Source organism: Humulus lupulus, chromosome 3 (genome assembly GCF_963169125.1).
Source record: "Humulus lupulus chromosome 3, drHumLupu1.1, whole genome shotgun sequence".
Lineage (NCBI taxonomy): Eukaryota > Viridiplantae > Streptophyta > Magnoliopsida > Rosales > Cannabaceae > Humulus > Humulus lupulus.
Window position 1 is genome coordinate 17818297 of NC_084795.1, and position 72089 is coordinate 17890385.

General features: G+C 35.9%; 2 protein-coding genes across 7 annotated transcripts; both read left to right on the top strand.

Annotated features, from left to right (window-relative positions):
• The first annotated feature begins 19733 nt into the window (after positions 1-19733).
• On the top strand, positions 19734-23835 carry LOC133822244 (uncharacterized). 6 transcript variants are annotated; one of them, XM_062254510.1, is made up of 5 exons: positions 19734-19886; positions 20828-20899; positions 21570-21718; positions 22701-23055; positions 23135-23835. In XM_062254510.1, exons 4-5 carry the CDS (start codon positions 22990-22992, stop codon positions 23567-23569), a joined length of 501 nt encoding a protein of 166 aa, XP_062110494.1. In that variant the 5' UTR covers positions 19734-19886; positions 20828-20899; positions 21570-21718; positions 22701-22989; the 3' UTR covers positions 23570-23835. The 6 variants fall into 6 exon arrangements, with proteins under 6 accessions (XP_062110494.1, XP_062110499.1, XP_062110495.1 ...); XM_062254515.1 differs by having other exon boundaries at positions 23006-23055; XM_062254512.1 differs by having other exon boundaries at positions 19841-19981.
• A 14410-nt stretch (positions 23836-38245) lies between these two features.
• On the top strand, positions 38246-41456 carry LOC133822245 (protein SIEVE ELEMENT OCCLUSION B-like). Its single transcript, XM_062254517.1, has 6 exons — positions 38246-38670; positions 38793-38912; positions 39021-39472; positions 39562-39662; positions 39780-40414; positions 40517-41456. Exons 1-6 carry the CDS (start codon positions 38338-38340, stop codon positions 41141-41143), a joined length of 2268 nt encoding a protein of 755 aa, XP_062110501.1. The 5' UTR covers positions 38246-38337; the 3' UTR covers positions 41144-41456.
• Positions 41457-72089: the final 30633 nt, after the last annotated feature.

The window sequence follows — 72089 nt, forward strand, 5'->3', positions numbered from 1 at the left end:
ACCTGAGGCATTCGGGAGACTGTTAAAATGGGCGGTCGAACTTGTAAAATTCGAGATCACATATCACCCGAGAACGAGGATCAAAGGACAAGCCTTGGCAGATTTCATAGTTGAATGTAAAGGAATCACCAACGAGGAAGTCATAACCCCAGCCCTCGAGCTATGGAGACTTTAAGTCAATGGGTCTTTGAACGAGAATGGATCAGGGGTAGGAATTATCTTAATCACTCCAATAAGAAATTGTTTTCCCTCAGCCTTACGGCTTGGCTTCAAGGCGTCAAATAACAAGGCTGAATACGAAGACTTTTAGCAGGATTTTGGATAGCTTCTGAGTTTAAAGCCAAAACCATCCATTGCTATAGTGATTCAAAGTTGGTAATCAACCAGGTTTTAGGAGAATACTAGGCCCGTGGAATCAAATTGGAAACTTACTTGGAGAAGGTCAAAGCAACGATCGGACAATGGGAGTTTTACGCCATTGAACAAGTTTAACGGGAGAAAAGTTCAAATGCAAATGCAGATGCTTTTGCTCGACTCACCACAACCAAGGAAGTTAATATACTCAATGTGGTGTCAATTGCATTTCTACCGGTACCAAGCATAGCCAAGCCTAAAGAATATGACGTCAACATGATAAAGTCATAACCTACCTGGATGATCCCCATAATAGACTACCTCAAAATCGGGAGCCTCCCAATAGACTAGAATAAGGCTAGAAAACTTATGTACAAGTTACCAAGGTACACCATCTTGGAGGGAAAATTGTACAGAAGGGGGTATTCTATGTAATTCTTAAGGTGTGTAACTCCACCCAAAGCCAGAATTTTTTTAGAAGAAATCCATGAAGGAGTTTGCGGAGACCACACTTTGGGGCATAGTCTATCAAAAAAGATAAATAGGCAAGGATACTTTTAGCCTACAATAAAAACAGAATCATTCGAATACGTCAAGCATTGTGACAAGTGTCAGCGATTCGCTTCAATTCCACAAGCTCCACCAACTAAGATCACCATGATGAGCTCCCTATGACCATTCACGGTATGGGGAATCGACCTCATGGGATCCCTTCCAACAGGGAAAAGGGGAGTAAAATATGTAGTAGTTGTTGTTGATTACTTCACTAAGTGGACTGAGGCTGAACCTCTGGCCACCATCACCTCGAAGAAAGTCTTAGACTTCATGATAAAAAATATAATTTGCAGGTATGGGGTACTAAGGAAAATAGTGTCAGACAATGGAACCGAGTTCGATAGCGAACTGTTTACAAAGTTCTGCGAAAAGAATGAGATAATCAAGAGTTTTTCCTTAGTAGGCCATCCACAAGAATATGTCCGGGTCGAAGCTGTGAACAAGACTCTGAAGAGCTCCACTAAGAAAAGGCTCAAAGATGCTAAAGGAAAATGGCTAGAAGAATTACCACAAGTCCTATGGGCTTAGAGGACAACAACTCAAAACTCAACAGGCCACACCCCTTTCTTCCTAGCTTACATTTCCGCAGCTATGTTGCCCATTGAGGTCGAAATCCCAACATCTAGACGCGAAACATACGACTAGACCTCAAACCAATCTTAGCTCGTATACCAGCAAATGGCCACAAGGTACTTCAATAAGAGGGTTCGAGACAGAAAATTTGGATTGGGAGATTTGGAACTCAGGCACGTGTTTTTGGTCACGCGAGGCCCCTCTACAGGCTGCTCGGATATAATTGGGAGGTACCCTACCAAATTGAATCCATTATCCAACCTAGTGTCTATAAACTAGTGAGGTTAAATGGAGAATTGGTTCCACGAGCTTGGAATGAGGAACATCTACGACCTTATTATCAATAATGATGGAATGGTGTTTATTCAGTTGTAACCAAGCTTGTATTTAATTCTTGTTTTTCATTAATAAAGCACAAAATCTTGTTCCAATTTTATATTTTTTGCAAGCCCTCAAGATTCAATAACCTATGATTGCAATCATAAGATATTAAGGGGGCATAATTGGTATAAAATCATACCATAGGCTCAAAAAATATAGCATCAATAAAAATAAAGTTAATAGAAATGTATGGATTATTAACCAAACATGAATTAAAACAATAGCATTGAATGGATCATTAACCAAACATGAAGTAAGCAATAATAGGTTATTGATCATTAACCTAGCATGAATTAAACAAGTTTGGAACAAACCAGAAAACTCTAATTGGCACGATTAAAAATTTGAATTCTAGATAAACCAACAAAATTCATGAGTCGAGACTAAGCTGGAATTTTTTTGCAAATAAGTTTCGATCTCGCAACCTCAAGACCATACTTGAGGATGAGGAAAAGTTACTATAGTAAAGCAAGAATTAACTAGACTAACAAGGTTACACACCAATAAGTAGTTTTTAACAAAAATACATGGTAAAAGTAACATTCGATCTTGAGACTAATGAAGTCAAAAAATTGCAATCGAATGAACTATATATGAATACATGGAAGCTCGAGCTTAAGCACAAAAATATTTAAATAGAAAAACATATATATAAACAAGTACTTTGTAGTGTGCTCAAAATATTTCAAAATAGAAATATGATGTAGGCTATCAAGGAAAAACGATAAAGGTAGATAATATGCATAAAGATTTCAAGAAATAGATTTAAGCATAAAAAACTACCATTAAAATTTAAACTTGTCGAATAACTCAAACTTCGAGTTATAATTGTTTTGCCTGAAAGGCATAAAAAAGAATTAATTACACAAAAAATATAAGGGACAAAACCCTTATAAAACATTGATCACTTCTGGATGGCGGGAGCAGACTCAGCCTCTTTTCCCTTCTCCTCTTCACCGACACCCTCCAAGCTGGTGCCCGTTACCTCCTCCTCAACCAATTGAGCGTTCCACTTGGTCAAGAACTCATCTTCCTTGTCCATAAGGAATGAGGTTTCCACCTCAAGAATCAACAACCACATCATGTACATGGCTCGATCGGTGGCCCACTCCTTCTTGGCCTTGAATTCCTTGAGCATGCGTTTTTTCTTGTCCTCAAGGATTTCATAAGCGCTGCTCTTCTCCTCCATCAGACACTCAATCTCGGTCATGGCAGCATCGAAGTCGACTGTCCTGGTGTCGAGCTCTTCCTTCAAATGACTAGCATCAGCCTCAAAAGAAGCGAGCTTAGCCTGGGACGCTCTGAGATCATCCTCGGCCTCTGCTTGGCCTCCCTGGCCTCTTAGAGTGAGGTTTATACTCTAGCACGGCCTTTTTGGCCTCTTTGAGAAAACCCTCGACTTTAGTCCTATCTCCCTTTGCCTCCTTTAGATCATCCTCGGCCTAGATTCGAGCTTGGTGGGCGTCGTTGACCGACTTCTCGGTAGTCGCTACCTTCAAGGATAAGAGGGAGCATTAACATATGAATCCGAGGAGAGTCTGAAAGACAAAATAACAACCATTAGATATTGTAGAAATAACTAAAAATAAAGGCCAAAGTGGAGCAGACTTACAGAAACCCCAAGCTCCAGGGTCTAGTTGAAGAGGGTTATGGTGTTATCTCCTTTCAGGAATCTTCACACGTTGGAGTCGAGGTTGCTGCATGACTGGCCAGTCTGGGATAGTAAGTCCGAGTATAAATCGCCACCTAAGGCCCCAGCCTCATTTTTCAAAGGATACTCCTGCATGTGGGGGATAGCATGGAGCTTGCGGACCACTATGGGAGCTGGGGCACTGGCTAGTTTTGAGGCAGTAAGGTCCGCGATCTTCTTGCCTTTGTCAACAACAGGGACTATGCGGGGAGGACGAGGAGGAGGAGACTTCTTCCTCTGAGGAGAAGGCACTGTAGTCTTGGGCTCGTCTGAGGCAATCTTCAAGGTCATGAGAGGGGGACCCTCAGTCACCTTCGCGGATTTGGGAGGAGGAGTATTGGCCTTAGGCTCGATGGGGATAGCCTTCGAGGTCGCTGAAAGAGGGCCCTCAGCAACCCTTGCAACCTTCTAAGGAAGGGCGCCTTTCTTTGAGGATGCATGCCCAGTTTGCTGCTTCCGACCTTGGTGGACATCCCAAGGATGTTGTCAAGATCTGAATCCATCTCGCTGGAAAAAGGGAAAAAATATCGAATATGTTAGGAAAAAAGAAGCTATAGAAGTCTAACATCGAAAATGGCTCAGTATAAGTGTAGAGTCCAAGAACTTTACTTAGCTAATTGTTTAGTAGTATTATAGTATGTTTAGTGTTATCTTTGTTACTATGGATTTTTTTGGTTCAGACCGGGAATTATTTGGACACTCATAGTAGTACTTATAGATTTTCTAAGTTTAACCTATAGTTTAAGAATATTAAGTATAACCTAAGGTTTGATTATGTGACTGATATTAAGGATTATATTTATTATATTATAAGGTTTAGACATCAACCAATAGGATTTTAAGCACATGTTATGAATGGTAATTAAGGATTAAGTATTTTGGAGGATTAAATTAAATAAGGGTAAAGTTTGAATGATATAGGGTCAGTCAGCAGCTTTGTATACGTTGAAGGCTTAGTCAAGGTTGTTTACTCCATTCAAACTTAGCTAAAAATGTGTAATTTCGTGTTTAAATATTCAGCGTGTGCCGATATATCGCAGCTATAGGGGCGATATATCGCAGCACGTAGATACGGAAAACACGAAACGATGCACGGTCGCCTCGGGCATACTGGCCCAGGCGATATATCGCCTCCTCCAGTATGTTTTCAAATGTTTTTGAATTCATTTCCTTTCAGCCATTCAAACTCCTTCAACAGTCCAGCATCTTTTGAACAAGTCTTCAGCCTCTACTGAACGATTATTCAAATGATTTTCACCTAAAAAGCCATTATTTTTATTCAAGTAAAATCAAGATATTTTCATTCCCAAACTCTATAAATAGGACCTAGTACCCAGCCATTATTCACCATTTGCTCTAAGTTCAGAAGCTGCTAGTGTTAAGTGAGTGTGAGAGTGTAAACACCTGGTTTGGGGAAAAACTATAAGCTTAAACATCATAAGCTTATCAAACACTTTGGGAAGTGAGTTCTATAGTATTTCGGTGGAGGATAGATTGATCTTGCAAATCTTTTAGGTAACCAAAACTCTAGTTCCTTTCTGTATTATGTTTCCTTTCTCTTAGTCTTCTACTCAATTTCCTAACCTCATTCTTATTTTGGTTAGGGAATCCAAGTTCTTAAGCACTTAAGTTGTGGTAAGCATATTTTCTTTTAATGGTTTAGTCTTCCTATTCTCTTTCATTTCATCTCCTTTCTTTAGACTCACTCTTGTTCATTATGGTTTTAGGAGTGTTCCAAAAAGTCCCAACTCAGTCCATTTTATCCCGGTAACTTTGGTAAGGAAAATAGGCTAGAATCTATATGTTTATGTTTATGTTATCATATGTGTTATGTTATGATACGTTATGAATGTGTTATGAATTTGTTATGCATGTGTTTGTTTTAGGCTTGGGCTTATGCCCTATTTGACTAACAAGACCCCAAAAAGATTGTGGGCATATGCCTATTTAGCTGGTAGGACCCCACTAATCTCATGGGCATAAGCTTGTTTAGTCTATGGGACCCCAAGTAATAATGGCCATTATAATAAGTGTATTATGTGTTATGATACGTCTTTACGTTATTATGAAATTATGTTTATGTTTATGACTATGTGTTAGATTTTTCCTTGCTGGGCATTAGGCTCTTTCCTTTCTGTTTATGTGCAGGAAATAAGCTTTAGAGGTGGAAAGATTCGTGACGCTTGGAGGATGTGTATCGATGATGAATGGAGTCAAGGGGCCGAGCGTTATTCGATTCGAGGATGTAGTCTCCTTTTAATTTTTATGGTTTTATATGTATTTTCCGCATTTTCTTATGTAATTATTTTCATTTAAATCATGTTTTGTTTTTAAAGACAATGGGATCCCAAATCCTTCTTAGCATTCTGTTTATTTGTAAATAACTCTTATTTTGCAAGTTACTCAATAAATTATGGTATTTTCGTAAAAATGTAAGATTTATGTATAGTTTCGTTAATGGTCCAAATAGTCTAGATTAGTGGGTCGTTACAATAAGGAACCTAACTTAAGGACTCATTTGAGCTCGAGCTCGGGGACCAAGAAATCCACCTATCTTCTGATGAGGCTAAGGGAGTCCCCTCTCTAAAAGTAGGGGACATCCTTGAATGGTCCCTATAGTCGTTGGTCCCGTATTGAATGGATATCCCCTCCCAAACTTCATTTAAACTATACAGTGTTTGGTATTCCCCTAACCAAATACCAAACTTATGTACCTTAAGATCTACCCCTAATTAGACCATAAAATTGTTCTGGGGATCATTAAATAGGACTACGACGTTGGGTTCCTATCTAAGTAGGGTAGGAGACCACTTGGACAGGTCAAGCACGAATTTACCTCCATCAGATGAGCTCATTGAGGCCTCATCTTGTGCTTCATTACTTGAGCATGAGGGTTCGACCGAGTGGGGAATAGGGCAACGTAAGCTCGAACTCACGTGTTTCCCTCTAAAGGGAAGACTAGCCATTGGAAACGAGACTTCCTCCCACCTCGTGAACTTGCGAACTCCCGAGTCATCTGTGGACTCGCCCTCACCAAGGAGACCGCATAATCAGAGCTTATCCTCACGAAGGAGGTAGTTGAGGGACCGCCGATCATATGGGAGTTTGAGGATTTCTTCCCTATGGTCCTTCATGGCCTTTGTGGGTTGTGGGCGGTGATAGTTGGCTGAATGAAAAGATTGAATGATCATTTCGAACTCAAAAAGAAAAAAGAAATCAAAGAGAACCATGACAGGATACTTACGAATCCGTTGAAACGAGTAGAATCGGGAAGGAGCGAGACCGTTTATCCAGAAGAAGATAGTCTTGAAGTTTGGAGGATGGTTAGGAATGTCCTCGAACAACCTCCTCTTCAACGGGTAGCTCGGCAGATAATAAAACCCGTCCCCGCCGTGAGCTCGAGAAGTGTTATGCTTGAGGTAGAAGAGATATAGAATCTTGCACACCGAAGGTTTGTCCCACTTTATCTTATGGTATATTGATCTTAGAGCGGCCAAGACTATGTATGAATTGGACTGGAGCTGAAACAGGGTGATGCTAGTGTAATAAGTGAAGCTCCGAAAATAGTTCTTCAGGGGTAGTAAGGCCCCAACTCGCATATGTTCACGACTCCTAGCCGCGAGCTTGACCTTCCTTTCAAGGTCGTCTTCACTTGGAGCAAAGCAACTTCTCTCTTCACAGCTTGCAGGCCAAAGCACTAGTTTGCCGGATAATTTTATGTTGGAAAAACAATCAGAGTAAACATCGAAAATGGCATGGTGGGCCCATTTTGTAAACACAAAAAAAAAATCCATCTATCATATAAATAATTTATATGTTCAAGAAAACATCCAGACAGAAAATGCAATATTATTAATTATGCAACATATATATAAATATAAACATACTTATATATATCATATGCACACGTATAAAATATTCAAGAACAGAAATATTTACCTCTTAAAGCCTATCAAGTGCCCTTGAGTCTTTTCGTATATATATATATATATATATATCTTCCTATCCAATGCTTTGAGTACTCAAACCACGATCTTCTAGAGTGTTCTCTACACCTTAAGATGTGTGTGGCCACATAGAAAACATGGGTTTGTAATTTATAAATCACAAGTATATCTCAACACATGAGAACTTGGATTATGGCTTGAGAATGGTTAGAATAAAAGAAGAAGATGATGACAATTTCTTGTCTGACAAATTCTAATACTTTTTTTTCAATTTTTACTCTCTTGTTATTTTATAATATATATTATATTACATTATTATTCATAATAATAATAGTAATATATTAATAATTTTATAATGATGATAGGAATTGATTTTAGGTAAATATCTAACTTACCAAATTTGAAAAAAAAAATATTTTCAAATTATTAATTAATTAAAATAAAAACAATAATGATACTTTATCAGTACACTGCTACACGCATGGCACAGTCCATGGGCTGTGTCATGCGTGCATAACATTATGTCATTTCAAGGATATTGCATTTTTCTTTTAGTTATTTATTTATTTAATTAAAATCAATCATTCCACAAAATATAGTATAATCTTTTTAAGGAAAAAAATCACAACCATATTTCAAATTTTAAATTTTAAATTCAAAATTCAAATTCAAATTGATGATCATCATTATCATCATCTTTTTAAAATTCAATAAATCAAAAATTATTTTTGACTTACCAATTTTATTTTCTCACACTCAAATAAATAATTTCAAAAATTTATTTATTTATTTATTTATATATTTTGAAATTATATATTTTTAAGTCAATTAACATATTTTCGAAAATTTGATAATCAATTCCAAATTAATTATTCAACCTCAATTATCATATAATTGTATATTTGACCCAAAGAATAAAATTCTTCTCAAATTTCCAAATTATAGTTTTACCCTTGTATCAACTCTCACCTTGATATGGTGTTGATAGAACCACCCTATGGACCTATGGACTTATAATATAAAGCTCCAATAAATATTAGATTATTAATCAAAGCTCTTTGATTAAATAATCATATTTATTAATATCATGATTACTCCACTATAAATATGAGATTAAACTCTTGATAATTATAAACATATATATACAGAGTACTTTATTAAAGAATAAAGTGTCCATTGATATAATCATAACATACAACATTAATCCTTTATTAATGGTTCATAATTAAAAGGGAATAAAATTATCGTTTTACCCTTTTAACTGTATCTTTTTCCTAGTGTACAATTGACTTTACTAGTGAAGGTTGTGTCATAACAAGTTTGTGACGTGAGCGCTCATAACATTTTCAGTTCCAAAAGTCAACCAAATAGGGAACTATTATTCAATCTATAAGAAGGTATAGATTCTCTATCTGTTAAACTATGTTCCCATCCATATATATCATTGAGTCCCCAAAGCAATTGTTCTTAGCCCGATCCTTCTGATAAAACTTAACACATTAATCAAATGATCAGATGACATATATAGGATTTCGTAGTAACCTCAGGATTAAGATCATTGTGTATATGATCATCGCTTGATTAATACTATGAAACGATGTTTAAACAAGTATTAACAAATCACATCTAGTCCAGTTCTATATAACAATATATATAAAGTACATTCACTAAAGTGTCCTACTACACCAGTGACCCAAATCTAGGTCACTTGTATTCATAATACTAGCGAACCATACTAGCAGTAATTAATCTAAAGATTCAATAAATTTATTTTACTGCAGACTATTTCAAGTTTATTACCTTAATCTTGATCATCTCATACCAATATGAGATTAAGACCAATAGATAATTTAATAATTTAATAATATTAGACATAGTCTATATATAATAATTTAATTCAATTATTTATTTCATTTAAAATATTTTTCAAGTACAATTTCTTTAAGGGCACTATTCCCAACATTTTAACCCATGGCAGGACAACATTTCTGAAATCTGCCTAGTGGAGGTGAAGAAGCTTTGGTAATGTTCAGCCTTGAAGAAGGAGCTCTCTGAGACTGGGATGGAAAGAGCTTTGAGGGTGTGTGTGTGGATGGTTGGTTTGATGAGCTCTCCATAAGGCTGAATGAGAGTTCACCTGGGGCAAAGGCTACAGTAACCCTTCACTTGGAATCTAGCGGGATTGGTCGGATTTTGGGGTCCGGGTCAGGATACACGGCCAATCGAATCTTCTTTCTTTTTCCCTCTTCAACCTCGTCAATCTGATGCCGAAAGTGGGCTCGAATATCTTCTTGTTCTAGATGTTCCTTGTGTTCTCGAATCAACCGCTGGTTTCGAGAAAACGGTGACTCAGGTTGAGGAGACGGTGGGTGATAAGGGATCGCAAGCTCGGGCCCCCACCGATTCTCTAAAGACTGTGACATCTAACAAGGAAGAAAAAGGTGAGGGCCCCATTATTTTAAAGAGTGGAAATAATTAAGTCTAGATAACTCGAGTTTATAAGCTCGGGATAACGAGATCGTATTAATCGAACCTAAAGGCTCAAAATAGAGAGATTAATTCAAATGCCAAAACTGAGCTATTGAAGGTTTGGGGGCATTGAGAGTGGACCCACAAGAGAGTGGGGTGGTTACTGTCAGTTTGGAGTATCCCGAATTTCTAGGAAAAAATGGCCAGTTACCCTAAAAGGAGATATTATTGGGATACGTGCGTTAAAACCCTAATCCAAAGCCATTTTTCTTAAGTTGCACGAAACCAATAACCTATTACCCCATAGCCTAAACAGGTTCCAGTTTTATTTGTTTTCACCAAACCTTTTGCCTAAACATGTTTATGATCACTAAAAATATACACAAATAAAAAACTACCTCTTGCAAAGAAAATTTCAAGAATGTGGTAAGAGCCAAAGAAGTTTTCTTACGTACAAAAGCACAAAAGAAAAAAAATATACAAGAAATGAGTGGTAAAGTCTAGTGAACTTACACAAGGTTGATCTTGGGAATGAAGAGATCTTAGACTGGAAAATGGGAAGCAGAAACGATCCCACAGATCCGAAGGTAGTGAGATTGTGCTATTTCTTTGGCTTGGAGAACATACAAAGAGTTGAGAGCTCGGATTCACATTTTCTTTTCTGAAAAGTTAAAAGCAAAGTGAAGAGGTAGAAGACGATGAAGGGATTTAAATAGGCAAATAGGTTGTACTCTGATCGGTAAAAATGATGTGCAAGTATACACAATCGATTCAAGTAATAAAATTGTAAGTAAAGTATCGTTCCCACAAGGACTATCAACCAACTACCAATAATTGCTTTTAAATTTCTATTTGGCTGTCGAAACTAGAGTGGATTTTAAACTAAGACTTAAAATTGAAATAAACTTTGCAATAAGAAAGATTGATTCAAGAATTTAAAAACCTATGGTATTAACTTCATCAACTTTTCAACCTGTTAATCTTACTAATCAGCGCATATAATTCTTCAATTTCTATCCTAATAGCGGGTTAACTAAATCAATCCTAATTCTTTTTCAAGATAAAAAGATCTCAACCTATATGCAAACTTTCTACATATCTGTGATAAATTTTAACATATAGCAAGCATGAAGCATAGAAACCATAAACGCTACACAAACCCTATATATAGGTATTATCGTCCTATATGCAATTTATGTCTATATGATTATAGAATATTCAATTGTCCCCTCTCGGTTCTCGAATCAAAATCATAAATCATGCAAATAGTGATCAATTATTCACACGCTTTAAGCACAAATCATATAGATAAAGGATAAATGAAGAAGAATAAATTATATAAATGTAACGCCCTGGCTAACCAAGACTGCTACACTGTATGTTTAAAATAGTGCTTAACCTGCTAAGCAAGTCATTTGAACTTAAATGTGTAATTAAATACTAAGTCAAGGTCAAGTAATAAAAGATTTCGTCAACAAAATGTTTATTTTTCATTAAAATATTAAGTTTGTACACAAGATCCCAAAAATCAGTTTACAGACTTGTAAAAAACAAATAGATTACAGCTTAGTTGTCCTAAGCGGCAAAACAAGGTATAACCCTAGTTCCTCTCAAGCTATCTCGACCATGTCAATCAGGCAGGCTGCATATGTACACACCGCCCCTACAACTCTCCAACTCATGGCAGGTCCAGCTATCAACTCCCTTACCTGCACCACGTAGCACCCGTGAGCCAAGGCCCAGTAAGAAATTTAAAAACAACATGCACAACTAGGCAGTATAAAAGCAGTAAATATAATTCACCTGATTCAACTGACAATAGATTATATGCAACAAACTTAATAGAAGTACTCAGCTTAATCAAATGTATAAATCAATCTCATCAATCAATACAAATAGTTAAGTGCGAACCACGCTTCTGTTTATAATGTCCAGGCCCGGCGACCTTAGGTCGAGTCCACTAGCTTTAGGCCGACCCCAGCACCCTTAGGCTGGGCTACGTTCCGCACGCTTGCTATTGGCCCCCGGTACCCTTAGGCCGACCTGTAAACAAATATAACCACGGATGTACAATGCATAGCAAGTAATCAATGGCAGCGTATACAAGCATGCCCAATAAGATATTCTCAGCTACAAATATGTTCATATTCATAATATAATCATACAAGGGTTTAAGCCCTAATCCCAACTCGGGTGCAGTTTTCTTACCTCAGGTCCCGAGCAGCTAGCATATGGCAGCCCCTAGCACGATCCCTAATCCTTGAGCCCTTGCGGTATAACCTAGTAACCAATGCGATAATGGATAACCATAAGATCCTAAATCATTTTAAAGCTTTGGAATAAAATACTAGCCTCCAGGACCTCGAATCCTACTAAACTGGGTAGTGTAATTCATCCCGAGCGCTTAGGTTTTAATCCCTGAGCCTTAAACCTAGGCTAGAATTGTCTAGGCGAGTCGCGACCTAGCCCTGAGGGTCGCGACGCGCCTCAAGTCAGAGGAGCAGCCTCTACATCTGGAAGGAGGTGGGCCGCGACTTGCCCTCTAGGGTTGCGGCGCGCCCTCATGTCAGCAGCCCTCCCTGGGCCTTCTGGGGCATGCGGGTCGCAGCGAACCCCCGCAAACACAGAATACCCAATTCATTTTCTGTGTTTTCTTCAAGCTAAACCCATAAGAATACATCCTAACCATAACCAAACCTGAAAATCGAGTCAAGAATCAACAATAACACAACATAGTTATCACAATTACCCTAGAAACTAACCCATATCCTCAACAGAACTCAGATTCAGACCCAAAGTTTAAACCTCAATAAAATCTAAACCATAGAAGAATTCGTCAAGAAAACAGGGTACAAACCTTACCTCCAATTGAAGATTATGCCCCTGAACAATCCTTCAGTGATCCTAGCTCCAGTTCCTCAATTCCCAAGCTTTCCATCTTCAAATTCCTAAGTAATTTCTTCAATTGTTTTTCCAGCTCAAGCTTAAGCTTTCCTTAAGGTTTTCCTTCAGCCTTCAAGCCTTCCTAAGGGAGGAGAGAGAGAGACACGTAAAAGAGAGAAAGAGAGTCCCTTGGATATTCTTGATTGTTTCTCAAAGTTTCTAGGCCCAGCCAAGATCCATCCAATAGTCAGTAAAAGACCATATTTCCCCCCCAAAGTATAACCTTAACTTTAAATGGCCTCAAGGGCAAAATCGTCATTTTCCACATTTCCCTCTAATTCCTCAAGTAGTCCTATAAATTCCCAATTAACCCATGCATGACCATTTAGTCACAAAATACTTATCCATTACTCAATAAACCTTAAATATAATTTAAACTTCCCAAAATACCCCTAGGCTCGCCCCGAGTCGGGTATTAAACCCCGCTGTGACTATTCCGCAAATCCGCTTACTAGGATTGACTCAAGCCATATACTACAAATGTATCACATAATAATGTGGTCTCAATCATTTACTCACATATAATGACATTTATGCCCGCAACGGGCCAATATTACAAATATCCCCCAACTATCAAGAATGGGCCCACATGCATATTTAATACAAATAAGCATGCATTTAAATATATATTTTTTATCATAGATATCATGCATTCCACATAGTCACACATTTAACCAACTAATCACACATACATCCATTTATGCCCTCCTGACACGCTAATCATGGAATTAAACCTTATTAGCATTTTTCAGACTTTACAATAAACTTCATAGAAAACTAACAAATATCCAAGTGACTAAATTAAACCCTAGAGAAAAATATTTAGTTCATGGCAAACATAGCTAACACCATAAAAATAAATGTTATCATCTTTAATATCCAAAACATGAAAATAAATTAAATAAGAAAAATGTAGAAAATAAGCTTAGCCATCAAGAACTCTACGAAAATTCTTTATTAAAAACCCTAATCCATCTCTTAAATTGTAATGTTTTAAACCTAAATAAGATATTTTTTTCTCTTCAGGGAGGCGCGCCACGACCCTTGCATCCCGCGGCCCGTGTGAAAACCCAGATTTTATTTGCTTTCTGCCATTCATCATGTCGCGGCCCTAAAGGGCATGCTGCGACATTAATTCCTGCCAGATTAATTTGGGTAGTTTCTGACTTTGCTAAAGTCGCAGCCCTTAAGCCCATGCCGCGACTCTAATTCTATTTTTTTCCAAACTTGACCATTTTAAGTCCGACCTTCATCAAAACTTCATCAAAACTTCTTCTAACTCCTCCTTGATGCTAATTTGACTCGAACAACCACCAAAAGTTCCATTTTTCCACCATTTCTTCTTCTTTCTGCGTTTAGCTCATAATTCATAACACCAGCCTACAACAAAGACAAACACGAGTGTAATCTTACACAAAAAAAAAACATAAAGACTCAAGATTACCACAAAAACACATCCTAAAACAACACTAAAATGGAGTTATCATACTAAAAAGGGAGTTTGAGATTTTGATTTGGGTTAAAAAATGATCCAAGGGACCGCGTTTGATCTTAAAAGTTCCCAGCAAAAAGAGAATATGAAAGGATGTGTGCAAATAAAAGAGTGCCATGCAATCCCCTAATGACACATGTCCACACGAGTGTGATAGGTGAGCATGTTTTTCAAAAGTGAAGTTCAAAAGTTTCCTTCTCAGATGATTCGAACCAACACTTTTGAGGGGACAAAATGTTACACCCAAATTTCAAGATTAAATAAATAGTCTCAAAATGTAGGCTCGAAAAGAGTAAGCTCGGGAATAACAAGTGTTAGTGGTACACTTGTATAAATTAACATTTGGTTCCAGATTCGCTATCATCGTTCAAGCATGAGTTGCAGGCTCAAACATACCTACCTTCTGCAATGAGTGAGTTCGACCGACTAGGCGAAAGAGGAGGAGGCAACAACTGGAATGATGGCCTCAAAGTTTGGCTGGTCTCGAAAGCGCGTGAAGGCAACATAGAGCTCAATGACACTTTTATCAAATGGGAAAGCTATTAGGAAATCCCTATTTCTTTATGATTGGTCAACACTGTGTAACAAATCTCTATTTTTTATGGGATCATTATTTAATTAATGCATTTGATTTGTATTATTAATCAGGATATTTATTTTGAATTTAAACATTTGACTGTAACTTGCCTAAATTGGAGGGAAAATATTCCTACAACAAAGCCTATAAATAGTCTAAACTAGGTCATTTGTAAGGACACACAAAGTTATACTGAGAAGAGACTCTTCCAAATTGCTTTCATCATAAGCTTTGAGAGAATGTTCTTAATAATAGTGACTCGTAGATGTAGACAGATTTTAATTGTTGAACCACGTTAAAATTTTCTGACTTCTTCTATTTTTTTTCTAAATCATTGTTTAATACTCTACATAATTAAGTTGACAAAAAATGGTATCAACAAAAACGGTCAAAAACAAGAATTTTCATTATCTTCACATTTTTTATATAAAGATATATGTATAATATTAATGATAATTTTCACTTTTGGTGGCTGGGAGAGGTTGTAAAGTTATAATAAACTAGCTACAAAGGACAATTTTAGTTTTAAAGGACTTTGTCTTTTCTAGACCAATTAATTATTTATTTTCCCAACAAATATAAAATGCACCATAAAGAAGAGAAGTCCCCTCGTTAGTAGTAATCCCCAAAGTGCTCTAGTACTTTTGGAATTAAGAAATGCATAAATACGATGACTAAAAAGAATAGTAATTCCAAAAAGAAGCTAAAGTCATATTTGATTTTCTATATAATAGGACAAAATGCATTTTCCCCAAACTATAACACTCCTAAATTTTTGTCTCTGAATTCTTTTATTTGGAAAAAATATCCAGTGAACTCTATTATTTATAAACTTTTGCTCCTTTTATCTAAAATAGTAATAATTTAGTGACGTAAAAGTTAAAAAATATAAAAATAATTTTTTTATTAATGAATTAATATTAAATTAGAAAAATAAAAAATTAATAAAATTTGATTTTTAAATTTATGAAACTATATAAAATCTAATAAATAAAAAATCAGTAAACATAAATAGGTTCTAATATAAATATAATTTAAAAAAACAAACTAAATCAATATTTATAAACTAAATTATATTTGAAATAAACTAAATTAAAATCTTTAATTTATTGTGTGATTGTTTTCTAAATATGTTTGATTATCTACGTTTTGGTTGAATTTTTAATTTAAATTAGTTTAAAGATTTTAATTTATTTTAGAAATATTAATTTTAATTTTTTTTCAAAATTACATTTGGATTAAGAAAAATTTGTGTTTATTAATTTTTTCTAAATGCACCATAAAGAAGAGAAGTCCCCTCGTTTGTAGTAACCCCCCAAAGTGCTGTAGTACTTTTGGAATTAAGAAATGCATATATACGATGACTAAAAAGAATAGTAATTCCAAAAAGAAGCTAAAGTTATATATGATTTTCTATAACATAGGACAAAATGCATTTTCCCAAAACTATAACACCCTAAATTTTTGTCTCTGAATTTTTTTATTTGTCAAAAATATCCCATGAACTATATTATTTGCAAATTTTTGCCCCTTTTATCTAAAATAATAATGATATACTGACGTAACAATTCAAAAAATATATAAAAATAAGTTTTTTATTAGTTAATTAATTTTAAGTTAGAAAATTAAAAAATTAATAAAAATTGATTTTTAAATTTATGAAACTATATAAAATCTAATAAATAAAAAATCAATAAACATAAATAGGTTCTGATCTAAGTATAAATTAAAAAAACAAACTAAATCAATATTTCTAAACTAAATTATACTTAGAAATAAACTAAATTAAAATCTTTAATTTTTTGCGTAATTATTTTCTAAATGTGTTTGGTTATCTACGTTTGAAATATAGATTTGGTTGAATTTTTAATTTAAATTAGTTTAAAGATTTTAATTTATTTTAAAAATATTGATTTTAGTTTTTTTTTCAAAATTACATTTGGATTAAGAAAATTTTGTGTTTATTAATTTTTTCTATAGGATTTTATATAATTTCATAAATTTAAAAATTAATTTTTTATTTTTTAAAATGATTTTATTTATTTTCTCTAATTTAAATAAATAAATTATTAAAAATAATTAACTATCACACCAGCAAACTGTTACTATTTTGGACGAAAGTTGTAAAAGCCTATAAATACTATAATTTAAGGGTATTTTTGCCAAATAGAAAATTTCTAGGGACAAAAAAGACTATAAATGTTATAGTTATGAGGGAAATATAACATTTTGTCCTATGAAATATTTAAACAATTGTGAAAATCAATATAGCCACCATAACCTCAAATGGTGGGGATTCTATTGTTAGATGTGGCATTTCTTTCTTTCAAAATTTTATGAAAGATGGGCTGCTAGTGTTGAAGATTACGATCATCGATGGAAAATATCTCCTATATATAGTATTACTAGTATTGTAAAAGAGTCATATATATCATGTCATATTCTCTATTGCAATAATTTTTATAAAAAAAAATGTAATAATGAATCGAATAATTATACATAAGTGAAAAATCAAGATTAAAAATGTAATAACAAGAAAATGTGTTTTATTGAAAATGGATTTTCAGCCATTTATTTTAATAATGAAAATGGGCAAACTTCAAATTTTATTTAACTTGATATTTATGTTTCTTTTTTTCCATTTTCATCAGTTAATTAATGTTAAATGTATACTTTTAAAAAAAAAAATGATTTCATTATTTACATGGTAACTAATTGGCAATTTTGGATGGATTATCACTTTGTTTGTTTGGTATTAATTGTTTACTTCTTTTGTTATATATATAATCTATAATAATATAATTTTGTAATATATATATATATATACTAGGTAGACATCACGTTTTCGTAGTTTTAAAATTGTAAACATTGTCTATAATTTTAATAAAATTTGGTTTACTATTTTTTTAAAATATATATATAATATAATAAATTATAGTTCTATAGTATATATAAATATTTGTATCAATAATCTCTACATATATGACATTTAAACATAACGTTAGCATATATATATTTATATGACATACATATACAATACAATAATATATAAAAAGAAATTAATAATAGAAATAAAATAAGAATATAAAAAGTCATAGTGTAGACAGTAATATACATGCATCAACTATTTTTAATTTCTAATATTTCTCATAATGTTTGGTGAGTTTGATGAAAAAAAATAGCTCCAATAACTTGATAAAAAATAAACTATCACACAAATTTATAAGATAAAAAATTATATGTATGTCTCTATTATTTTTAAATAAATTTGATTTAATTATTTAAATTATCATAATATATCGTAAAAATATCATATTTTAATTAATTAATTATTTTTAAGTTGATATTTGTTCTAGTTTTTTTATTTTCCCAGTAACAACAAAAAGATTATATATTATATGTTTAATATAATATTAAGTTAATGTTTAATTAACTTTTGTTTAAGTTATAAAATATATGGTTTTATTATTTTTAAATAATTATTATTGTAAAATATCTCAAAAATATCATATCTTAATTTGTTTAATTATTTATTTATTTAAATTTAATTCATGTTTACACTCTATAAGAATATTATGTTAAAATTCCTCAAAAGTTAAAAATTTCCGTTATTTACACATTTTTTATATAGAAGACATATGTAAAATTTAATATTTTGAAAATTTTACTATTTAAGGAGCTCTCAAAACACTCATCATGTGGAATTTTACACCTTAAATTGAAGATTCTATTTTAGTATGCAATTGCATCACGTCAGCTTTATGTGTTTTCCTCTTCTTTAAGGTAATTGCATATTCGGAGATACTTATGTCTCTTAAGTAAAAAAAGCACCAAGTACCTTTTCTTTTCTTTATTCATAATAATTATTGTATGTTCTTTTAACTACTTTGTTTTTAGATGAAAGAATGAAAAGCTTGCGGATCTAGCAGTCTAGATTTTTAACTGAAAAAAAAAAACACTTACAGCACCAGAAGAAGTACTTTATTTTTACATGTATTAGTTTTTCTTTTAATGTTTAGAGGACTATAATTACTTTATAACTTTAGATGTTTACAAGCAAGCTAGCTAAGAATTTAATTATCATGCTGAATCTCCCACGAAATGATTTTATAAAGAATATATAATATATAAAGTTGATAATTAATATATATTTGTATACAGCTTAATTATATGTATTATTTAAAGAAAAGAATAGAAAGAAGTGAAGAAAAAGAAAAGAATGATGAGAAGAGAATCGACAGATTTTCGATGAAGTGAAAAAGAGAGTTGTTAGTTAAAGAGAATATCTATACATTTAATATATTTATTGATACGTTTCACTTTGCTTGCTGGAAGTCGTTGGAAAGTTATAATATGAAAGGACCCAGTCAAATCTACGAGGTCACTAGCAACCTAAGATCATTTTTTTTCAAAGGACTTTGTCTTTTCTACACTCAAAACTCATTTATTTTTATCTTTTGCTATACATAATCTTCATTTTTTTTTGTTACCTTAAAACATTCAAGTCTTCCGTTAACAAATCGACACAATTCATCTTAAGCTAATGCCCCATCATCAATTTTTAATTAATTTAAATTAAAAAAATCAATAAATATATTTAAAGTATAAAAAATAATTTAATTTAAAATAGATTAAAAATGAAGGGCATGTTCGGTAAATCTTAAAAAAATTGTTTTTTATTTTTTAAATATAAAATCTGAAAAAATAGCAAGAAAACATGATCGGTAATTCATTTTTGCTTTTAATTTTTTTAAAAATCAAATCAAAATTAATTAAATTTTGAAAACATAATTTTGATGCTTTTAAAATTTTAAGAAACATATTTTCATTTCTCTCACCTTCCTCACGCTTCTGAGTCTTCCTCCCCTAGCACAACAATAGTGATTTCTTCTTCCGATTTTCAAGGTTTATTCTCCACTCCACTCCACTCCGATTTTTTCTATGATCTATTTTTCAATCTCTCTCTCCCTCTCTCATCTGATTTGTTTCTCTCTCATATGGTATGTATGGGTATTTATGATTTTGAAGGACATTAAAATTGTTTTTGTATTTCTTTGATTATGCTACTAATGTTTATTTTGTAGGGGCAATTAGTCTATTCTTTGATTTTTTGATTGTTGATGATATCTCTTGTTGATCCTTTGATAGATCCATATGGGATTTTGAATTGCTTTGATGGGTTGTGCTCAATCTCGTATTTCTCTGATTTTGGGGTTTGGACTTGAGTTTGAGTCAAATCACTGCTTAGATTTTACTAGATTTAAACTTATGACTGATTTTAGACTTATAAGTATCTTTAATGGAATTTGTTTGTAAATTTTCAAAACCAACGTTATGGGATGGGGTGTGAGATCACTGAACTTCATTCCATCAGGAAGTTTTATACGTGAATACATAGGAGAGCTCCTTAAGGAGAATGAAGCTTTTTGCTGCTGAGAATATTCCTCCATTGAATGAGTTGACTTATCATTATAATTATACAGTAGATGAGGTTCATGATTCAAATGGTAATATTAAGAAGAAGAGTTGCTTTTGTGGTTCTCCTGAATGCTCCGGTAGGCTGTATTGAAAAGAAATTAGGTGGGAAAGGGTAGGAATTTTGTATCACTTACTACAAGCATTTTGACATTAAATTGCTTATATAGAGATTGTGGGAGAAGACGAGCCTTTTTTGAATGTTGTATATACCGTATCTTGTTGTTATCTACAATTCTATGTGATCGACTCTAGTCAAAGTACTACCTTTTCTATTGGTATGTATAAGGTTTATGGTTTTTCTTCCTAACAAGGACACTTTCTATAATTGATTGTTCCATTTCATTAATTTGTTCTGTTCGTTCCCACAGGGACTTAAGCTTTAACAAGTTGACTTTCTCAATACCAAACTCATTCCAAGACTTGTCAATGTTAACTTACCTGTGAGTAGATAAGACTTGTCTTTATAGTAATGTTATGTTCAATAATCTGAAACTCAAAATGTAAGTGTATCGCCATAGAGTGCATTTGGGAAATTGATTGCTTTCTCAATCCTTTGTTCTTCTTTTTTTATTTATTTTTTAATTTCTTTCAAATAGTATTGTCTATCTTTTTTCTCTTTCTTTCTTCTTATTGTATCAGGGGGTTCATTAACATAGTATGCATTTAAAAAAAACATCAGAAGAGTCATAATATAGAAAATCAGGATCATAATTATCAATTCCACTTTTATATATAAACTTTTTGATATAATACTTCAATGTATTGATAGTTGGTATGATATAATTCTTATAATTAGATAGAATAAGCTTCTTGATATAATTCTCCAATGTGATTGTAAGCAGGATATTTGTTGATAAATGGAAACACATCAATATAAGGCTAAACAGTGTCAAAGTTTCTGTTAATAAATAATTAACTTTCTGTTAATCCTATTCACTATTCTGTTTGTATTTTCAATATTAAAAGAGCAATAACTCTGTTAAAACTAATAGAAAAACTGACTTAATAGTCTGAAAACTTAGTTAGTTGTTTGTGGACCAATCAAAACAATATGTGTATTTTTCTAATGTAATTTCTCAATTAGTAACATCTTGTTTTCCTTGAGTGCAGATCAAGAACATCTTGACTTTGAAGCCAATAAACTCCATCTATATGTATGTAAAGGATAAGTCTGGTTTGATATCATATAAAGGTGCACTTGAAGACAAGATCAGTGTAATGTTGCTCAAGTCTCTTGTAACCCTGGCAGGCAAGACAAAGTAAGTTACAATCTTCTTGTAATCTCACTGTCATTTCCAACCAAAGAGAAAGCCTATTAACATGAAAACACTTTAATTATGAATAGTATTCCCCAACTCCTGTGCAGATAATCATACACAGCAAATAAAGCTTATATCATACATAATTGTTCCCACTATATGTCATAATAATCTACTTAAGGTAAAGCTATAACATCTTTAATTCTCTATACAACAAACAGATATCTTGTTGACCCCCTGAGCCTTATTATTTATTTATTTTTCCTTTCCAAACGAACAAAGCTGGACCACCCGTTTCTGCACCTCCAAGAACAGGATTTTGACCACATACAAACTCCTAAACTTTAATCATAATATTTAATTAGCAATTAGATATTCAAAAGAAATGTTTCTTAGATATTCAAAAGCAATTAAGATCATTTCAGTTATTGGGATGATGTAAGCATGATTGTCTAGTAAATTAAATATATTTCATTATGTGGTCCAAAAAAATTGAAAGAGAACAGATAGATTGTTGTTTTTCATTGCTATGGTAGAAAATAAAAATCATATGAAATGAATTAATGGACCCAAATAATAATTAAAAGAATGATATTATATCATGAAAGGTTGCACAATGTAGTAAAAGAAAAATTGCTAAAGGTTGAAAAAAAAAAAGCTAAATATGTTATAATAATTAAAGTATAAAAGGCCCTCTGGCTTAATATCATAAAAGAATGACACAACACAATTATCTATGGCCCCAGTACTATTCATGATAGTTTATGGAATTATTGAACTTAAGAAAAGGGGAAGTTAGGGAAAACTTTAAAGGATTTGAGAGTTCAAGAAACAAGTGTAGAGTACGAGTTTGAGAGGAGTAGAGTACTTAAGTATGTGAACTTCATTGGTATGTGTAATGAAAACTTTAAATGGTTGTTTCTTTAGGAATAATCTTGTATTTGCATTTAGAATTCTTATTGAGTCTTTAGGTCTTACCTAGATGACAGGTGTTGATAATGAAGTTCTTATTATTGAGAATAATGATGAGACTTCTATTTAGACTCAAAGGCATGAAGAAATTTTCATTGAACTTATGGAAGAGGAAGTTTTAAAGGGAAATAAGAATACCACAACCTTTACAAAGAAATCATGGAAATATATAAAGGAAGAGCTTTGTGCACGAGCAAAAAGAAATTATAGTGATATGCAACTAAGGAACAAATACAATCAATTAAAACAAAAGCATACAAAAGCATAAGGATTTTAAGTCTTTACTGAAAGAGACTGGTATGGGATACAATGCAGTGACTGGAGAAGTTAGTGCGACTGATGAAGTTTGGGATAAACTTATTCGGGTAAAAATTATTTAAAATTTATTTTATGCTTGTTTTATTTTGATAGTATATTTTATCAATATAATTTCATTTTATGTAGGTTAACAAATCTGCTAAAAGATTTAGAAAGAAAGGTTGCAAGTTTTATGAGAAATTATGCACTATCTTTGGTGATACTACTGCAACTGGTTCCAATGCTCATCCTTCAACTCGAAGTCCTTCTAATGATGGAGATAATAATGATGATGATGCAACGTCGATAAGTCCTTCTACTAGGAATGAAGAAAGTGGTTTTGATGAGGATGGTAGCATAAGAAGAGGTAAATCAACAGCCACTTCAAACTCTCGATCAGTAAAAAGAGCAAAGTTCTCATCAATTTTGGCAGATGCACTGGCAACATATAATGAAATTGCAAAGCGAAAGACAGAATTGATAGAGAGATCAATGGAAACATCTGCATCACATTACTTATGGATGAGAGTGTTGAAACTCGTAATCAAATTGATGGAATTAGTGGAGAAGAAAAGCTATTGAGAAGTTTGAGAATGAGGTGTCTAGAGCATAGAAGAATAGATGGGTTGCTGAATTTGAAGTGAAAAGTTTAGACTTTGTTTAGCTATGAACAAGATGAATTTGTTGAGCTATTAACTTTAGTTTTCTTTAGCTATTGACTGGATGAGTTTGTTAAGCTATTGACTAGATAACCTTGTTAGCTATTGACTGTATGACTGTGTTTAGCTATTGACTCTATGTGTTTGTTAAGCTATTGACTATATGAGTTTGTTAAGCTATTGACTGGATGACTTGTTTTGCTTATTTTGTTTTATGGTCTGATTTTAACTTTGAGTGTTTATATATTGAATGTAATTTTTTTTTTTCTACTATCAAGATAAAATGTCTTTAAATGTTGCTCGGTTCAACAAGGATAAATTACTGGACGATTCAGATGATGAGTTTGGAGAGATTTTTGCGAGGAATATAATAAATTATATCTATCTAAGCAACCTTGTAGAAATTCAGCTCTTTCAGGCCATGAATACGTTATGGAAGTATTGCATGGTCATTGGAGTAGATGTTATGATTTGTTCAGAATGAACAAAGATGTCTTCAAACTATTTTGTGGTGTTCTAAAAGAAAAAAAATTATTGAAGAACTCACGATATCTGTCTATTGAAGAACAAGTGGCTATGTTCTTATTTGTGATTGTCCATAATGAACGACATCGTGTGGTTGCTGAACGATTTCAGCACTCCATTTCAACCACATCTCATTATTTTAGGAAGGTTTTGAAGGCAATATGTCGTCTATCCAAAGAACTAATTACTCCACCTTCATTTGATGTAACTCCTCCACAAATTCGATTCGATCCAAGATACAATCCATTTTTTAAGGTAAAAAAATTTGAATTATTATTTTTTCTTTATTTCAATATTCAATAAAAAAAATCTAATAATTTATTTTGTATTTTAGAATTGTGTTGGAGCTATAGATGAGACTCATATTTCTGTGCATGTTCCAATTGATGAACAAATACCATATCGAGGTCGAAAAGTGGATACAACTCAGAATGTTATGTGTGTATGTTCATTTAACATGAAGTTCACATACGTTGTCCCTATATGGGAACGATCAGCTAATGATACACAGATTCTTCTAGAATGTGCCACAAACCCAGATTATGGGTTTCCAATGCCGCCCACAGGTAAGTATTTATCAAACTTATTATGGTGATTGATATTATTTTATATTAAATATCTATAAGTAAAAACTAACATGAATTATCGTTGGATCATGGAAATATTATCTTGTTGATTCTTGCTATACAAACATGCTTGGTTTTCTTTCGTCATGCCGAGGGGAAAGGTATCATTTGGGCCAGTACATAGATCTTAATCCCATAGGAAAAAAAGAGTTTTTCAATTATCGACACTCTTCCTTGAGAAATGTCATTGAGCGGTGTTTCAGTGTGTTGAATGCCCGTTTTCCAATCCTAAAACAAATGCCTTCATATGATCTAAGAATACAAAAGTACACTGTCATTGCTTGTTGTGGGATTCACAATTTTATAAGGACAAATGCAGAATCAGATGTATATTTTGATGGATGTGAAGGAAATTCTGAAGTACAGGTCACTACTTTACAAAGTACAGATGGAACTTTGACTAATAGTGTAGAGTTTAGTATTTCTAGAACTCATATACATGAAATGACTCATGTTTGTGATGAAATTGCTGACCATATATGAAGATCTAGTCAGCGATAGTGAGATTGAGTAAATACATTAGTTGATTGTTATGACTCGTTTAATACTTTAAGTTTGGACAATTATTAGTTCATACGTTTTTATTTTACTATGTAGACTTTATTGATTTTATGTTATCTCATGGATAGATATTAAGTTTTGAAATTTGAGATTACTTGGATATTATTAATTTGATCTTTTTTCTATAATTTTCTTATTTTTTATTTTAAAATAATAAATAGTGGTCACAAAAAATATTTTTATTTTTTAGTTTAGAAAATAAAAATAAAAAAAATGTTTACAAAATATGTTTTGTATTTTTTATTTTTTAAACAAAAAATAAAAATAAAGTTACCAAACACATTTTTATTTTTATTTTAAAAAAACAGAAAACTTACCAAACACATTTTTATTTTATAAAAATAAAAAAATATTTTTAACTTTGAGTTTAAAAAATTTAAAAACAAAAATTTTAACTAATTAAATAAGCTCAAATCTCTTATATGAACAATATACAAATTAAAAACTAACCTAGAATTCCAAACCTAGGAACAAGAAATTCAAAGCAACCTCATATTTCAAAAGATTCGAATATATATATATATTTCATTTAATTTATAATCATTTTTTAAAATTTGAACTAAAATAAAAAATAAAAATAAAACACTAAATCTGAAAATCAAACCATAAACTAAGAAAACCCCAAAACACTAACACTAACCTAGATTGCTCTAAAACACCCAAGAACCTCAGAGCCAAATTCGTTGCCCAACCCCAGATCTCGTCCTAGTCGTCTAAACCCCACCCTAGCCCTAATTCTCTCAGTTCAATTGTTCCATTGATTACAAACTTGCACAATAGCGGTGGTTGAAAAATGGAACTACAAATATAGGCTTTCTCTGCGGTTTTTTTTCAACAATAAATAAAAAGTGCAGAGAAAAGGTTTGAAAGAGTCAAAAAAATTATATTTAATGTCCGCGCCCTATTTTATTGCGGTTTTAAAAAAAACGCAGTGAAAGGTTTGAATGACTCACTTTTCTCCGCGGTTTTGGGTCTAAAACCTCAGAGAAAAGTGTAGAACTTTTCACCACTTTTCTCTGCGGTTTTGGGTATAGAACCGCGGAGAAAAGTGGTCTCCACCTACTTTAGCACAATACCCTATTTTCCCCCTCTCATTTGCACATGTTCTTTGTTAGAAAAAACTTATACAAGATCTTTATTTATTTTCATGTATATCTAATATTAAACAAATTAATACGAGATAGCCTAAAACATGTTTCTAAAATTGAATTCAAAGAGAAACAAAAATAGAATACTTACAGTATACGCAGCGGAATTAAGAGTCCTTCCTTCAGTTTCTCTAACTCTTGTATCCTCTCTGTCGCAGATTATTATCAAGAAACTGAACCGATCTTCTATTTTCTTCACGATCTTCCAATGTATCCTTAGAACCACCTAGACTAGTGTGGGCAATTCTCAACACATGAGATAGATATAGAGAGAAGAAGAGAAAATACAAAGAGGCTTAGAAAATGACTTGTGTTTAGAGAGAATATAAAACTATCAGAAAATCTGACTTATCAAAAAACCCTTTTTTTTTACTTCTCTATAAGCACTCCTTTTATAGACTCAATTAGGCCATTTAATTTAATTAAAAAATCAATAAAATAACAGCCATTTTGAAGCCCTAGGTCGAAATTATCATGGGCTATAGGCCCGTGAAATTTCCCATTTGATTATAAGCCCATTGGACTTAAAATCAAAGCCTGTATTATTTTCTATTGATTTAATTAATTAAATAATTATTTAAATCCTTTATCAAATTAATTATTTATAATTTGAACCTTGATTTAAATTTATTTATTAATTTAGATACCAATTTATCTTAATTAATAAATCTGCCATAATTTCTCTTTTCTTTTCAAAATTACACAACTCTGTGAAACTATCCAAAATTGACCTGGTCAACTTTGATAATTCTAATTGATGATTAAATCAATTAATTGAGACTATCTAGATGATTTTATCCAAGGTACAATGGGGACCATGGGCCTATGAAATCAAGCTCCAATGAGTTATCATAAATCTAACAAATAAATTTACTAACTTATTAATTCCTCGTGACTCCACTATAGACTTGGAATTGCACTCTTGAATTCATAGAACGCTCTATAACAAATTTAGATACGCTATTAATTATCCATTGTTACAACCATAATTGTCACTCAATCCTCTATAGACGGTCTATAATGAGATAGGACTAAAATACCGTTTTACCCCTCATTGTATTTTATCCTTAAAACACTTAGTTCCTTGTAAATGATATTTCAGTAAACTAATTTAATTACTGAAATGAGATCTCTATCATTTAACACCTTGAACCAAACTAAAAGGAAACCATCGTTTCACTTCTTCATTAGAAGCTATAGATGTTCATATCTATGATTAACACTCCCACTCAATTATACTACCGAGTTCCCAAGATGTAAGTATGGGCTAGTCCGTAGGGTAAGCTGGTAACGAACAAGTCAAAGAACTCAAATAATACAATCAGTTAGAATACTAACCACTCAGAATTGAGATTGAATTGACCTATGGTCAACTATATGATATGACTAGAATAGATAATAACGGTATGTTTACTTATCTTATCAACTGTCAATATCGGTCCTGTCCGATGTAACAAATACATCTGATCTTATCTACTTTGCTAATGTTCTGGAAAGAACATAACACTGTAATGTGTAAGTAGATCATATCGTAGATTAGCAAGTCAGTGTAAATCCGGTGCACTGACTAATCTTAGGACTAACTTATTTTTGAACATATAATCATATTTATATTCCACTGTGATTACGTCACTATAAATAAGATTAGCTATATGCTCGGGATTTAATAGAAGTTTATATTAAACAAATAATCATGAAAATAAAACATGTGAGCAAAGTGATTGACCAAGTCAAAAAATGATTTCTATTCTTTTATTGATAATAAAAATGAGATTACAAAGAATTTGAGTTTTAATTAGGGCATAAAACCCCAACATTCTTCCCCTTCACAGAGGCACGGTCGAAGCTCTCCCACCTTCGTCCCCAGCCACGGGTAAGCCCCACATTGTCCATTTTTTTTTTGTTTTTTTTCCATTTTCTTGCATATTAAAGCTTGAAATCATGTATATATACTTAATCTTGAGTTATTTTGAAGTTTTAGGGTAAAAATGAAGAAATATTATGTGGGTTTAATGGTGGTTTCTATGTATGTTTATATGGTTATTTTTTTTTAATTTTTTTGAAATTTTATATAGGATTGGAAGACATTTTCATTGTTTAAAATGTGTATTGATCACTAAAACTTGATTTCTTTAATGTATATTTCGGTTTTAGGGTATTTTTGTATTATTTTATTTATAATAATGTTGTTTATATAATTTTTTATATTAAAAATTAGTGCTTGCATAATTTTGTATATTATTTAGGTAATGATTTTTTAAAAGTATATTTTTGTTAATTATATTATTTTAGGATCAATTCAATTACCATATATTTACTAATGTTTAACTTTTTATTGTAGGAAATATTTGTTTGAGTGCGAGGTTGAAATTGTTGAATATTAATTTTGAAGGTAAGTAGTAATTACTACTTAATTTTTATTTTTTATTTTTTATATTTACAAACTATTGTTAGAGGAGTTTGAATATATTAGATATTCATCCATTGTGAAGTAGGTTCTGAGATAAAATTGTGTGCTGCGGAGATAACAGAAGGTTGAGAACATGTGTGTCTTAGTGAAGTAGGATCTGTGAATTTTCTGTGTGCTGCGGTGACTTATGGTTGAGAACATGCATGTTGTTTGTTATATGTTTTGTTTGATGTGAATTTATAGGTAGATAACTTGGGATATGCTATAAATACAGAGGAAACTCTGCCCAATTTATTTTTTGATGATATTAGTTGAAGATGTTTTATAAATTACTATATATAATAGTAATGTTTTTGTTTTTGTTGAAATTTTAAATACATATGAATTTTGGATATGTTATAGAAATAAATGAAACTCTGCCCATTTCATTTTATAATTTAATAATTGAACATTATTTTTTCAATTACTATACTAATTTTCTTTTCATTATCAACTTAGGAATTAAATAGATATTATCATTATGGATAAGTCATGGATTCTTGAGAATAGAGAAACACAACAATTTCAAGACGGATTCAACCAATTTTTAGAATTTTTCCAAACAAATTGTAGTGATCTGGAAAGAATTCATTGTCCATGTATAGATTGTGGTAATGGAACAAAAGGAAATATTACCATGATAAAAAATCATGTATTTTGTCGGGGATTTGATACAAGTTATCGTACATGGTATTGGCATGGGGAATCATTGAAAAATAATAATCCATATCCATTCGGGAGGCGAGGGGTTGATGATTTGGGTTATAGTGATTTTGACGATCATCCTATGGAATTGCTCAATGAAGCACAAGAAGAATTTGTTGATGATCCTTCAAAATTTGATAAATTGGTTAGAGATGCAGATAAACCATTATTCAATGGTTGTCTAAAACAAAGATTACCAATGATGGTAAAATTTTACAACATAAAAGCAGAAAATGGAGTTAGTGATAAATGTTTTAGTCAATTTTTAGCTGCTTTTAAAGAGATTTTGCCGTTAGATAATTGCTTCCCTGAGTCTACGTATCAAGTGAAGAAAACTTTAAATTGCATAGGCTTGAAGTATGAGAAGATCCATGCATGTCTGAACGATTGTGTGTTATATCGTAAAGAGTATGCAGACATGGACACTTGCCCAGAATGTGATTCACCCCGCTACAAACCTAACAAGAGTAAGGAGATTAGGAAACTTATTCCTCAGAAAGTGATGTGGTACTTTCCTTTGATTCCGCGGCTTAAGCGATTATATCGAAGTGCAGAACACTCTGAAAACTTAATATGGCATGAGATTAGGCGAGTGAAAGATGGTAAACTTCGACATCCTGCAGATTCGCAGGCTTGGAAAAAAGTTAATAACTTAAATCCAGAACTTAAAACTGAAGCAAGACATCTTCGTCTAGGTCTAGCTGCTGATGGTGTAAATCCACATAAATCTCTAAGTAGTAGGCATAGTTCGTGGCCTGTCTTCCTTGTTATGTACAATATTCCTCCGTGGTTAGTGATGAGAAGAAAGTTTTTGATGCTCACGTTAATGATTCCAGGCCCAAAACAACCGGGACACGATATAGATGTTTATTTGGCACCATTAATTGATGATTTGAAAGATTTGTATGAAAATGGTGTTGAGGCATATGACGGTTTTAAGAAAGAAGTCTTTAACTTAAAAGTTGTTTTGTTGTGGACTGTTAATGATTTCCCAGCTTATGGTAATCTATCAGAGTTAAGTACAAAAGGTTACCAGGGATGTCCAATATGTTGCACTAACACAAAGGCTATTCGTCTGTCTAATGGGCACAAACTTAGTTATATGGGTCATAGACGATATTTGCCCCTAAATCATCATTATAGGGACAAAAAAAAAAGCATTTGATGGTGATAAAGAACAAGGTGTTGCTCCTTTGCCACTTTCGGGGCAACAAATTCTTAAAGAAGTAGAGAAAATTGATTTCAAGTATGGAAAAATGCAGAAAAATAAGAAAGTAAGTGGATGTTTCCAAAGGAAATCAATTTTTTTTCGTCTCCCTTACTGGAAAGATTTACTTGTTCGACATTGTTTGGATGTCATGCATATAGAAAAAAATGTGTGCGAAAGTATTATAGGTATATTACTTGATATTCCCGGTAAAACTAAGGATGGTTTAACTAGTCGTTTAGATCTTGTTGAAATGGGTATACGAACTGATTTAGCACCTGAACAGAAAGGTAAACGCACATATTTACCTCCTGCTTGTTTCACGTTGTCCAAAGAAGAGAAAAAAGTTGTATGTAAATCATTTGCATAGATGAAAGTACCTGATGGCTATTCATCCAACATTCGAAACTTGGTATCCATGGGAGATTTGAGGCTGATGGGTATGAAATCACATGACTGTCATATGTTGATGCAAGAATTACTTCCGATTGCTATTCGGTCAGTATTACCGAAAAAAGTTCGAGATTGTTTAACGAATGTTTGCATATTCTTCAATCATTTATGCGGAAAAGAATTAGAAATGAAAAAATTGGATGCATTGCATTGTAAGATAGTGGAAACTCTATGCAACCTTGAAATGTTTTTTCCGCCATCCTTCTTTGACATTATGATACATTTAATGGTTCATCTAGTAAGGGAAACCAAGTTGTGTGGACCAGTTTGGGCGAGATGGATGTATCCATTTGAAAGAAGTATGAAGGTTTTGAAAAGTTATGTGCATAATCATTATCGTCCTGAAGCTAGTATGGTTGAATGTTATATATCGGAAGATGTAGTAGAATTTTGCTTAGAATACATGAGTGGGGTTGAAGCAATCGGAATCAGCAAACCACGAAATAACTCAGATGGAGTTGATAAAGGACTACGAGGGAATGGAACAGTGATCACCGTGTCTAGGGCAGAATTAGATCAAGCTCAATTAGTTGTGTTGCAAAATAATCCTGAGATTCAATCATATATAATATATTTCAATCATATATATTAGAGTAGTGATTTTCTTTTTGTTGTTTAAACTTTTTGTTATTTCTTTTATGTTTCAGTGATCACATAGAGTTATTACGGTCGATGATTCCAAACAAGATTAAAAATAAACAAAAATGGGTTATAGATGAGCATAATAAAACGTTTTGCCAGTGGCTGAAGAATACAATTTTGACGAAGTTGGGAAAAAAAAAATCATGGACTGTCGACTGAGTTGAAGCGCATATCTCTTGGAGCAAGCATTGATGTAATAAAGCATCAAGCTTACATTGTTGAAGGGAAACGATTTCATACTAATTCAAGAGATGATCCTCGGCAGGTTCAAAATAGTGGAGTAAGTGTAGTCGCGGAAGCTATGCATTTTTCCAGTGCAAAAGATAATAACCCAATTTCAGGCACAATGACATACTACGGGATTGTTGAAGAAATATGAGAGCTAGATTATTCATTATTTCGTATTCCTCTTCTTAAATGTTCTTGGGTAGACAACAATACTGGAGTTAAAACTGACGAACTTGGTTTCACTCTGGTTGATTTAAGCAAGAAGGGAAGCAAGAACGATCCTTTTATCATGGCTGCCCAAGCGAAACAAGTGTTTTACATTCTTGATCCAGTTAATGATAAATGGTCCATTGTTTTATCAGTTCCCGAGCGGAAGTTCTTAGAAAAAGAAGAGTACGATGAAAATTATGATTTATATCATGACTGTTTCATTGTTGGACAACCGATACATGAACAAGTTGAGAATATTCAGGATAATGATAATGAAAGCGATAGCGATGATCGTGATTATCTTAGAACCGACATCAAAGAAGGAATATGGGTCGATTGTGAATCGACCAGAAATAAAATAAGAAAAAGAAGAAAACATGTTTAGTAAGTTATATAATTCATTAATACTTGTGATTATTTATTTGTATAATGCATTAACACTTGTGATTATTTATTTGTATAATGCATTAACACTTGTGATTATTAATTTGTGTGATGCATATGGCAGATAAAAGAGATGACAAAGAGAAACAACAAGGTCGTGGTAAAACAAGAATGAGTTACATGACCCAACAAAAAGCCAAAGGAATCAAGAAAAATCTTCAATGGAACGATTTGGGACAACCAATAGGTGATGTGTATACAAACATGATATCATATCTTGGATCTAGAGTACGAGCCACGATTTCTATCAACTCAGGTGATTGGAGGAAGGTCCCACAAGATTTGAAAGATGGTCTATGGGAGGATATCATTGTAAGAAATGATCATTATGATATTTATTTATTTATGTGTGATATCTAAATTTAATAATTACTTTTCTTAATTATATTCTCAGGGTGGTCACAACATTCCTCAAACCTTCAAACGTGAGATTTTGAAAAAAGCTTGTCAAATAATGAGAGATTTTAAAAGTGAACTCACTACCGAGTACATCAAACCTTTGGCTTAAATGGGTATGATGGAAGAACTCAAATTTCCCCCAAAGAGGTTTAGCGATATAATTGACGAGTGAGAATGGTTAAAATTTGTAACTAGTCGTCTAAGTCCAGAGTTTCAAATAGTGCATCAAGAACAAAAAGCACGTGCATTACTAATGAAGTCAAGGCATCGAACCTCTTGTAGAGGAATGGCTAATATAAGAGAAGATTTGGTAAGTATAATTGATATTATAGTTTAAATAATGGTTGATATTATCGCAACATATAACTATAATTATCTTGTACAATGCAGAAAAAAGAACAAAATATTCAAAATCCAGAGAGGTATCAAGTTTGGCTTAGATCGCGTGAAAAAAATAAAGTTCTTGTGACAGAGCTAGACCGACAGATTGCCAAAAAGATAGTAAGTTTTTTAAGGTTTTAGAATCAATATATTGTTTTTATTTATATAAACTAATTTAACCAAATAATATCTTGAGTAGAAGGACGTCAAAGAAAAATTGAGTTGTGGCGAAATTACAGCTCAGGGTCGAGATGACATCTTGACTCAAGCATTAGGGACACCAGAACACCCAGGTCGTGTTCGAGCTGGCGGGTATGATAATTTATAATAGTTGTTTTCTTTTAAGAACTATTTAGATTGGTTTATTGATGGACTTTATTGATTTTTTTTGTAGGTTCACTACGACCGTTTCCAAAATGTTTGGAAAAAAACATAAAACAATGACTGCAAGAGAGGAGATTGCTCGACTAAAAGCAGAGATTGAAGAGCTAAAAAGAAATAAATTTAGGACAGAAGAGGAATTAGCTCAAAATAAGGAATATAATGAGGAAAACGATGAGTGTGGATACTACGGTGAAGGGCAATTTGATGAGGGACAATATTATGAGAATACAAATGATGAGGGACAATATTATGAGAATACAAGTGATGAAGTCTATCGACCTGCCCCCAACGCAGATGATCATTTTCATCAAACCGAAGACTATCCTTTTGATGAAGATGATGGATCATCAATTTATGAGTCTCCGCCACCACCGACCTATGAAGTTTATTTGTGTTCTGATAATATTGACAATGTGGTGGCTAAGGGTGTAATCATTGTACCAAACATGGGTAGCCAAATTACTGTCCACGGAAATGTACTTGATGATTCAGTTGCGAGGGTTTGGCTTAGAGATGTCTTACAAGAAGAAGCTGAGATCCCTATTCCCTTTGGTAACGTACGATATGTTGGGGACGCACGAGACACATTCCTGCCTTGGCCAAAAAATTTAATTGTGGCTTGTCAGGTATAAAATTATTTGCTTAGATATTTAAATTTTATTTTTAAATGGGTACACTATATTGATATGTTTAATGCTATTATGTAGGGTCCATCTTCATCTAAACACAAATCCCTATCACCAAGCCCACATTTATCAACAGTTGGATCTCATGTAGTCATCCCTGCTGAAATAACTCAACCAGAACCTTCAAATTGGTTAACAGATAACCAATGGGACAAAGTTGATCTGAGTCTAAAATTTATAGTGAATGAGTATTATTCCAATGAAGGAATAGATGGGGTTGTACAAGTTCTCGTTGACTCGGAGTTTATAGGAGAACGCGAGGCTATCTTCATCACTTCGGAAGACGTTTATCAAGCAGCTTTCATGGATAATATTGGATCCTCAGCTATGCTGTTTGGTATGAGGTATGTATTAATCCGTTATGTCATTACAAACTATTAGAGGAGTTTGAATATATTAGATATTCATCCGTAGTGAAGTAAGTTGTGAGATGAAATTGTGTGAGATAACAGAAGGTTGAGAACATGTGTGTCTTAGTGAAGTAGGTTCTGCGAATTTTGTGTGCTGCGGTGGCTTATGGTTGAGAACATGCATGTTGTTTGTTGTATGTTTTGTCTGAATTGAATTTATAGGTTCTAATAATTTTGGATATGCTATAGAAACAGAGGAAACTCTGCCCAACTTTTTTTGACGATATTAATTTATTAATTGAAAATGTAATATGAATGATTGATTCTCTACAGATGCATTTGGGAAAGCATGCACCCAAATTCACGACAATTATATAAATTTTTTGACACCGAACATCTTTCTATTGGCAATGATGAAAGTAAAAACTATACGGTGGATCTTATAGCCAAATGGATGATGACTATGGATAGACGAGGCCAAATATATTTCATTCCTTGGATTGTTGAGTAAGAACGAACTACTTAAACATTATCACTACTATGGTTGAATTTTAATTTTATAATAATCATATTTTATTATTATTTTAGTTGACATTGGATGTTGGTGCTCGTGATGATGTGGGGGATGATCATAATTTTGGACCCTTTAAAAAATCATAAATCTCCACCAATAATTACGGAGGTTATGTGAAAGTAAGTTCTTTAATTGTAATGTATGCATTATTAATTTTTAAAAGTTGAGAGCATAATATGTATTTAATTAATTTTAATTTTTTTATCGAGCATCACACAATGTTTGGAAAATGAATACATCGGCACATTTACAAAATTGCTGACAGGTTTTTGTCCAAAACAACCTGAAAGTCATGATTGTGGTTATTATGTACTAAGATACATTTATGATCTTGTAAATGCACCGAATCCGGCATAAGTTATCAAGAAGAAAATATGTTATATTTTAAACTCCTTTTTGCTTAAGAAAAACTAGATATAGTATTTAATTATCTAATCTATATTAACTTTTCAATTTTGCAGTGGTTTGACAAAAAGCAATTCAATGTCAAAGAGGATCTACTACCACTACAAAGTGATTGGTTAGCTAGATTAATGCCATTTGTTTATGAAATCTAAATTTTTGTATGTATGTAAGATTAAAGTGCTAACTTATATTGGTTAGAATGATTAAAGTCTTTGATTCATTACTAGCTAATTATTTTGTATTAGATATGAAATGTATATATAACAATTTAACAAATTACGTTATACTATTGAAAATAATTATGTATAATTAAAATTGAAAATTATTTTTTTTATTAAAAATGCTGGGTTATAATTCGAAATTGAATTTTTTTTTAATGAGAAGCACTTTTCTCTGCGGTTGTAGTAAGCCAACCGCAGAAAAAAGAGACTTTTCTCTGCGGTTGTAATAAGCAAACCGCAGAGAAATGTCTCTTTTCTCCGCGGTTTGCTTATTACAACCGCAGAGAAAAGTCTCTTTTCTCCACGGTTGGCTTACTACAACCGCAGAGAAAAGTGTAGCTTTTCTCCGCGGTTTGCGTAACACTTTTCTCTGCGGTCGAATACACTGCACTTTTCAATACTCTCGAAAACCGCAGTGTATTGAGTAAAAAAACCGCAGAGAAAAGCCTTTTTTGTAGTAGTGTGCAAAGCCTCACGGCAGCGTACAACATAGACGACTGGTTGAGGCTTCTCGGTGGTGCATGAGAGTGCGAGCTTCGAGGGTCGGAGGTTTCGGGGGCCAATGGTTCCACCTGCGTGGCGCGTGTCAGAGATGGACGGCTGGAGGGTCATCGTCAGCAGGTGGAAATAGAGATTTGTCGAAAGAGAGAGAGAAATGGAGATAGAGTGGCAGAGAGAAATAACGAGAGAGAGAGAGAGAGGTCAGATCAGTGGTGGGGCTTGTGTACAGATAGAGAGAGAAAAATAGTTTTTTTTAATTAATTTAAATATTTATATTCATTTTGTAATTTAAAATAACCAAATATTATGACGTGAGATTAGCTTAGATGGCCACGTGAAACACAATTTATGAACTGGACAATCTATGCTGGCGTATAACAGCAAAAATTAACGAAGGTTGTCAATTTACTAACGGAAGATATAGTAGTTTTTGGAAATTTTGCGGTAAAAAAAAGAGCAGAGGGTTAATTAAGTATAAAATGTACAAAAAATGGGGTTTCATTAATTACTCTAAAATGCTCTATAAGGAACAGAAGTCCTTTGATTAGTAGTATAAACTCCAAAGGGCACTCTACTTTTGGAAATTACTAAGAAAAACATATGATATGATGACTAAAAAGAATATTAATTCCAAAAACAAGAATAGTAATCTGTGGACCAACCAGAAAAAAAAAATTGATGGAGCAAAAATTTAAATAATTATACCAATTATTATACATATGGCATATATACATAACATAAATAGAATTGTTAAGAATAATATAGTACTATAAATATATTACAGGTAAAAAAGTTAGCTAAAAAAATTCAGGAGCATAATGATGAATATTTAGACATAAAGGACTAAAAAAATAAATAACAAATACATTAAAAATTTAAAAAGGATTCAATGGGATGCTGCCCCCTAATAAGCCTATACTGGTCCACCTAGTGCAAGCAGCTAGCTGTGGAGTAGAATAAATAATCATACTTAAAAATGACGATTAATTAGATTATAACATTTTTTTCATAATATATTTAAATAATATTAGTTGGCATATATAGATTGTGATCATGCACAACCGTTTATAACTTCAATATAATATATTGACAAGAATCCTGAGAGAGACAAAACAACTTATAGAATTCTTCCCATAAATATTATACAAAAAAGTCTGTCAAAATCCAAATTGATCCCACACAGAAGTGTACTTACTAGCCAGTTATAATTGAAAAGCAAGAAATAAAATTGCTTCTGCATGAAACATAAACGACAAAACTTTAGTAAAGGCATATGAAGAATTTTAAAATGAGACAGAATATAAGAAACCCCATATCATAAGCTTTACTATGTATGTCCCTAGTACCACTTTATATATATGGTCTAAAACCCCAACGGAAGCAAGGTAGCCAAGGCAACAGAATTGAAGAAATCATCTTGAAGAGACCCCTTTATTCTCTTTTTGCATGCACTATATAAAGGGCCTAGAGTTAAACCAAAGCGGCAAACAAAACCACAAACAATATTCATTTCTAGCAGCTCATCCTTCTCTTTCTATTTTCAATACATTTTTTCTGACTTTTTCTAAAAAAATTGTGTGTGAGAGCCAAATATGGATACGAAGATGTCAGGTATCATTGCTCCATCTCAGAGTAAGCAGATGGTCACAAATGGGGTGCCTAAACAAGTTCATCATCAGCCGCAGCAGCAGCAGCACAACCTTGGTGCTCGTGTCCTTGGAGAAACTGGCGCAGGGCGAGGGGCTCGTTTGCTTGGAGACGGTCGTTCCCACCGAACACATGGGGTGTCCGATGAGACTGAGTTGAGTAAGAGGATTCTTGCCACTCATGAAACTGATGAGCGTGGGATTCATGTCAAGTCTGTTCTCAGCATCATTGAAGTCATATTTTACCGTGCAACTGCCGACCTTCCTGGTTATTCACCGGTATATATTTACAAGTTATAACATGGTTTAATTTCTCTATCATCGTTTATTTTTAATGGATATAATATATATGATCATTTTATTATAATTATTATTGAGTTCTTGTTTTGAACACATAACAGGCTCCCTTAACAAAATCGTTGGACATTGTTGCACACGATGAGAAGGCCGTGCAATCTGCTGTTGAGCTCCATGACATGGTCGAACTCCCAGCCAGGATCGTCAGTGCAATTTCCTGCGAGGTCAATATTAATTAATAATCTCATACCCAACATATATAAATACAATATATATGTATATAAATATATATGGCTAAACTTGGCTGTCCTTCATTTTGTGTTATTTCACAGATTTTCAGCAAGTGCTCAGCTGGAGTAGACGTGAACACAATAGTAATGGACATACTACAGTTGATCAAGCACTACAACTGGGATTCAAAGGTGTTGCTAGTCTTGGTAGCATTCGCCATCACATTTGGCGAGTTTCGGCTTGTTGTTCAGCTATATTCATCAAATCCACTGGCCAAAGCGATCGCTCTTCTCAAGCAACTGCCAGAAATATTGGAGCATGCTGCTGCTTTGAGACCAAAACTCGATGCTCTCTTTGCTCTGATTAATGAAATTCTTGACGTGACCAAGAAAATTGTTGAGTTTTATGACATTCCTAGAAGTGATTACTTCACTTCTGATTCCCCTGAAATTATAGCCGCCTCTTCTCACATCCCCACCGCTGTGTACTGGACCATCCGGAGCATAATTGTTGCAGCAACTCAAGTTTTGGCCCTCACTGGCATGGGAATCGAGTAAGTTATTATTACTAGTTACTTGAGCATTAATCTGAACAGCTTTCTTTCTTCAAGTCTTTATTGACAATCGATTTTACTTGTCTCAGGTACTTAACAGAGCCATGGGAGCTGTCATCCTTGGCTCATAAGCTCAACAACATAAAAGGGCATCTTATGGATCTAATTGAACGCTGTCATAGAGTTATCCGTGAGTAGTTATACCCTTTTCGAATTATGTGGATACTTATCATCACTACATATAACTAGTAAATTACAATAATACTGAATCGTATAATACATATATATATATATTTGTCTGATACAGAGAAGAGGAGGGAAGATGAATCTTTCGAGGCCCTTGGACGCATTTTCTCAATCACTCACATTGATAACACAAAGCCTCTTTCTGCTTTGTTCTACTACAACGATGGCCAGCCACCACTGTACGATTGCTACAGCAAGAGAAGGGTTACAACTGAAGAGTATAGGAGAAAGGTGGTAGCACTGTTCATTACAGATTTAGACCCTGAGCTCGCGCGTAGTACCGAATACTCAATCTTGCAACAAATGTACGTCGATAAGAGGCAAAGCGCAACAAGGGCCCAGAGTCAGTACGAGGTGATTTGGGTCCCCATTTCAGACTATTGGACTGATGAAAAATACAGATTGTTTGACACCATGAGAGACCAAATGGAGTGGCACTCCATTCACCACCCTTCGGTGGTGCCTTCAGTGGTCACCAGGTACGTCAAAGAGAAGTGGAACTTCGCTAAGAAACCTATGCTCGTAATTATGGACACACAAGGCAAAATCGCGCACCATAATGCTATCCACATGATGTGCATTTGGGGAAGCCTTGCTTTCCCTTTCTCAATGACCCAAGAAAAGTTACTATGGGACGACATGAGATGGTCCATTGAGCTCGTCGCTGACAACCTCGACCCAAATATGGGCATCTGGGTACGTTTCCTTTTAACTAATCAACTTGATCAATCATTATTTTCTCATTCTACTATATTTTCTCTCTTATATTTCTTCATCCAATATTGTCGTTATTTTTAGCTCCAAGACAACAGACACATATGCTTGTACGGAGGAGAAGACGTAAACTGGATCCGAAAGTTTACAAGGATTGCCAAAGATGTTGCTGTAGAATCCGGCATCACCTTGGAGTTGCTTTACGTGGGAAGGAGCAAACCCAAGGAGAGAACAATAAAGACCGTAATCGATGTAATCACCAAAGAGGGATTGAGCAGAACACTTGACTGGAATCTCATTTGGTATTTCTGGATGAGGCTAGAGAGCATGTGGCATTCCAAGGGTCAGCTAACCAAGCCCGAGGACGCAAAGAAGGACCCCATATTGTTGGGGATCATTGCAATGCTGAGCTATGGCTCCAGCGAGCAAGGGTGGGCCGTGATCAGCAAGGGTGTTGGTGAAATGGTTAAGAGCAATGGGGAACACTTGTTCAAGGTCCTAGCCGAGCACGGCCGGTGGAAGATGAGGGAGGAAGTGCTAGGGTTTGTGCCTGCTATGGGTGAGTACCTCAACCAGGTCCATCTTGAGGCCCCACACCACTGCACCAGCCTCATACTGCCTGCCACTGGAGCCATGCCTGAAACTGTGGCATGCTCTGAGTGTGGCCGCCTCATGGAAAGGTTCACCATGTTCCGCTGCTGTCTTGACTGATCGAGCTTGCAATATGTGATGGAGATCTTTCGAAAATGGGGACCTTAGTAAAGGCTACGGGGTTTGTTGTTTTTTAAAAGTACAAGTGTACTACTATTGCTTGTAGTTGCTTGCTTATTACTACTACTATTATTACTACGAATAATGAAAACATAGCCTATCTTAAGGTCCTCACAACTTTGTACCCATGAGGTTACTATTTTGTGAGTTTTTTTTTTCCAATTGACGTTATGTAATTCACATAAATGAGAATAATAAATGTCATTGATTCGGCAATACTATGATGCGATAATATATCATATATTTAGTTAAAGAGATTAAGTTACTATTTTCATTACAATACTTCACTAAATTAAAGATAGAAGATGAAGGGTACTATATATATAGTAGACCAAAAGAAAGAGAGATCATGATTAATTAATTATCATAAGTGAAAGAAAAAAAAAAGAATGCTTTTATGTTGGTATATATATTTACCAACAAAAGTACAATAATAAAAAGAATGTGCTTTCCCTTTTTGGTTACTAGAGTGGATATTCTTATAAGTACAGATGTAGTTTGAGTTGATAATTATTGTTAAGAATATAACTTTAAAAAGCTTAAATTAAAAAGTATCTCTTTAGGTGGTTATATATATATATATATACTAGATAGAATCAACATTTATTACACGTTTGCTTAGTTTTAAAGTTATAAAAATTGTCTATAATTTTAATAAAAACTGGATAACAGTTATTTTAAAATATAAATATATATAATAGAATTAATTATAGTTCTATAGTCTATATAAATATTTATATAAATAATCTCTACATATATGACATCTAAATACAATGTTGACATAGATATATATATATATATATATACATGGTTATATGACATATATATAAAATACAATAATATTTAAAAAGAAATTACTAATAGAAATAAAATAAGAATAGAAAATGTCATAGTGTACAGTAGTATACATGCATAAACTATATTTTCAGTTTCTAATGTATCTCGCAATGTCCTTTGGTGAATTTGATGAAGAAAAAAAACTTCAATCACTTGATAAAAAACAAACTATCACACACATTTATAAGATAAAAAATTGATATGTATGTCTTTATTATTTTTAAATAAATATGATTTAATTATTTAAAATATCTTATATTAATCAATTAATTTTTGTTTAAGTTTATATTTGTTATAATTTTTGAATTTGGCAGTGACAACAAAATATTATATATTATATGTTTAATATAATATTAAGTTTAAGTTTCATAAAATTTTTATTTAAATTATAAAATGTATGGTTTTATTATTTTTAAATAATTATTGTGAATATAGGAAAATTGATAAAGGCATAAGGTAACCTTCATGAAGGGCCTCACTATGCGAGGTCGGATGCACATACAAAGTCTGTGACGTAAGGTGTGAGGCGAGCCTCGTGGAGGGCCTCGTTATGCAAGGGCCCTGGTCATGAAAGACCTTACACCCGTCGCTCGCATATGCCTCACGAATCGTCTAAGGAGAAGACCTCCCTCCTCACAATACATGCCAAAGGTGCGAGGTCCTTGAAGGAAAGGGCCTTCCCCTGCCTCGTCAGTTTCCTGCATAAGAAGCCTATGGCCTTGCTATGTGAGATGCCCGTGAAACCCTGACCTCGCTGGGCGAGACGTTTGCCAGAATACACACCAAGTGTGTTTCACGCGCTTCCAGCCTCACCATGCTACACGGGCTAAGCCATGTACCCAACTCGCCTACACCTCGAGCACCTCAAGGTGCCTCGTGGAGCCCCCAACTCGCCTACGCCTCACGCACCTCCAGGTGCCTTGCGGAGCCCCAACGCCTTGCGCACGTCTAGGTGCCTCGCGAAGCCCCAGCGCCTCGCCATGTTGCTCTGAATGTGATGACACCACCTATGTGCCGAAGACACTTTGCCCGTACGTAAACACATGCAAGGGCCTCGTTGCCATGATGCCAAAGCATGAAGGAGAGCCACACACAGTGAGGGCTTCATTTCCTCATCACGTACTATCTTTCCCAAGCCTCCCAAGTATACAAGGAGAACTAGTAAATGTGTCCAACACTTAGCAAAATATTAGAAGGCGATGAAAGAAGATATATTTTGGAAGTGTGAGAAGGACCTTCATGTATGAAGCACGTGAACAAGTATGAGGTGTACGACCCTGCGGGAGGCAAAGGCGTGATTCTGACATCAGTATCCGATAAGTAGTGGTGGTATGAATTAGTACAAGAAGTGGTGGCATGATCTGCATACCCTTGACAATGTACCAGAGCTGACACCACAACCCTCTGAACCACTACGACCTGCACCACTACCCTGACAATGTACCTACGTACATTCTTGTCCCCTTGGACCACCTTGTATCAGGGGCCATTATAACCCAGCTATAAATAGGCTTCCACCCTTCAGACTAAGGGGTTGGAGAATCCATTGTATACAGAGGAAATTAAGCAATATACATGTTTTCCTCCATTGTTACTGTTCTACACTATCCTTTTTCAAGCTTTTGATAAGTCATATTTACTTAGTTTTAGTAATACCCCTTAAGTTTTCTGATCGTTTATCGTTGACGAGTTCTCACCGTCAACAGTTTGGCGCCGTCTGTGGGAAGAATAAGTATCAAGCCATCATTCTTTCATCAATTCCAACAAGGAAAAATGCCAAGGCGTTCGAAACGCCTACGTCAACTACAAGATATTTAGGTTCACCTGGATAGAGAAAAGCTAGGAGCCTTTAGGAAAGATCCTCCACCACCCAAACATGGAGATATGTCAGAGGAACATCCTGCCCCAAGAAAGGAGAAGGGAGTATCATCCCCGGCTATCCAACTTGACGGAGGTCATCCAGATCCACCATCGACCCACATCCTCGACCTCCGATTGCACCACGCTCCGACCACTGAGATCTGGGTCACTCTACGCACAGGCCAGGCAAGAGTCCCCGAATACACTCTGTGAGTTCCAGCTCAAGGACTCGCTTCTATAAGGACGAGATATGCGAGTTACACAAAAATAATTAAAGGCTGGAAACCACACTAGAGAACATGCAGGAGGTTTTGAACTTCCTTCTACAAGGGAAGTTGAGCATGCCCCTTCCTAGGCATAAGGATAAGGAGCGTGAGAGAGGGGAAACCACTGTCCCCATAGACAACGGAAGAACCTGACTTTTCACTAGCAACACTCCCCAAAAAAGCACCATGAAGGACCTAAGCCGACAAAGTACCCCCAGGAACAAAGGCGGAGCGACGAAAATGGTCGTAAGAACGAAGCTGAAGTCACCTCTAAGGATGCGCCCCCTGACCTAAGAGAAAAGCTCAATGGAAGAAGGTAAAAAATAAGGTCAACACCTCTTATGGCCCCTCCGAATGGCGGAGAGAAGAGAAAGGCCGATCCTACAGAGTAAAATTGTCACAGCGTCTGGGGGGCACATTACCGATGAAGAGTTCAACAACGAGTTACCCTTCACAAGAGAAATCTAGCTTGAAAGACTCCCAACTAACATTAAAGAACCTCATATGACCCCATATGAGGGCACTTCGGACCCCAAGTACCACTTAGATGCCTTCAACGATTTAATGAAGCTGAGAGGGATTGATAGCTGAGCAAGGTGTCATTGTTTCGCTGTCACGCTGAAAGGGCCTGCGTCCAAGTGGTTCAAGAAGCTGAGGCTGGGAACCATTAGGTCATGGCAACAACTTTCTGACGAGTTTCTCCAGGAACACCACGCCGTATGCGATTACACCATGTCAGGCACTAGCCTCCCTAACATAAAGCAAGGTGAAGGAGAAAGCCTGAAGAGTTATATCCATAGGTTTAACATGGTGGCGGCTAAAGTCGGAAGCCTGACTAGGGGGAGACTCAAGATGGCAGTCACGGGTGGAGTGGGCCTAGGTAGTAATCTATGGGATAATATGCTCAAAAGGGAGGTAACCGACTTAGAGAACTTCTACGAAAGAGCACGAAAAAGTTTATTCGTGTTGATGATGGTTATGAGAACCTAAAGGCAGGAAAAAGTGAATCCCTTTTCAAGCCCTTAGCCCATGAAGGTTCAAATGGTGCAAAAAAGAATAGAGTGTATGAGGAGCTAAGGGATGACCACAAGAGAAAACAGAAACGCGGAGGTGACCCTAGGCAAACGTCTTACACCTTCTACACAAACCTAACATACACCAGAGAACATATCTACCTCATGAATGAAGGACAAGTTCCCTTCAAGGGACCCCCGCCGATGAGAAAAGATCGATCCAAAAGGGACCCCAGTAAATATTGTCAGTACCACAAGGATATCGGCCATACCATAGCAGATTGTACTGATTTGAAGGTGGAAATGGAGGAACTCATATGCAGGGGGCACCTGGGCAGATATGTCAGAAGGGAAAATAAAAAACTAGGGGACGGGCCGACGTTACCTCAGAATTAGTTTAATAGATTTAGGATTAGCTGTTTTTTAAATAATTCAGAATTATAAAAAAAAATTGTCATTCATTATAAGTATGTAAACTTTGTTTATCTCAAAGCATTTGCATAACAAGTAAATAGATAATTTCTTTAAATAATAACTACTTTATTAATAAAAGAAATAAATGTTATGCAAAAATAGAAATAAGTTTCCAAATATTAATAATCAAAATTATTAACAATAAACTAAATTTCTAGACTGTAGTTTTCTTTGTTTAAAGAAATCTAAAATTTCTAAAACAAAATAAAGAAATTTAAATTGTTCAACTAAAAATAAAATTACTAAATAAAAACTACTGCTCTCCAACTTCTCCAGCTCCTTACTTGCTACCAAAATCCTCATCAGTCTCTTCCTCCTTTTCAGGGTTCTGATTCTGCAAAAGGAAAAACAAAAGAAAAATAATTTAGTGGCATATATTTTTGTATCTACCATCCAAAATTTTTGAATATGATATTCATAGTATTTGAATCTAGTATTCAAAGTTGAAAAAATATATGTGAATCTTATTCACCTTTTTTGTTTGAGATAAACGATGACACACAGCATAGACTTCCTCTGTCATTGCTCGCCACATCTCATGTGCTGAGTCATAGTGTATATATTTTTCCTTTGTTTCGTCAGGCATGGTTGAAAGCATGCAATAATGTGCCAATCGATCGGATTTCATCCAATTCGCATATTTTTCTTCTGCTTCATAGCTAGTAGCCAGAGGTGGTTCTGTTGGAGGTTTTTCACAGACAGTTGACATCATCTTCTTATAAGAAAAAATAGTCAACATGCCTCGAAACCAGTGTTGCATATTTCCAGGTTCAAAAACCAAGGATTTGAGAAAGGCATTAGTGTGTAAATCACCAATAGACATTTTTCTGGTAATAAATAAGTACAAATAAATATTATTATTATATTTAGAAAAATAAATATCAAATTTTCGGAAATTAAACGTGATGCATGAGCACAATTAAAACACATAAAATAAAGATTAATTTCCACGATAAAATTTTCTAACAATTAAAGTGTCGCCTTAGGGTCGGTCAAATTAATTTTAGAGAATTTATAAGACATTCTTATCTTTATTGTTTAATACTTAAAATAACTCTTTATTTTCTTTTTTAAACATTAAAGTACCGCTTAGTTTGGTCAAGTTATGATTATCCACTCTCAAGCTTAATCATAACTTTGTGAGTGTAACCCATTATTTCAGAGTTCATGACTTAACTTAGAACATGCCGCCTTAGGGTCGGTCAAGCCTAAAATACATCATTAGTTCCTATCTATGTAAGAAATATAACCTTGCTATTGATATGTCCAGACACCTTCCTTAGGGGGACGAAAACAAAGCCGTCGCGAGGCGCTATTCATATCTCACGGTGTTATATTAATAATGGAGACCATGGGTTATGTTTGAGATATCAACCCTCTCCCACTCACTATTTTGAAATAAGTGTTTTTAACCTAATTAATTCCAAATAAATTATAGTTTCTTTAAACTTTATGAACACAATTAAAATTGGAAAGAAAGCGAGTTTCTAGGTCCATGTCCAATTTTAAATTACCAATCATGTTCATCTAAACTTTACTAAAAAAACACTTTTTAAAATAAAGTTGGTTTAAAGAAATTAAGTCATAAAGACTTAAAAAAAAAAATTGGTGTGATATTATACCAAGTTTTCAAAATAAAACTAAGTAATTTACATGCAATTGATTTCACAAAACAATTCATATAAAGATATAGGGAAATCCTAATAATCATGTTTCTACTAATGAGATGCATGATTATAACTGTGTGAGTTTTCATGTATGGCATACTATGCATGAACATGTTATCAACCACATTAACCACATGAATATAATTATTTAAATAAATAAATAAACAATAAATGTTGAACCGGGTGCTTTTGGGTATTTCTAATTTTACAACCACTTTATAAAATTAAAATAAATAAAATAAAACTGCCTTGATCTCCATCGGGCTTCTTTACTTTACTGTCGGTAGGATATGTAGCATCGTTGGTCCAGAACAATAATAAGAAAACAATTTTCAAATTATTTTTTATTAATTAAAACAAACTTTTAAATAATCATTATTTTTATTTTTCTTTTAAATTAAAACAACTTTTAATTAAATCTGAAATGAATTTAAATTAAAATCTGTTATTTTGAAAAAAATAAATTTTAAATAAGATATTCAAAAAAGTTTGTTAAGACAACAAAAATATCTCATTATTTAAATATCAAATTTCAAAAATAGGATATTTAAACATTTTAAAATTTAAAAAAATAACAGATTAATTTCAGAAAAAAAATAAAAAAAAATTATGGACCGTCAGGCGAGGCCACACGGCGTCAAAACGGGGCCGCCGGGGCCAGACCGTACGGACATGTCTGTACGGCCGTCTGTACGGAGTCCGTATGACATCCGTACGACGTCGGGCAGTAGCTCGGAGGTTGGCCTCGGAGGTGCGGTGGCTGATTTTTGAATTCCGGGCTCCGTTCTGACTTTTGTGTGATCAGAATTACAATTTTATGGTGTCGAAAACCAAATAAAATTACATAAATCCTATGCCCTTTAATGGCTTATACAATGATCTAATCATAAACAAATCCTAACCCAAAAATACTATACAATTAACGATTCAACATTCCCACGCATTCAATCACATTAAGCCATCCATTCATTCATCAAAATAAATAAATGGATAAAATTAAACCCACACAGATTCAATACATATATATGTGAAGATGGCTCTGATACCATTTGTTGGTTTTTATTGATCAAATCAGAGATTATGCGCAGCGGAACAACTATCAAATTGTCAGATTAATCCCATAAGATTTCTAGATCTAATTCATCACACTTATATATATATTGAATCAAAGACAAGAATAGAAAAATTACCTCAGCTCCTTCCTTGCTGCTATCTTTTCGTATGGCTGAATCCTTGAGATCTCACACCAAGATCTTCCAAAATGTTCTCAGGCACACAAAGAACGAGTGTGGGCTCGCTATACAAATAATAGGAAATAACTATTTATCAGATGTTCTCAACATATGAGATCTGATAAAGTTTGGACCTAGGTTTTTTGAAGAACAATGACCTTTGTTTTTGTCACTGTTCTCTTTTCTCTGAGAGAATCCTAGATATTTTTCTATCCCTGAAAACTTACGTTTTGTGAAAACTGATATCCCATATTTAATAATATCCAATATATTAAAATATTTGTTATTTTAAACAAATTCAAAATAACTGATCAGTTATCATATTTTTGTTTAAATAATAATATTTTAATCATATTAAAATATCTCATTATTTATTTAATATTTAAATAACTAAAATCGTGGAATCAAGAGACTCAGTCCATCTCTTATGTGTGTAGCATAGTGCCTGTGCACTATGCCACACGTGTACCACATGCATGTGCAGGGATGTGATTTTTCCCAATTTTTATTATTATTTAAATACCAAAAATCCCAAAAATAAATTAATTATATTTTTGATAAATCAAATAATTAATTAATTCTTAATTAATTAATTACACATAATTAAACAATAATTATGTTTGATACATAGAAAAATATTTTACTTATCACATAAATCATTTTTTTTGCCCATTTTTGTATTTGCCTTTGACACTGATTGTTTGAGCCATTTCGGGGACCATGGACCTATAACATTAAGCTCCAATAAATTGAAACTAAATAATTAAACTCTTTAATTATAATAGTTAATTTATTAATTCTGATATTACTCCACTATAAATTCAGAATTGCACTCTTTATGTTATAGATATACTTTTATAGAAATCTTTTTCTTAAGTCGTCCATTGATATAATCATCTTACAATAGTTCAACCCTCTAATTAATTAGTTCATAAATTAGAATGGAAGAATTACCATTTTACCTTTCTAATTTACTTCTTATTCCTTAAGTACCATTAATTCACTAGTGAATAATTAATCTATAATCTAATTATAGATTTGAGCTCAAAATCATTCAATTCCAGAATTAACCCTTAAGGGAACTAATATACGATCCGTTACGAAAGATTAGATTCCGTATTGTTGATACATGTTCCCAGCCATCCATGATATTAAATCTCCAAAACAAAAGTCATTAGCCTCATTCTTTGAAGAGACCTTAACGAATGAATCAAAAGATTTAATAAACATGAACAGGAGTTCATGAACACTCAGGATTTAGGTTGATCTATAAATGATCATCAGTTATGATATGAATTACAAGACTTTATTGTTAAATGGTTTTTGGATAAAGACTTTAATTCATATCGGTCCATGTCATATATAATCATATTATATAAAGCACATTTACCGAGATGTCTTTCCACATCAATAATCCGAATCTAGATTATTTGTATCATTATGATACTCAGTAAACTGTACTTACAACTCCAATTAAAGAATTCCATAACTTTAATTTGTCGTTGTTGACTATTTTTATTCATTCATGTGATCTTAATTCTCTCGTACTAATACAAGATCACATCCTCAATAATGAATATGGAATTTTTATGATATTTATAAAATTATTCAAATAATAATTTAACAATCTAAATATGACAATAATAATAAACCATTGTATTTATTTATTCACAGAAAAAAACAAATGTCTTTACATGCTTTTAGGACACACTCCTAACAATCTCCCACTTGTACTTAAAGCAAGTGAGGCATTTTTCTCAATCCCATATTACGTACATGACCCACGAATTGCTTTACTGGAAGCGTCCTCATGAACGGGTTTGCAAGGATGTGTTCTGATACGACTTCAGAATGGACACATCTCCTTTATGTACAATTTCTCTGACTAATTGGTATTTACGCTCTATATGCTTTCCCCTCTTGTGGCTTCTTGGTTCTTTAGAATTGGCCATTGCTCCACTGTTGTCACAGTAAAGAATAAGTGGTTTCTCCACTTCTGGAACAACTTTCAGATCGGAGTAGAACCTTTTGAGTCACAGAGCCTCCATAGCTGCTTCACAAGCCACTATATACTCGGCTTCCATGGTGGAGTCTGCAATGCTGGTTTGCTTAATGCTTTTCCAGACTAGTGCTCCTCCTCCAAGAATAAACAATGATCCAGAAGTCAATTTTTGACTATCTCTTTTTGATTGAAAATTAGAATCAGTGTAATCAGTGGGGTTCAGGTCTCCACCTGAATATACTAGCATATAGTTTCTTTAGTATTTCTAAGATACTTGAGAATATTCTTCACTGCAATCCAATGACTCATTCCAGGATTGGATTGATAACGGCTGACTATCCCTACTGCATAACAAATGTCAGGTCTTGTACACACATGGCGTACATCAGACTGCCTACTGCTGAGGCACAGGGATACTATCTCATGTCTTCCTTTTCCTGAGGTGTCTTGGGACATTGCTCCTTGGAAAGGAATACTCCAGAATGGGTTGGCATATCACCCTTCTTGGAGTTTTGCATATTAAAGCATTCTAGCAGCTTATCAATATAAGTTGCTTAAGACAGTGCCAAAGTTTTATTCTGTCTATCTCTAAGAATCTTAATGCCCAGAACATACTTGGCTTCTCCCAAATCTTACATTTGGAATTGTTCAACTAACCAGTTCTTTACATTTGATAATGTCTCTACATCATTCTCAATGAGTAGGATATCTCGACATAAAGAACGAGGAATACTACTATACCATCTTTGATTTGGTTATAGACACAAAGATCGTCAACATTTTGTTCAACAACCAACTTTTTTTCTTGTGTCATCAAATCTAAGATTCCAAGATCTAGAAGCTTGTTTGAGTCCATGAATGGACCTAAGAAGCTTGCAAACCTTTTGCTCTTGATCTTTTAATTTGAACCCTTCTGGTTGAGACATGTAAATGGTTTTTGTCAAGGTAGCCATTTAGAAAAGCTGTTTTGACGTTCATTTGCCAGATCTCATAATCCATGCACACAGCTATGGACAAGAGTATACAAATGGATTTTAGCATGGCTAATGGAGAAAAGGTTTCTTCATAGTCAACCCCTTCTTTCTATGTGTAACCTTTGGCTACTAGCCTTGCTTTGAAAGTCTCTACTTTCCCATTCGCTCCTCTTTTCTTCTTGAATATCCACTTGCAACCAATGGGTTTGATATTCTCAGGGGGATTTTCAAGAACCCAGACAGAATTGCAATACATCGATTCCATTTCTTGGTTCATGGCTTCTTGCCATTTTTCCTTGTCAGAATGATTCATTGCATTTTCAAATTTCAATGGATCGTCTTTGTTTGTGTCAAACACAAGCATCTGAACCTCGTGTTCACAGTACATGGGTTACTTTCTAACCCTCTCACTACGATGAAGTTCTCTACTATTCTGACTAGAACTAGCAGTTTCCTCTTGCCGTTTTTCATTGGTTATTACTGGTGACTTTGCGACTTTATTTGAGACCATCTCCTCCAGTACAACCTTATTGCGAGGTTTGTGGTTAATAACATAGTCTTATTCAAGAAAAGTTGCATTTGTCAATACAAATGTTTTATTTTCTTTTGGACTATAGAAAATTCCACCTCTAGTCTCTTTGGAATATCCCACAAACATACACACTTCAGAGCGCGTTTCCAACTTCCCGGTCTTTCCTTTAAGGGTAAAAGTCTATTTGGATCAATTGGAGAGGTATACCATAGAGCAATTCCCAAGAGAGAGGAATGCCAATGGTGATGTCCTCGCAAAGCTAGCCTCCACAAAGGATGGAGATACACTTAAGTCCATACCTGTGGAGTACTTATCCAAGCCAAGTATCGCTGAAGCAGAGGTTCACATGATCAACACCCCCAAAGAATCACGGGTCGACCTAATTTTGAAATACCTGAAAGATGGAACTCTACCGGCAGACAAGAGAGATGCTTGGAGGCTAGCATATAAATCTGCCCAGTACACCCTAGTAGACGGAGTCTTGTACAAGAGAGGATTTTCTATCCCACTCTTACGGTCTGTCGTTGAAGAGGAAGCAATGAAAGTTCTGTATGAAATACGCAAGGGCGAATGTGGCAACCATCCGAGTGGGCCATCTACGGCCAAGAAAAACATGAGACAAGGGTACTATTGGCCTTTTTATGGAGAAGGATGCTAGCGACTTCGCAAGAAAGTGTGACAAATGTGAAAGGCACACAAACTACTCCCGAAAGCCCCCAAATGAGCTAATCAGCTTGACCAGCCCTTGGTGTTTTTCTATTTAAGGAATCAACTTGATCGGCGCCCTTCCTGTAGGTAGAGGAAGGGCCATGTACGCAGTTGTAGTAGTAGATTACTTCACCAAGTGGGTTGAAGCAGAACCTCTAGTAAAAATAACGACCAAGCAAATCACCACCTTTGTCAACAAGTCCATTGTCTGCAGGTATGGAGTGCCTTGGGTAGAGTATTAGGTGTTTAGTTTTGTTTTCTTTTATTTTAAGCTTGTTTTTGTGTGTTTTGGAAAACAGTGTTTCCGAGCACTTTCTTTGACCGTAGGAATGGGATTCTGCAGCTGCAATTCCAAAAAAGTTGGGAATTTCTAGGGTATTCCTACGACCGCATGAATGTTATCCTTCGACCGTATGATATGTCTAAAAATGTGAAAAACAGAGATTTTTAATGAAGGGTGTTTACCCAAAAAAGATTTACGTGATGACGTGGCAAAATTAACATACACATGGGATGCACATGACCGTTTAAGTAAGTATGATCTATTCGACCATCGACCAGGGGAGAATTTACTCAGCAGATGACATATTTTATGGGTGACCAGTCTAGTCGCAGCATTTCATATATTCTCTACGGATATGTAATTTCACATTTATGTAATAATTATGATTTCCATTTTTATTTAGATACGCTTGTATTGATTGTAATGAAGGCCCATCAACCCATGAAGAACTCCTTGAGCCTATAAATAAGACTCAATGGGCTCAAGAGAAGGGACCTTTTGGTTTGGGAATTTTGAGAGAGAATTATAGTGTTTTTATCCGCCAAAATTGTATTCATCCCGAGGCTTGTGAAACTCGTGAACCCTAGTTCATTGATCACCGCTTTGGGGATTCTACACTAATAAGAACACTAAGTGGATGTAGGTAATTACAATGTTTTGGGGCCGAACCACTATAAATCTTTGTTTTCATTTATCTTTTCATCTTGAATTCATCTTGTTTTTATCGTATCACTTGACTCCGCGTCATTGACCAAATCAAGGGTCAACATTTTGGTGCTTTCATTGAGAGTTGAACTCAAGACCTCCAAGAAGATTAAATGGAAAAAACAGCTAGGAAGACTAGCCAAACCTCTGGTACTACACCAACCCAGTCTCCTCCGCAAAATGTGGCTGAGGATGAGCCACAAGTGGAATTAGAAGAGGAGGAAATGGATTCCGAGACTTTGAGGATGACTCTGATTGTGTTACAAGAGGAATTAGCCAATTTGAGGGCTAATCAAGAAAATGTGGCTGAAACAATGGCGCTACAGTAGAGGGAGATTGATAGGCAATGCCAAGAATTGAATGAGCGGCAGGTCGACATGGAACGCTGACAAAGGGATGCCGCTGTCACTCTGAAGGCAGCCATTCAGTTGGCCCAGGGTAGCCTGCACCTACCTCCCAACCGGATCAACCACCTAGTGCTTAACCACAATAAGGTCCATGTTCAGATCATCCCCAACATCACCACACTCCACCCCAACCGGCCAACCCTCAGAGGCTGGAGCAACCCCCTGCTGCTCAGCAGGATAGGCTGTTTCAGGATCCCAAGCAGCAACCACCCTCTCGCGATGGTCGAGATAATCCCCAGCAGCAAAGGCATAATAGGGCTGGGCAGCCTCCCCGAAGCCCTAGACCCCAGACTGCTGAGGAGCCAAACCTACCGATCAGGGGACAACGTCCTTCTGCAAGCAGAAGGCAGGTTGAATCAGGCTCTGCAGTCAAGGGTCCTCCTCGACATAATAATGCCCGAGGACCTACCGACCAATGCGGACATCCACCTGTCAGTCGGGACATGCCAGCAAGGGGAGGGAAATAGTGCAAACCGTAGGTCGCACCACAGTCGGTCACACTTTAGGAATGGGCATGACTATAATGAGGCAGATTCGGGCAGAAGAAATGCTGGTCAGTGGCAAGAAAGGAGGAGTGAAGAACAGAACCTTTCGCCAAGAGAATAAGCCAATGAGCCAGAATGCTGGGGGCAGCCTAGATAGCCCAACGTCTTTGATCGACTGGGCACAAGCGAGCAAAGGCATAGGGAGGAAGATTTGCGAGATGTTCTCAATGACATAAGAGAAAGACACGACGAGTATGCCCATCAAACACCAGTCGCTCCAATAGTACCAGACGTTGTGCAGGCCCAACTCGATGCTTTAAATCAGGCCGTCCAACAATTAGTGGGGAACTAGACATCCCACATTGAATTTGACTGGAGAAAAGGCACTCTGTTTGTGCAAAGAATCGCGATGGCTGAGACTCCAAGCAAATTAAAGATGCTGGTCTTGCCCAACTTTACTGGATTAGAAGAACATGTATCTCACGTGAACAAATTCGAGATACAGATGGAATCTAAAAGGTGTCAGACGATGCTCGGTGCAGAATCTTTCCAGCCACCTTGTCCGAGACTGCTCAGGAGTGGTTTTTCAAATTCCCTCCAGCAAACATAATGTCTTGGGAAATGTTCGTGAATGAGTGTTACAGACATTTTTATGCTGGTCGAGTACATCTGACTGAGGCCAATCAGCTGGTCGAGATACACCAGAAGGAGGGAGAAACCCTGAAGGGGTATGTTCAATGTTTCATGCGAGCCTTTGCTGGGGCTAAGACTGTTGACGATGAAGGAAAGATGATGGCTCTTACTACTGGAGTACAGCGCCATTCATCCCTCTGGAACAGTGTGCGAAAGAATGGGGTCAAGAGCACCCAAGAATTTCTGGACCGAGCAGACAAGTACATCAAGCTCGAGGAGGCCATAGCCAGCGAATGGAAGTTACCCACAGATGACCAGGGTCCGAAAGAAGATCCCACTAAAGCCGCCAATGAGTCTAGGATACCCAATGGCAATGACAAAAATAATGGGAAAAACGGAGGAAAAAGAGCGAACCACGAACCATCAACATCTGAGAACAAGCACCCTAAAAGTAATAGGTATGAGTCAAGGTTCACCAATTATACGGCACTAGTCGATAGCAGAGCAGAAGTGTATCAGGCCACCCACACAAGTGTTCCCTTTAGGCGACTAGCCCCAATCAGGAAAGATATCTCCAAGAGAGATACTACTAAGTTTTGCCCTTTTCATAACGACTACGGTCACGAAACCAACGAGTGCAACCAGCTCAAGGATGAGATTGAGTTCCTTATTAGACAAGGACACCTGAGGAGATATGTGTGAGCGGCTGGAGGTTCTTAGTGAGAGGCTCAAGGAGGCAACGAGCAGGCACCTGTACGCCAACGCTTGCCCCCTTTACAGCCAGCTCCAGTTGCTGGTACAATGCTGACCATTTGTGTTGGCCCACACCTGGCGGGTGATAGTGTAAAGGCAAGGGAAAGGTACGCCTGAACCTTACGTCACGACCAGGACATTAAAATGTTGAACGTAGAGGAGCGAACTCCCAACAAAGCTCGAACAGAGGAAGAACCGATAACTTTCTCTGAGCTTGACACTCAACATGTTCGATTCCCCCATTCGGATCCTCTGGTCATGGATTTCCAGATCTCTAATATGATGGTCAAGTGAGTATTGGTGGATACAGGAAGCTCAGTCAACATTCTGTAAAAATCTTCACTGGAGAGGATGAAGTTATCAGTGCAAGATTTGGAACCATGCAACCAAACCATTTATGGTTTTTCCGGCGAAGGGCTCGCACCAATTGGGTCGATCAAGCTTTCGGTCATAGGAGGAGTGGCACCTGCGAACAGGACATTACTCGCTACTTTCATAGTAGTTAATTGTCCTTCTGCATATAATGCTGTGATTGGAAGGCCTATTCTAGTTGACCTGCGAGTCGTAACCTCGGTCTGGCACTTGACCATGAAATTTCAAACCGACGCAGGAGTGGGATGGGTGTTGGGAAACCAGCATGAGGCGCGGGAATGTTATAACTCCTCGATTACCAAGGCAAAAAGAGGCAGATCGGGGGAAAAAGTCAAAAAAGGTTGCTTTTTGCAAACGAAGTCCAAGCCCAATCAGGTGAACAGGTCACCAAATAGGGTGTTGCCCAAAGTGAGGATAGAGAATTATATCCTCTCTTTAGGGATTTCGAAGAAAATTTGGGACCCATGGAGGACCTCGAGGAGGCAGATCCGACTAGGGTTGTGAAAGTCGGTAAAAGCATAGAGACAACAACTAAGAAAAAATTGGTGGAATTTTTTTATGGAGAACCATGAGGTGTTTGCCTGGTCGCACAAAGGTGTGGTTGGGATTGACCCAGCAGTTATCAGCCATGTCTTAAATATTGACAAAATTTTTCCACCAATGCAACAAAAAAGGAGGCTGATAGACAAAGACAGATCGAAGGTGTTAAAAGATGAAGTCGAGAAGCTAAAGGAGAACTGATTCATCAGGGTAGCGTTTTATCTATCTTGGGTCTCTAATCTTGTACTGGTTCCCAAGCCGAATGGCAAGTGGAGGACGTGCGTGGATTTTACAGACCTTAATAAAGCCTGCCCGAAGGATTGTTTCCCACTCCCAAGGATCGACCAGCTGGTCGATGCTACATCAAGGAATGAGATTTTAACATTCATGAATGCATACTCTAGGTACAATCAAATCTCTATGCATCCACCTGATGAGGATCACACTAGCTTTCGAACAGATACATGGCTTTACTTACAAGTAATGCCTTTTGGTTTGAAAAATGCTGGTGCGACTTACCAGTGACTGGTCAACCATATGTTCAAAGAAATGATCGGCGTTAACATGGAGGTATATGTCGATAACATGTTGGTCAAGTCGAAGAAGGCAGAAGAGCACATCAGGGACCTGCGAGAATGCTTCAACATCTTGAACAAATATCAAATGAAGCTAAATCCCCTCAAGTGTTCTTTCGGTGTTGGATCAGGAAACTTTTGGGATTTATAGTAAACTCGCGAGCAATCGAAGCTAATCCTGAAAAGATCAAGGCCCTGATCGAGATGCAGTCGCCCGACAAGATTAAAGATGTTCAGAGCCTAACCGGGAGGATTTTTGCTTTGAGTAGATTCATTTCTAAGTCAACAGACAAGTGCGTTCCATTTTTCAATCTACTCAGGGGCAACAAGATGTTTGAATGGACGGAAGAGTGGGAATAGGCCTTTCAGGAGCAAAAGTCCTATATGTCACAATCACTGATCTTATCCAAGCCGGTCGAAAAAGAAACTTTGTTCATCTACTTGGCAGTCACAGAGTATGATGCTAGTGTCGTTTTGATCAGAGAGGAGGAACATGTTCAAAAAGTTGTGTATTATATAAGCAGGAGGCTAGTAGGAGCAGAGTTGCGATATCCACCCATTAAGAATTTAACCTATTGCTTGATTTTGGCCTCCAGAAAGCTACGACCATACTTTCAAGCTCACCCCATCATGGTACTCACCGACAAGCCATTATGGCAAGTCCTGCAGAAACTAGAAGCCGCCGGTCGATTATTAAAATGGGTAGTTGAACTTGGGCAGTTTAATATTTCTTGTTCTCCACGAGCAGCTGTGAAAGGACAAGCTCTAGCAGGCTTTGTCGCAGAATTCACTGGAATTCAGAATGTTTAACCAAGGGAGGGACCTAGACCCTAAAGTCAAACTCCTTTGTGGAAGTTGTTCGTAGATAGCTCTTCCAACGAGCATAATGCTGGAGCAGGTTTGATCTTAGTCACGCCCGAAGGACATTGATTTCATTATGCAATCAGGTTCGACTTTACAGCGTCCAATAACGAAGCCGAATATGAAGCTCTGCTCGCAAGGATTAAGATTAGCCAAGGACATGGATATAAAGTCACTTGAGATCTACAGTGACTCCCATCTAGTGGTTAATCAAATTATATGAGAATATCAAGCCTGGGGTCTCAAGATGGTTGCTTATTTTAACAAAGCAAACAACTTATTGGCATAGTTCAAAAAGTATACCCTCCAACAAGTACTTGATAACTCTACAAAATAGAGTTATTTTAGCACTTTTTATGTGTTAATTGTTGCTTAGATCTTGAGTTTTTAATTGATTTATTAAGTTTTAAAGTAATTTTGAATTTATTGGGTTTATTTTGATTTTATATATTTTTGTGTGTTTTTGTAAAATGTTGTATTTAATTATTTAAATTATTGTGTCTGGTTAGAAGTAAAAAAAAAAAAGTGTGTTTTATGGAAACTAAATGTTAAATTAAATTATTTTTTAATTAATATTTTCAATGAATTAATATGATTTATTTTATAATTGAAAATATTTGATTATGATTTAATTTATGTTTATTTTGTAGGGAGTATGTTGTATTATTGGTGTTTGAAAAAACAAGAAAAATGAAGGAAAATGTGGAATTTTCAAGGATAGAAAGGAGAAAAAAATGGCATTTATCAAAAGCCCAGACCAGCCCAAAAACGAGGCCCACAGCCAACAGGCTCTCCCAGCCGTTTGTCCCATTCAACCACCGAACCTTCTTCCTACCTCCAGCTGCCCAGCCATTTCCTTTTTGCTCTTGCCAGATCACAGCCCGTGTCTTCACACGGTTGCCTCCAGCTGCATCAATGAAGCCTCCAGCCAGCATCCAATCAACCATTCGGCTATCACCCAGCCTCAGCAAGAAGCCCCTCCACGGGCTAGCCAAGCTCCAGCCCACCAAGCCCAGACCAAGTCCATGACCAACACAACCTTCCTTCACCTCCCAACCGAGGCCCAACACAGCCGAACCACACCCAACCACCCAATGCCATCAGCCTTCAACCTGCCCCACACGCAGCCACCAAAATGGCTGCCATTTCCCCATTTTGAGCCCAACAATGTACCCTTGTCCCTTTGTCTCAAAATACCACTTTTTACCCAAACTTTTCTACACATTTTGCCCCAAAACATCATTATTACACATTATAATTTACCCCTATTTTCCATATTATAATTAATTTAATCAATTTAATTAATTTAAATTGATTATTTTAATACCTCATATTTTGGCTATAAATAAGGGAGTTTAAGCTCATTTTGGGGAGGAGGTGACCATACCACAAATTCTACACATTTCAAAACCTCTCTATTCTCTTCATCTTCTTCTTCTTTTTTTGGTTATTTTTCTATGTATTTTTAGAGGAACAATTTGGGAGTTCATCCTCCAAATTTTCCTATTTATGTTTGTAATTTTTAGTGTGTATTTGCTATTCTAGCTATGAGTTTCTAATATTTTTAAGATTATTAAGGTGATGATGAAACAATATGTAACTAGATAGTATTAATTTTGCATGTTGATTTCCCATTGCGTGCAACAAAGTTTATGGATTGTTTTTGTTCAAATATCTTCTTTCATCTTAAATATCATGTATTTTGGATTGGTAGCACATATTTACACTTTGTTCTTCATTAGTGCAAAAACATAATATTCTTTGTGTAAGATGTGTCATTAAATTGTACACATCCATACTTAGAACAAAAATATTATGTTTTTCCTTATAAATAATGTTCATTGATTTATTTGTTATTTCACTAGGTTGATTTACATTAAATACTTTGAAATTATAACTTTTTGAAAAGTGAAGAAAAATCTTATATTTTTAGAAGTAATTTGTGCTTAAAATTATAAATCTATTTGGAAAATGATAGTTTGATTTACTTTAACTATCACTAAAACTTGGGAATCAATGTACTTATAAATATTATAGAACTTATATTTTGTGGATTCTAATCCTTAATAATCTTATTTTACCATCTTATTTACAATTATTAATTTAGTTATATATTGTCTTTAAAATATTTATTATTATCTTTTAGTTTATTTTCTTGTCACAAATTCTCATCAATCTATGAGGATGGGTTAGAATTTATTAATTTTGATTTAAAATAGTTTTCTTTTCGATTTTAGACAACTCCTTTGGGTTCGATCTCGTGCTTACACGAACACTATATTTTATATACGATTCGTGCGCTTGCGAGTATAAATTTTTAAAACATACCCGTTTTGGTCCATCAGTACCTCACGATCATAACTCAAATGCTGATGCCTTGGCCAAGTTCGCAAGCACGAAAGATGCTGACACCTTAAAAATAGTACTAGTTGAGCATTTGTCAGCACCAAGCATTCAAGTAGAAAAGTCTTCACTGGTGATCCAAGTGATAGACACATGGATGACGCCCTTCATTAGATACCTTGAGCAAGGAGTGTTTCTAGCAGAAAGAAACAAAGCAAGGACCCTTCAGAGGCAGTCGGCTCGATTCATTCTGGTCGACGGAATTTTATATAGAAAAGGGTATTCGATGCCACTGTTGAGGTATGTTTCTAAGGAAAAGGCCAAGGAGCTAATGCAAGAAGTCCATGAAGGTTTTTGTGGAGATCACGCTGTGGGGGCAAAGTCTGTCAAAGAAAATCTTAAGGCGAGGGTATCTCTGGCCTACCATGAATGAAGACTCTATGGACTTTGTTCGAAAATGTGACAAGTTTAAAAGATTCTCCAAAATACCTCGAACAACCCATAATGAGCTCAAACAGATGCAAAGTCCATGGCCATTCATAGTATGGGGGATTGGTTTGATTGGGTCTTTACCCACAGGAAAGGGAAATGTCAAGTATGCAGTAGTTGTTGTTGACTACTTTACCAAGTGGGCCGAAGCTGAACCACTTGTGACAATAACGACCAAGAAGGTGTTGGATTTTGTGGTCAAGAACATCGTGTGTAGATATGCGTTGCCAAGGAAAATTGTCTTCGATAATAGCACACAAATTGATAGTGATCTATTCATTGAGTTTTGTAAGAGGCACAGGATTATCAAGAGTTTTTCATCGGTAGCTCATCCGCAAGCAAACAGATAGGTTGAAGCTGTCAACAAGACCCTGAAGGACACCCTAAAGAAAAGGCTAGAAGAAGCAAATGGGGCATGTCCAGAACAACTACCAGAAGTCCTTTGGTCGTATAGAACATCCCATCGAACAACAACATGCCATACTCCATTTTCTTTGGCCTATGGATATGAAGTCATGTTGCCTGTTGAGTTAGACCCACCTTCACGTAGAAGGTTGGCATACAATCAGAGTACTAACGATCAATTATTGATGGAGTCTTTGGATTCGGTCGATGAAAGGCGCGAGCAAGCTCAACTTCGAGTTGCAGCTTATCAGCAAAAGGTGGCTCGATATTTTAACTCTAAAGTATGAGAAAGAAAGTTTAACGTAGGAGATTTAGTACTTAGAAGAGTTTTTCTTAACACATGCGATCAAGCTGCCGGAGTGCTTCGACCTAATTGGGAGGGTTTGTATCAGATTGAAGAAGTCCTCCAACTAGGCACATATAAACTTGCTCCCTTGAATGGAGATCTCATTCCTCGCTATTGGAATGCAGAACACCTGCGCAAGTATTATCAATAAATAGTTCTTCATAAAGAACTAGCTTGTATTAATTTCACTTTTTACAAGTTTATGAATAAGGGTTGGTTCATTAAATGACTGGTCTCTTACAAGTGTAAGATCAATTTTTGATCACTTGTATAGTCACAATTTTGTCCATTTATTACGAGAAATAAAAGGAACTATGCGCAGCTAGTTATTCTTGCCAGTTATTGTATTTATTACAAGTATTTGCTCATTACGTGTGTTGCTTTGCTATATTACTAAGGCACGAGATGTAATGTTCGAACAGGTCTTGGTCATGGTAAGTGACCGAGGAATTTGAACTTCTCAATCACTTGGGGGCGTATAAGGTACTAAGCAAAGTATATCAACAAGCATATGTAGACTCCAAAGAAAAATAAGGGAATGCAGACTACGATACTTAGAGTAATTTTAAAAAAATTTGGATTTTGTAAAATGAAAACTAAGTGCTATGCTAAGTTTGGTCATGCGAGCAGATGTTATAATAAATAGCAAAGTGAAATGTTTTACACCGCGAGCAGTTTTTGCTCGGATGTAATTAGTAATTAAAAGGAAGCTGCCCTATGCAGCAAAAATTGTCTTGACATCACGAATCGTGGTTCGTATGTCCCATTTACAAATAAAAATAAATAAATAAATAAATTATTGAGAAGCAGAAGCAACAGGAGGTTCTTGTTGGGATTGCTGGTCGACTGTAGTCCCAGCATCCTCTTCGATGCCTTTCGCCAAGAGATCTCAGGATATTCCTGAGCTTTCTTCTCTTCTTCCAAGAGACCAACGCACTTTCCCAGTTCAGTCTGCTTTATATGCTTTGGGAGGTAGTCAAAGTTTGCCCCTGGGTTGCTCTTCCAGAACAGGTGAAATACTTTGAACGCCGCTCCCTTGAACTTTTCTAGCTTACGAGCGTTGGTTTCCTCGAGCAGTTTAACGCGCTCCTCCTGCTCAGCGGTTTCTTTCCGGCTGGCCACCAGGTCATCTTGAAGTTTGGAGGCCTCTTTAAAATTCATCACCGAAGCCTCCTTATACTTCTCCTTGGCAGCAGTGATTTTAACCACTGCCTCCTGGCTCCTCCTCAGCTCCTCGCTCAGGCTAGCATTTTTCTCCTTGGCTGCTTTCAGCTGCTCGACATATTTGGCCTCAACTACCTTGACCTCCTTAACAAATTTGGCTTTGAACTCCTCAGCTCGGCACCAGCCCTGCCCCAATGTGAGGATACCCTGCGAATAGAAAAAGAACAGTAAACTAGTCAAGGGAAATGAGAGAAAGTGTTTTTCAATTAGAGAAAGGAGAAAAACTTACGCTGAGAATTTCAAACAGGCTGCGGCTGATGACCTGGCTATGCGGTAGCGGAGGAAGATGCGAGAAAGCCTCCTGGCTATGACGGTACTTTGAGAGCCTTTATAGCTTCTCATAAGTAGCATTTTAGGCGCCACTCAGCAGGTCGTTGATTGAAGGTTGCCTTGCCTGCTCGGGAGGAAGGCTATTATGAGGAGGAGGAGGAGGTGTCGTATTCCTAGAAGGAGTGGACGCAGCAGGAGGTGCTGGAGGATCCTCTGCTTGGGCCTTCTTGTTGGAGGGTTCTCTTCTACCCTCCCTAGGATGCCGTCAGCTCGCTCTCTTTTTGCTCGGTGGAGCATCGACGTCAGTGTATATGTCAAAAGCTTCTCCAGAAGGCATGACTACAAGATGGAAACAAACGATCAGACAATATAATTTAAAAGAGAAAGGGAACAAATAGAAAGGAATTTCTAACTAATATACCTGAGCTATTATTACTTGTTGATACATTATTTATAGAACTACTGCTACACTCACTCTCTGCCTAGAAGAAGTCTGAATTTAAATTACTGGTCACAAATCTAAAGTTGCCATCCATATCAAATAAGTGACAGAGGATGGGTAGGTTATCTAAAAGTGAGAAGTCAATACCGTTCTCGTCGGAATACTTGAGTACAGGTTCAGTGTACTCCTGAAGTTTTTGCTTGCCCTTCCCATGTTGGGCAGGGGTAGCAGCAGCCTGAGGGTTGTTGGAGGGTTCCCGGATGGTCACTCCTGTTGCCCGCTGTCTCGGGGGTTGTGACACATCCTGTTGCTGCTCAGAGATTCCCCCTCCAGTAGCACTCCCTACAGTGGACTCCCTCACTTTCTAGTGAGGTGCCAAGAGGCTGACCAACCTCAGATTTCTTTTTGTGACCAGGTTGGTGAATAATTATCTCAAGAAGTCAGGCTCTGGGTTGAATTTCTGGTGGTGCAACATTTACAGGTTGAGGGTTAGTTGGAGGGTCCTCGGCGCGAGGGGCAGGCTGGTTAGAAGGAGAGCTGGTTGTTTTCTTTTTTCTATGGGCAGTGTATTTCACGCGACCCATGTTAGGTTGATTGGTCAGAGGGCTGGTCAGTGGGTTTTGTTGAGAAGAAGGAAGATCAGAAAAAGGAAGTGATGGTTCTCTTGATCCTCGAACAACAGCGCGAGGAGATCATCGTCAATTGGCCTCTCACCTCCCCAAGGATCATGCATGAATATCTGAGAAGAGAAAAGGGGAGATGAGATTCTACGACAATAGATAGAAGAAGACGAAACGTTGGGATAACGTTGATTGTGTATAAAAGTTAAGCTTTTATATGACCAGCAACATCCTAACGTAAACTCTAAAAATGTGCGAGCAGTTTGGAAAAATAGATCAAAAAGCGGAAGTGTAAAGTTTTTTCAGAAAAACTTTTCGACTCCGAAAACAGGCAGGAAAAACCCAGATTTTTCCGAAAGCATAAAACTTGAATTTTCACTTCGATTTTGGGCCCTAAAACAGTGTTCCTACTTCCCACACTGATTTCTAAGCCTCACTTAATGTTTTTACTACTTAAAACTCCTATCCTATCATGTTTCTGTGTATGAGCCTGATTACCCCAAACTATTTTTGCTCAAAAAATCAGACCAGAAAACTCGTGGAATTAATGTCAGATTGTATAACAGAGATAAAGGGGTCGAGATCTTACTTGGATTACAGATTGTGTAGAAGTCACAGGACTTGTTGCCCAGGGTTGATCGGACATGCCTCAGATCACCAAATATCTCTGGGTTTCCTTTGAGAGTTCTTCTGAGTTCTTAAGAGAGGAAGGTTTGGTAAAAGGTAAAAAAATGAGAAAAGTGATTTATTTATACTGATCGTGGCACAGTTAAAGAGGTAATGATGGGCGTAAGTTTTCAATGTGTGGGAAATTGTGTTAGCCGTCAAAATGCTTTTGGGAAACTGCAACAGTCATAATTATTACTTTTTTAAAAAGGCACTGACAGACGTGACAGGTCAGACGGAGAGCTGGTCGATTAATTTTATTATATGCTGATCGCAGTAAAATAAACTTGGGGGGGGGATGTTTACCAAAAAAAGATTTACCTGATGACATGACAAAATTAACATACACATGGGATGCACGTGACCGTTTAAGTGAGTATGATCTGTTTGACCATTGACCAAGGGAGAATTTACTCAGCAGACAACATATTTTATGGGCGACCAGTCTGGTCGCAGCATTTCAGATATTCTATACGGCTATGTAATTTCGCATTTATGTAATAATTGTGATTTCTATTTTTATTTAGATATGCTTGTATTAATTGTAATGAAGGCCCATCGACCCATGAAGAACTCCTTGAGTGTATAAAAAAGACTCAATGGGCTCAACAGAGGGGACCTTTTTGTTTGGGAATTTTGAGAGAGAATTATAGTGTTTTTATCTGCCAAAATTGTATTCATCCCGAGGCTTGTGAAACTCGTGAACCCTAGTTCATTGATCACCGCTTTGGGGATTCTACACTAATAAGAATACTAAGTGGATGCAGGTTATTACCATTTTTTGGGGCCGAACCACTATAAATATTTGTTGTCATTTATCTTTTTATCTTGAATTCATCTCCTTTTTATCGTATTACTTGACTCCGTGTTGTTGACCAAATCAAGGGTCAACAAAGAGTGTTTTGGTCATTTCATGTTTAGCAGAAACACTAATCAGGTTTAAATCATGATTTTGGAGAGGAAAATGGCCACTTTTTGCAGACCTAAAATTGAGCAAAGTATTGGGATCACTTTGGATAAGAGCTTGGATCGGCATAGAGTTCTTTTCTTTTCTTTTTATCTTTACTTTATGTTAATTTCTTGTTCATGGATTTCTTAATGATGAACTAATTTTATTTTCTAGAGTTTTTAATGTAATCACTTGGATCTTTTCTATTTTCTACGAGGATTTCATGATTCTTTCTTCACTTTTATTCTAAATTATTTGATATGTTCTTAATTCTTGTGAATGCTTGATCACCATTTGCATGATTTATGATTTTGATTCGAAATCTGAAAAAGTGAGAATTGATTATGCTATGATTGAATAATCACAATTTTCATGTTGGATGAAAATACCTATATGAATTATGTAGTTTTAGGATTATTGTGTTCAATGCCATTTATGTGTTGGAATTTATCACAGGAATGTAGAAAATTCAAATGTAAATTGAGTTTTTTGTTTCTTGAAAAATAGTAAGAATCGTTTTTGTTAATCAACTATTAGTTTAGGAAGAATTGTGAAGTCTGATTAACAAAATAATAAAGTGAAAAATTGATGAAATTAAAATCCCTAGTTCCTTATTTTGGAAGTTTTTACAATTATTTGCTTTCTTTCATAGTGTTATTTTATGTTTATTGCTTTTGTTATTTTAATATTTTTGGAACCAATTTATTGTTGACCAAATAGAAGTAGAAAATTAATTTGTTGGTAATTAGTAAATCAATCTTCGTGGGAACGATCTTTATTTATCATTGTATTACTTGTGTCGATTACGTATACTTTTGTATCAATTTTACACAACACCTTAAAAAATCATTTTTGACAATGGCACCCTGTATGAGGGAGAAACGTTCGAGGAGTTCTGTAAGAAGAAAGGAATAAGGAGAAGCTTCTCAGTTGTGGTGCATCTGCAGGCCAATGGGCAAGTTGAGGCCATTAACAAAATCCTAAAACAGAACCTAAAAACAAAGCTAGAAAAACTGAAGGGAGCTTGGGCGGATGAGATACGCAATATTGGGCTTATAGGACCATGCCACGGTCGACTACTGGGGAGACCGCTTTCACCTTAGCATATGGATGAGAGGTTGTCCTCCTGATTGAGATGAAGATTAACTCTTCCAGGGCATAGGCATACGAGGACCAAGTCAACCATGCAACAATGGCTGAAAATTTAGACATGTTGGAAGAAATAAGGGAAAGGGCACAACTAAGAGTGGCAGTATACCAACAACGAGCAGCGAGATACGACAACTCCGGAGTACGAGAAAGAACGTTCAGAGTAGGAGACTTGGTGTTGAGAAAAGTACCCCCCAACACGCGAGACCTAGGGGCAGGGGTAATAGGGGCAAATTGGGAAGGACCTTACCAAGTCGCCCAGTGTATTCTACCAAACACTTATAAACTAACATGCATGGATGATACTATAATACCCTGAGCATGGAACGCAGAACACCTCAAGAAATACTACTAGTAAGACTTTCGTGTCCAATGCAAAGAGTATTCGTATTTAGTTTATTTATGTTATGCTAACTTCAGCAGATAAGAATCAAAGAGGTTACCTAGATAACCTCACAGTAGATGTAATCATTTTATATATGTCTTTGTAATCTGCCTACTATAAATGAAAGTGTTTCCTACTTTGCATGCTACATTTCTTCTCTATGCAAGCATCTATGAAAGTGCTCGATGGAAGAAATTTCACCAAGCACTTGGGGAGCAGGATAGGAGGCACACATATATATATATACAAAACTTGGCAAGTTGTCTCTTAGATTCAAAAGGATTAGCTACCCTTATCAAGAGAGTTAAGAAACTTCACAAAGATAACCTTCTACCAAAGGCTAACACCCCCATAGGGGGTGAGGCTTCAAGGAAGGTATCCCCCAATAAGTCTAGAACAAATACCAAGTCGTCTAGCCAAAAAGGTTTCCAAAATAGACCCTTGTAAAAATAGTAAACTCAGTAATGAAGAGAAGGACGCTTCTCACACAAAATTACAAGTGTGCGCAAAGAATATAAAAGGATGCCAAGAACCTAAAGGGTTAATATGTCCTTACAAGTATAGTCAGTGTGCACCAAACAGACTATTATCATCAGCCCAAAGAAGACATAAGGAATTCACAAAAAAACAGAGGGACTTATCAAACTCCCTTACACATGATAACCAAAAGAGAATGACAAAGGGAAGATAGGCCAGTGGATCCTCGTAGTCGATATAAAAGATATGCAAGGACTTAGAAATCAAGAGACCCACATATTATTAAAGACTTATAAGGAGTTCCATAAAATAAAATAAAAAAAACAAGACGGAGGGTGCACAACAACAATATATATATCTAAGTAAGCCTTTGAAAAGGGCCTATGGGTTTCCACCCCAACCTTTCCTGTAACGCCCTACTACCTTAGAGCCGTTACTAAGTGAGTTTAAAACAGAAATTGTGCATTTAATTGACTCAAAGCGGTTTCTAAAACCAAAAGTGTGATTAAACCAGAGTTTAAGGCTGTATTCCTTAAAAATGTTTAACTTCATTGAAAACGTTAAATATAAAACATCTGGGATCCCAAAATAAGGTTTACAAAATGTTTACAACTCAAAATAGATTTTTACACCAGGCTAACTATCAAAAGAATGGAATAATACAACCATTTACAAAATGCCCCCAACCAAAGCAGTTGGGCAGGCTGAACATGTACGTGCCGCTCCCACGCTCTCCATACTCATGGCCGGTTGACTGACTCCTTGCTTTTACCTGCCACACGGAGCACCCGTGAGCCGAAGCCCAGCAAGAAAACCCAAATAGCACATAACATATGCAGATAATATCACTGGCATAATTCACTGATAAATAGGAAATCATTAATTAAACAAGCACGGCCATGCCGCCCCAGAGGCCTTACCAAAGCTTGGGGTCTCGGTCATTACCGTAGGATAACTCATGTATCCCTTGGGTCCCACCCTCGCTATAGCATCCCATGTGCTGAGCGTTACTTCTGGCCCCGCTGCCGTACCCGGCCTACGCCGCTCTCGGCCTTAGCCGTTCATTCCATTACAATCACACATATAACACATTCAGAAATAACCATTCAAACATACAATAATTTATCTAAGATTACACATTCGCACACAACACAATCTAGGGCCGCGCCCTGCAATCACACAGTGGGCCTATGCCCTATTCTCAGGTGTTACGGTTTTCTAACCTGTATTTCGTGCTTTCCGATGCACCACGATCACGAGCACGGTCCACTAGCACGAGCCTCTTCAAAATCCTAGTCACAACACACATAAAACACTTTCAATACTAACCAAGCCCAAACCACTTCCCAGGACCAATCCCACACTCTCGGGACTCCCAAAATCCTAAAATAAGTCATTGGAAACATCCCCCGAACCCCTGGAGCAAAAGCTCAAAAATGGAAATTTTGGTGTCCTGAAAGTGGCCTAGCGCCGCGGCGCCCAGCGAATCAGAAACCACCCTCGCCTGGACACAGCCTCGTGCCGCGGTGCCCAAGAATAGGGCAGCGGCGCCCCATCGCGAACCCAGAATTTCTGGGTTTTTCTCCTTCTATTCCTTCATCCAAAATACCTCCAAACCAACCCAAACACATATCTTAACCCCAAAACTCAATTCCAAACCTCATATGAACAATCTAACAACCTATAGACACTAGAAACAAGATTAAAACATCAACACACCCAAGATCCACACATTTGATCTCAAATTTCAGCAACTAACCCAAAACTCAACAATGCTTAGCTTAGGCATTTAAATTCCTCAAATCAAAACAAAACCCAAACTTAAATAAGCATAAGATCCTTACCTCAAGAGTAGAATCCACCCTAAAAGTTCCCTTGATCTCTCCTAGACTCCCACTTCTCCTTCTCTTCTTCTTCTTTGCTTGCCCTAGCCTTTCTCTCCTCTTCTTTTCCTTCTCTTCTAATTTTATCAAAACACTAAATGATTCAATGCCCAAACCGTATACCCCATATACCCAGCTGAAACTTGCCTATTTGCCTTGCCAAAAGACCAAATTACCCCTTCCTACTAATCCTTCTTAGCTAAACCTTCAAGGGCACTTAAGTCTTTACACTTTCATTTCAATTCTACCACTTTCTATCTTAAAACTTGTTACCCACAGCAGTTACAAATGGTTACCCAGGTTACCCAATTACCAATAACTAACCACTCATTCTCAATTCAACTTATAAGATTCCCGAAGTACCCCTAGGCTCTTCCCGAGCAGGGTACAACATCCCGTTGTGACTTTTAGACTAAATGGCTCACTAGGACCGTCTCGATGCGTGCATCCTGATAAAAACACCACCTCACATGGCACAATTCACGTAGTACATTTATCACAGTTATGCCCTATCATGGCCAGATTACAATCATGCTCATTACAAGACAATCAGGTCTACATGCATACTAATTCACATAGTCATGCATCTCAAATAATCAATTAGTCATATAACGTGCATTAAATGATAATCATGCATAAAACTCAATAGAAACACACACCAAATCCCATCATGCCCTCCAGGCACACTACTCCAGGCCCTTAAGCCTTAATACTGAATTTGGGGTCGTTACATTTCCACTCAGCAAATTTTCCAGTCGCATACTCTCCAAAGGGAGACAAGTTGACGTCAGGATTGGTCCTCCACATGGCGTGCAATGTGCGCTCGACTATGCCATTCTTGGAATTTACTAGCTCAGTCTCGAGCACACTAATCTTCTCATTTAGGGCATGAATAGTGGCTTCAAGCCTGGTATTGGAGTGAAAGGTCAAAGCAGCCTTGGCCAGTGCAGCATCTCTCTAGCGAACTACTTCAGCAAGTTGGCCCTCCAAATCGCAGACCCGTGCGATCAAACTATCTTTGTCTGCCTCGGCCATGGAGAGATTCTTCATCACCCCCTCAAGCTTGATGGATAAGGAGCTTGAGGCGACAAATCGGTGACCCAAGATGGAAGCCTAAGTAAAGACAAAGAAACAAAACAAAACATCAATGGTTAGGTGATATCAAAACTAAAAAATATACATTAAGTGTTTTGACAAATACCTGCATAGATGCTCTCATATAAGCCTCACCCAACTCGGCATCTGAAATATCATACATAGGCCCCCACTTGCCTTCGGATATATTGCCCATGTAATGGCTCGTGGCCTCTCCGTACTAGCTTGGCAGAGGATGAACCCGGGAAGTGGAAGTATGAGCTCGGTGGGGGGAGACATGTATACATGTTGATGCATGCTCAGGCAAGGAAGGGGATCAGGAAGGTCCTTATCCATCCACAGAGGCATGAGGGGCAGAGGGGCACGGAGTCACCTTTTTAGGAAGTGAGGCACTCGAAGACGCTTGCCCCAAATGCGTTTCCAAGGGTGGAAAGGCATCGCCAAAAAAAGGTAGGACAAAATTCCTCTTCGGGAGAAAAGGGGCAGGAGCATGGGTGATGAGAGCAAACTCTCCACCAAGCACTGGCGACGGGACCCGAAAAGTAATGCCATTAGTATGTCTGTCATCAGCAACATCCTAAACCCTGCCAGCCAAGGACCTTAAACATGAATAGTTCTTGGACTCCACCTCGACCTCATATTTCGTATCCATCTGGTCACCCTCATAGTTTTGATAATCTTCTTCTTCTTCTTCTTCATCATCATCATCATCATCATCATCATCATCTATTACCCTCAAGATGGTAGATTTGGATGAAATGAAGCATAGAGAAATGACTTGATCTGGAGACAACAACTTGTACGAATAGAGATTTCCCTCTGTAAAAAGGCTACAGGCCAGTTTGCGCGAGGCCGACACAGCCATAATCTTCACCACATGATTGTGGGATGCCAGACTCAAGGTAGGGCCAACAACCCCTTCAAGACCTATGGTCAAGAAAAAGAAATAACTATGGTTAGAAAA

Bases quoted from the DNA above. Each gene is read 5' to 3' on its own strand.
- LOC133822245 (XM_062254517.1), top strand. From the start codon at position 38,338: ATGGATACGAAGATGTCAGGTATCATTGCTCCATCTCAGAGTAAGCAG. The intron at 38,671-38,792 runs GTATATATTTAC...AACACATAACAG, and splicing joins ACCTTCCTGGTTATTCACCG to GCTCCCTTAACAAAATCGTT. The intron at 40,415-40,516 runs GTACGTTTCCTT...CGTTATTTTTAG, and splicing joins ACCCAAATATGGGCATCTGG to CTCCAAGACAACAGACACAT.
- LOC133822244 (XM_062254510.1), top strand. From the start codon at position 22,990: ATGGGATACAATGCAGTGACTGGAGAAGTTAGTGCGACTGATGAAGTT. The intron at 23,056-23,134 runs GTAAAAATTATT...CATTTTATGTAG, and splicing joins TTTGGGATAAACTTATTCGG to GTTAACAAATCTGCTAAAAG.